The following is a 60,948-nucleotide window of genomic DNA, read 5'->3' as shown; positions in this document are numbered from 1 at the left end:
TGCAATGATGATGTCATATGATTGACATATTGCAAAATGCTCATCTCACAGTTTGAAAACTACTCTAGGTAATATCTACAAACAGTTTGGAGACGGATATACATGCTGTATGTTGAGTATAAATTTCAGGCTATATAACAGCTGTTTATGTTTCCAGGCTGGCTGTATAATATTAACAGCTATTTTCCATTTCCATTCATCACCTCTAATTACTTGTTTCTTCATTCTTTGGTATTATATCAGTATTGCAGTGAGTATAAAAAAATATATCAGGTTTTCAAAATTAATAATAATAATAATAATAATAATAATGATGTTGGGTTCTTATATATCGCTTTCCCACGCCATGCTCAAAGCGCTTTACAATTATTACCCCTGGCTCGGATCAGAACGGCACAACGGCCCTTTAGTCTTCCTCAACTCCCCGGGGAGCATACAATCCATTGCAGCCATTTCAGCGCATAGGATTAAAGCCTTCACATTGCAACCTACATCCTACCAGGTCCCCAATTGTACAGCTGGGTTGACTGAGGCACAGTCGTGGTTCAAATCTTGCCCAAGGACTTTAGCCACTCAGAAACAGAAATTATGTTCAGTCATAGTGTAATATCAAATGATGTACAGTTGTTTATTCATAGTTGATATTAATTCCTTCTTTCTCCAGCTCTTCTTTCACTATTTCATCAAACATTTCACTCTCTGCCACAGTGAGGTGATTTCTCCAGTTTCCTTTTTTACCCTTACGGAAAAATTGGTTCTCTTCTGAAGTGTTGAACTCCTGGTCTTCATCAAAATCCATGATTTTCCAGGCATTCGCTCTCGTCTTTTCAATACTGCTTTTCTCAACAACACGTTGGATATCTTCTTCAGAAAGTGGTCTTCCCAAAAAGTCAGCCATCTTCTTGATCACATCATGAAGATTTTCCTTCATATCTTCAAATGTAATGTGCAAGACATTATCTTTGAGACCGTATTTATGCCAGGCTACAACATGTTGCAACCACGAACCTGGTTCAGTTTTACCGGTAATGAACTGCTCGGGGAAACCTTCCCAATTCAGCTCCGGGCAAAATTCGTCTAACGCACTAAAACCAAGAGAAACGTTGAAATACGACACGCACACATCTTTTACATTTCGGGTAACGTATATTACTTTACTATGTTTGCCTTGCATTGAACTTGGCATAAGTTGTGGTGAAATGTGGGTCTTCACAAGTCGTGGAGCGGGAAGTTCATTTGCAGTTCGTAAAAATGTATCGGTCACAACTCTCAAGAACCCTTCTTTAATTTGTGGTCGATAATAATAGTCTAGCATAGGCACAATAGTACGGTCTTTATAATTCACCAGTCCCCAGTTGTTGTACATCTGTGTCAGGACATAACACATCCAATTTGTCCCTGACCTTGGATAAGTAGCTACAAACACATCTCCATCACACACCTGAAAGTTGTCTGCCCGTCTGTCTTTTGCGATGTCGGAATCAAAGTAATCTAGAAAGAGGAGATGAGACATTTCAGTTAAACGGTACGTCAGCACTACCGTACTGTGACAGCACTCACACTATGCACTACCGCGGTCGTGGACTTTCACGAGTGAAGCTGTCTGCTTTCTATTTCTTACCTCTACGGTGTCATGTGACTATCATGTGACTTCAATGCACACGTAATAAATTTATATGTATGTATTTAGTTATTTACAACACACAAGCTGTCAAATAACTATTTATGTTTAGAAGCTGGTCATTTTTAACTGACCGGGGGGGGGGGGGTGAACATGGGTTTTCTCAAACTTGTAATGGTATTTATAACTATGAACGTAATTGAATACTAGTATACATTACAATACTTTTAGAACAATGTTAATGTTTGCAGTCTTTGTATTTCCTAGGTATACAGCATAGATCCATGGGAAACTCATGCATTTAGCACAACTCATTGTGTCAAATGGGTCTGCAAATTTAGCAAATGATATGATGACAAAAGCAACATAAAGTAATTTCTGATAATGCAACCTATGGTGCATATATATATATATGTTTGTGGTATTATACACTGCAGTATAACAACGATGTAACAAAAATATACAGCATCAAATATAGCGTAGTTCCTGACCGTATTCCGTATTAGTATTACGTTATCTTTATACTATAACGTAGTACGGAATATGGTTCGTCAGGAACGAGACTACGTCAAATACAACTCGCTGTGCAGTGTATTAATAACAATTTCATTTTCAATGTTTTATGGCTTTCCCATTATAAATAACCAATAACATAGCGCTTCAACAGGTTTTATCTTGAGGATGACAATATTTGTTGAAAACACAAATGGCCAATTCAAACATTGGTTAAATTGCAATGATACACAACTAGCCATTCTGAGATTCTATATACCTAAATACTAAATGGTTAAATTTCTCGTTTGAGAAATAGTGCACATAGACTCATAGTGCGCACATTTACATATATGTGAAAATAGAGAGGGGTGGAGGCATGCATGTTTTTGTTCTTGCATTGTTGATTCACATATTGCTAAACCTGTGTACTATGAACATTGGCAAAGGCAGCTATGCAGCCATAGAATTGACAGAATGAATGTTTCCCTAATGAAATACATTTTACTTTTATGTGTCAATCGCTATATATCAGATCTTTTGCTACAGTTAGAATACTAGGTCTCTCTCTCTCTCTCTCTCTCTCTCTCTCTCTCTCTCTCTCTCTCTCTCTCTCTCTCTCTCTCTCTCTCTCTCTCTCTCTCTCTCTCTCTCTCTCTCTCTCTCTGATTAACGTTTTGAATGTTACAAAAGAAAATGAATGCATCCTTTTCAATGTCATGGAATAACTTATTACTGATAAATCAGATTGTTTATAATTACATGCATATATAATCAAGTAAACAACCATACAAATTAATCGATAAATTGATTAATGTGTTGAATAAAGCAGCGGGACTAAACAAAAGATTCTTCCACTCTGTCCATGTGGTGACGCTCTTCACTCTAGGCTCCAGGCAATGAAAGTTGACTTGGCCGTGAACTACTGATATGGGTAGCTACCCACGCTGTGTATTGTATACTTTACTGGCCTTGAACGCGGGTACTCTTGGAGTATTTCGATCGATGTGAAAATTACGATTCAGTTCACGTATGTGTACACAAAAGGGTTAAGAGTACATTCCGTCTATTGTGAGAGAACTACACACCGTCAACCACTGAAATAAGGTGTGGGATCAGTCATATGTCTATCACGTTACAACGGTTGGAGTTATTTTGAAACGATCGAGTGTTTGGAACCAGTACATGTTGCGTTGATTCATCATCTCTGTGGTGATTTACCCAAGGAAACTTTACGATAGCAAAGACAAATTAAGTTCAAGGACAACTCAACATCATATATTTCGCAATCAAACACTTCACTACATACCCAAAGTGCAGCTGTACTTGTAGAAAATTGACTTCAAGACGGTGAACGGTATACGTGGTAGTAAATGAGAGACAACGTACACTACATATGCATGTCGTACCGTTACGTGCATTGAAGGTAAGTCGACCGTGTTTCCCCTGATCATGGCTCGAGATACTCAGCTGAGATAGAACACTTTCACTTCCTCCATATGGAAATAAGTCCGACAGTCAGTTTTATTCGTTGAAAGAGTACAAGAATGAGAACAGGTCCTCTTCTTTTCGAAGAAATTTGGAACGAATTTGTCGCGAAAGTAACAACAACAGCCTCACAAGTTACAGTTTACAAAGTGCCAGTCATGAAAATATACGCCGCGAAGACTCGTGTACACGGAGTTAGCGCTGCAATGATTGTGGCGTTAGTTTTAATTTTGAGTTGCCCCCTGTTTTTGGGATTCTTTCATTAAATCATTTTTTGATTAAGTGTCCGTACGGAAAAAAGTCCCCAAACAGAAAAAACACCCAAAAATCAAAACTATTAAACGCTACACGGAGTCTGATCTTGTCGCCCCGATCACATATATTTTACCAGAGCTATGTATACAATGAACATTGAAGGCGAAGCTCTCCGTCCGACGTCCGAAGTAGATATTTATTACGGTTTTGAGCATAAACAAAATTGGTATTAGTTTAATATAGTGTGTATCTCTAACAACGTTTTACATGTAACAAGGCAGATTAGGTTAGCTCATTGACACTCCACCAACGTAGGTGGATGGTCTATCATAACTGCAGTTATTGCAAGGTTAGTGTTTTTTTACCATCATAATATAAACGCTGCAAGCTAAACAGACGTATCGCCACTTTCACAACGAATAAATAATAACTCCTGTGGCACAGATATCCATTGGTATCAAGGTATTTCATCACAGATATCAATCATCACAAATTTAGATGTAAATTAGTATTTATTTTGAATTCAGTAAACTAAAAATGTGTTTGAATGAAAATGTTATTACATACATAGTATTTATGGAAAACCTGACAAAATGGAAATATTATAATTTTGAGAACTGAATAACAATTAATCTGTTTCTAGATCAATTCAGGAAGATTAAAAGTATATTTTTTTTGTAATAAATATAATTTTACCATATATATATAATATATATATTTTGATCTGAAATATATGTCACATATGTATACCAATATATTCAAAATGGTTGCCGCTTCAAAAACTTAAACCTCGTGTAGTAGTGGAGCATATACAATATTGTAGTTTTTAATTTTTCTAGTCGTGTACTCATTTTTCTCTTTCCTTTTTCATGATACTAGTTAAATTGCATCTGTCGTTGGTCTTAAACAGTGATTATTCCGCTTTGTCAGAGCAATTCTGCTTCAAATCTGTAAAAAAATGTTTTCACATATTCAATATGGTAGGGCATAGCTACAGATGTTTGTGGTGTAAGAACTTACAGCAGAAACATGCAGGAATGATTACCAAAAGACTGTATGCATCACATGTATTTATAGTCTAGAGACTATCCATTAGGTTTGTATCTGTTGATTTCTTTATAAATCCAAGAGGTGACTTGATGGGGTTCAATCCCCATGATTCAATACAACCATTGTCAATTCCAGACCTGGATTTAGAGATGACTGGATACCACAGACTGTATGTTCCCCAGAACGATTTTAATACATAAAAAAATAGACTTCCCACAAACTAGATGTAGTACTGTAGCAGTTTTGCTCCGTCGCTCTGATCCTCCACTGGAGCTGCTACAGATCTACCATGTGTAAGCTCATATCAAAAATGTGTTCAAGATCCTAAACATACATTCAAGGTCCCTTACCTCTTTGAAAGTTGAACATATCCTCTATGTCATAGTCTATAAATGTGTCGCTCTCGATCAGATTAATGCTTCGTCAATATTATTTTCAGAAATCATACTATATTTTCGATGTTACAGCTAAATTTTCAAATTCGGCAGCCATGTTGACTAATACTGCACATGCTAATGGACTCCAGTGTAGTGGTTCAGAGTATTTACTGCTGTTTTGAACAGAAAATGAATAAATTTGAGTACTTACGAAGTGAATTTCGCAATTGGAACAATAACTGAAGATAGGGAATTGACTATTTTTATGAGAAAACCATGGAAATAATTGCCAAGAGATTTTATATTGGCCATGTTCGATAATAGAATTGTAGCTTTGTTTTTCTTTGCAAACCCCGTAAGAAATAAATAGTAAAACAAAAAATGCTGAGTCACACAAAATAAAATATTTAAAAAAACCAGTATTGTAAATATATATACCATGTAGGTAACCATGGAATAGAGTAAAATTGATATTGAGTCCGTATATTAAACCCTTCCTTGGTGTGAAACCTAGTAAATAATATGGGAATTTGAACTAAAAACAATAACCATGTACTCTCTGTGTATGAAGTGTAGGGGTTTATAACTTACTGTCAAGATGTGGCTACTTACTCTATACTTGTATATTACAGTGCATGTTGTAAGATGCAAGTTAACCATTCTATGGGCCATGTATTAGTGTTTGTACATCTATAATACAGATACAAATACCTCTATTGGAGATACTGTGTGTAATTTATTTTTTCAGGGGAAGGGTTAAATACCATCACATGTATAGATTGTTTGTGATTCTCCTCTGTTTCTATGGCAACCAACCACAAGGTCAATGGAGGTATTTACCTTTTTAATCTAACAAGTCATAATGACCTCATAAAGTGTGACCTAGGCAATAAATGTAATCTCAAAGATTGGCTTCCATACTGCAAGTAAATTTTTCATCATAGTGCATGCAGTGCTGTAGTTTCTTTGGTAGTTATTAAAGTGGCAATTTTTCATCTCAGTGGCCCTGGTGAATTCTATATTGATGTGATCAATAAATTTTAATGTATGATTTTATGTGTAGCAGGTGTGGAAAAGGTGAAAACAAAACAGAATAATTTTGGATCAGGTTGTCAGAAGGGAACATTTCTAGGTGTTTTCATTTTCTCAAAGGCCAATATGTGGAAAATTCAATTCCATTTAGGCACAATAAAAAAGTTATTTGGTTCCGGTTACCCAACCCCACCTAGTTTTTCACACCGATCCTAAACTTTTTTTTTACATATTCAAGAAAAATAATAATAATATTGCGAAAATCATGAAGTCTCACAAGAAATAGTGGGTTCGGAAACTGACATCACTTGAACTTAAAAAGACAATATTGAACTATTCTTCCAATCTGTTATGACTGTACTTCTGATGGGAAGAAATAAACAACACAGAGACCATTTGGAAAACTATGGAAAACCTAAACTAGACACTCACACATAAAAAAAATGATAAAATAGAATAAAAAATCTACCTACCCCACTATTTTAAAATTAAATGGAATCGGAACCACACAATTCTTTTTTATGTCTAAGGTTGCCAGGGTTCTTAAAAATGAAAAATAAGAATTATTAAAAAAAACCACCAGACTATGGTGGAATATATGGGAATGGATACGTATGTAAAAGTACTTACATACACTCCATAACAAGATAGCATGGAATTCCAGGCTGTAGATATGATGAAAGTTGATATTTATTTATAAATATATATATACCGGTATATATATGCAAAGAACTTTGATAGATTGTCACAGCTAGAATTATTTTTAGCATAACTATATCCAACATGTCACATAATATTTATCAAATATCACATTTCAAAACTTTTGTCAAAAAACAATGTGATACAACATATACAAATTCCTTGTTTGTAACTCAATAAATTGCAAAAAATGTAAAAATTGTGCAAAATATTTGTTATTGTACTTTCTACATATTATTCTTTTTAGCTTTTTGTGATTTATAGAGTTACAAACACAGATTTGGTCAATGTTTTTTCATCACATTGTTTTTTGAAATAGGAAAGCATAGTAGAGTTAAGTTATAAACTAAAAATCAAAAATAAATACCCATATGTCATCCATAGCACATTTTAATTTTAAGATTATTCTATAGTGAACTGTTATTCTATCATAACTATTGGCAGGGAATCAAAATGTCAATTAAAATCCACTTTTTGAAGATACTTTTGTAGAAATCCAGATAATATATGAGAAAAAAGGTAATTTCATTCAATCAAAATGTGTTTTTGTGTTATTGAATATTAAGAAACTGATAACTTTTGTCAAAATGTTACAGTTCAACAATTATCTTTCAAAGAATGTTATTTCAGTTTTCAAAGGCAAATGAATGAATAAATAAATAAATAAATAAATAAATAAATAAATAAATAAATATATAAATATTACATAAGTAATACTGAAATATATAATTTTGATAATAAGAGATGATGATACACACTAGAAAGTCAACATTCATTATTATTTGACTACAGTAACAACTTCCAGGATATGAAAATAAACTGAGTTTTTCATTGTATCAAACATAGGAAGTTTTGTTTGAAGTGATAATAACAAGTTGTAGGCCATTGACCACAGGTTGGGCTGGTAACAAGTAATTAATAGTCAGGAAGTCAGTTAACTCACCTTGTGTTACATGTATTGTGTTACAAAAACATAGTTTGGATGCCAACAGGTCTCTAAACTAAACCACTAGTTTGGATGCCAACGTGGGAGGAGGGAGGGAGGGCCTAGGGAGAGAGAGGGGGAGAGAGAGAGAGAGAGAGAGAGAGAGAGAGAGAGAGAGAGAGAGAGAGAGAGAGAGAGAGAGAGAGAGAGAGAGAGAGAGAGAGAGAGAGAGAGAGAGAGAGAGAGAGAGAGAGAGAGAGAGAGAGAGAGAGAGAGAGAGAGAGAGAGAGAGAGAGAGAGAGAGATGTATTGTACATATGTATATGTATGTATTTATGTTTCACACAAAATGACAGTTTTAAATTGTAAGCAGCTTCATACCCAGTATATTGCTACATGTAGGGAGTGACATTGGATACCTTAGAATGTACAAACATTTCAACTTTGGAAAAGTTGTTTTCCATTTTTAACCCAGAAAACTGTGAATCAATATGTATAATGGAAACTTTGTGTATACTGTTGATACTTAAGACTCAGAACAAAGTTGTGTGTTGTAGTGTATTTCATCAAGGTCTTTCTTATATGTGCTATGAAAAAATACCCATAACAATTAAAATGAGTTGATATTTAGTATGTATTTTCAAATATTTCTAATACAGTACCCTTGAATTGTTTCATTTCAATTTTACAATTTCCTGAAGACAGTCACCAGAAACAATTGATGTATGCAATTTATTTAGGTTTGTTTCTGTAATATGCAACTATTTTTGAATCTTTTACATATTTTTATAGAAAACACTGTAAGATACTGTTACAAGTAATAAGTATCTTACTTAATACCTCAGACCATCTATAGATGGTGTGAGCTAATACATACTATGGTAGTAAGTTAACTTGTCCTCAAAGCACCTCTGGAATGTCTTGTTTACTTCTTGGTTTCCCTGAGAACATAACAAGCTGTTTATGTCTTGTAGATCATGTCACTCCATAAATATCATCTAGTTTATGTACACAGAGAGACAGGTATCATATATCAGGGACAAGACAGCTGACTTACCACTGTAACCAGTGCTCAGAGAGATACAACATTTATTATACAATACTGAACAAAAAGTACATAATCAGAGTCATACTGCAGTAAAAACTAATGTAAGGAAATTAACATAATTTGAAAATTAGGAAAAAGTAAAAAAATGTCTTTTATTTGGTATAAATTACTGTAGTATTGCACAAGACATCCAGCCTTCTGTTTGTTCTACTCTACTTGATTCACATTTGACCTTATCATGTGTGCTGAAGCATTACTTGCATAGATCTTAACATTTCCTTTCAGGACTGCATTGGGGTAAGGCTTTGTACAAACAGGGTGGGTACAACTTTGGCATATTTTACTAGTAATTAAAATCACTGACACACTGAAATAAAGTGTTGTCAAACCTTAAGTGAGTAGAGTAGTAAACATACCACATGTCTTGTTCAATATGTACTCTAAATATTGTATCTGTTACCAAGGTAATTAATGTCTGATACAAGTCTCCATGATGAGTTTCAGTTTCTTGTGTCTAGTATGCTAGGTTTGGATGTCAATGTGGTCTCTAACTAAGTGAGTGGAGGTGTAAATGGCATCATACTGTATAGGAACTAGACTACTAGTGTGTGTAATACTGAAAATCACATGTTTTAGTGAGTGGGTGTATTGAGAGAAGTTTTGAAAGACGATCTGTTTAGGATTTACCAGGAACCATGTTTCATTCTGTGACATTACAAATATTTCTGTCTACTTTCAATCATTGAATTGTAGTACAAAACTGTCATCACTCATCACCACCATCATCATATGCCATCTTCCTCAGGAAGGTTATAGCTGTCACAATCCTTTCACTTCTGTCTGTTCTGAGCTATTCTCACCAGGTTTTCATATTCTATACAATTGTTGTCCACTATGTTATTTGTCACCACTACTCCATCCATAATATATGATGAATGCTGTTGTTGGTTATATAGATTGATATGCATGGTCTGACAAACAGGAAATATGTTTTCAGATTTAGAGTAAATTAAAATATAAAGTAGACTTGTCATACTTTATACTGGTTAGATTTTAATAACCTTTTGATTCATCACGTAGTTTGTACTTTAGCTGTGGTATAAAACAGACAGTAAATCAGTAAGTAAAGTAAACTATACCATTTAACCTTTATGTGGTCTCTCTCCAGCTTTTAATTTCCTGAGTGAATTATTGACAAGTACTTTCATCACTAAGTACTTTATTGAATTACCAAGCTACATGGTAATAATTTGAGTTATTGACAGAAATATAGCTACAGTGTAACAATCTCACTAATTGACAAGTCAGGTTAGAGTGTAAGTATTGTACCAAGGTAGTGATGGCAACATATGTAACGATTTGACCCTGTGTTGACAGAAGTATATAGCTACATTGTAACAGTTGGCATTGTTGGCTGACATTTAACTACATTAAAACAGTTTCACTAATTGATAGAAATATGGTTACAATGTAATAATTGCACCAATTGGCAGAACTGTGGTTACAGTGTAACAATCTTACTAATTGATAAAATCTGGTTACAACTATTCTACTAATGGATGGTACTTTAACTACAAAAATATCAATAAGTCAGCTGTCATTATAAAACCACTTTTTTGATCACTTATTATTAACATTACATAATTATTGATTCTTACATTTCAGTAGATAATCTGATGTTTATTTGCATACATACCTACAAACGAACAAACACTTAGTAAGAAAATATTGTATATTTATATTCACAAGTTGACTCCTGACAATTTTAATTCCAGCCAATTCTATCAACATGAGACTAGCATTCTAGTCACCTGAGGAATTGTTTGTGTTTATTTTGGGTGTGAGAGGTATTGTATGTGACTGTATGACAATTACATATTTTTATTCTTGGCACCTTTTGGGGTAAAATTTCCAATTATGCCTCAAGGATTTGACATTTACCACTATCTTACAAAAACAAGTGATTAGTGTACATATTGTGATATATAATTTATTGGAAATGAAATTAGAGAATTTCCATTCACTATAAAGCAAGATGATCAGTAAACATTGTAAAGTGACTTTATGCATGTTAGCAGACTAGTTTTAGAGAGCAGTGAGAACCTACCATATGGAACGTCAACGCTATAATTATTGCTTCAACACTAACATTATTACTGAATGTTTCAACCACACAGTAGCCTGTCTACATCATGTTCTGTTATTTTGCTTCACTCTTCACAAATACTAGTTTTTTTTAAAAATTCATATTATAATAATTCAACCCATATCTGGTTCGTAAAGGTTTTATCATATACTCTATGGAGTGTTAAAATACATCAGAAAATAGTATTGTACTTATTTGTGGATAAAATAATGGTTCAACAATTTGCATAACTGACCTTATTTGGTCATTGTGTGCATGGGTGTGATACAGCAAATTATTGCATGAATTGAATACAAAGGTGCTGTCATGCATGAAATTACAATGTAGGCAATATAGTTTTGACACTAGGTATATAAAATATTCAGTGACAATCAAGTTGTTATTGCCATAATATTCTTTAATGTTTATATGAGAAAGTCCTATAGACCCCAAAATGAAACTTTTACTTTAGGGTTCAGACTTATACTCTAGCTTATTTTCATAACTAAGGTATTCCAACTTTATACATCTCATTGTCTGTGAAGTCATGACAATATAACGGCTGATACAATGGCTTGAGAATTGCAATTTGAAATTATGCCCCTCTATATGTTTATTCTCTACATGTACATATGTGATGGATATAGGCTGTGTTATCAGTACTGTACATATACATGGTATGTTAATGTGTGTGTCTAGTGCTAAACAAAGTGATCACAATATATTCCAATAGCTTTCTACTATTGACTACACACACATTATAGAAGACAAGATGTGTCCACCCATATTAAGGTGTATTGTAGCATGACTCATACACTTCATACCTATTGTTAGTTGAAAAGATTCACTCTGGGGGTCATGGAAGGTCGAGTGTAAGTCTGCAAGTATATAAAACATGACCCAGATTGTCAGGGTTTTTGATAGTGGTTTGAATGTGAAATTAATTTCACAAACAAGGGTCATAGAACGTTCAAGGAAATATATCTGTCATGTGATTGGTGCAAGGACTTGATCTGAACTGCTAACACCTGTTATGTAAGTTTAAGTACCATTTTGTAGCACTATTCCTGCAAAATGTTATCTGTGTGTAGATCACAAAATTTACAAATTTTTCAGCCACCACAACTTTACATTTCACGAAATAGTTTAATTGTTGCCATGACAATTCCTGTTTTTAAGTTTGTATAGTTGTTTTCTTAAGCCTAACTTTGAGTCAAGTATTTACTTTACTGGGTAGATTAAGTTTAAAGTATACCAAAGGTGGGTGTTGGTGTTTTAATACTGCTAGAGTTCACTTTGAATGAACGTAACAAATTTATTACAGGGCATAAACTTACAAAAAAGGCCCACACACTTTGTGTGGAAACGTGATATTGACAGCTATAATTATGGAAAAGACTCTTACATTGTAATCTGTTAACAAATGATGTTATAATTGGTTGATGTATCATTCCCCCTGTGGCTGTGTGTACACCATATGGTACCACCAACTTTCTATTACATTGTCTGTTTAGTTATTTTGGTATCTAGGTCAAACTACTTAAAAATGGTAGGCATTATATTTGGGAGTGCTACTGTGTATTTCAATTCAGGTCAATGAGTTTGTTCTCAAATAATTTTGGAGACTGAACAAAATGTTCTCAAATTATAAGAATTTATCCTAAACACAATAACATCAGTAGTATTAGCATTTATAACATGTTCTGTAAATTTATGTTCCCTCTTAGCTCAATGACCAAGCCTTTCATACTATTATGGCATCATCAATTTTAAAAAAATAATTATTTATATTTTTAGCATTAATCATATTAGGTATCTGTGGATGGAATCAGGAATGAATTGATTTTGGTCAATTATACATTTGATAGTAAAGGTCATGTAATAAAGTCTTCATATCTGTTTATAGCTTTTTGCATGATAATTGTATTAATACTGTCCTTGCTAGAGGTCATGTCACATGTGTGTTATTGTCTGATGTATTATGTTAGAGGCCATTCCAATTGCAAATTGATCTATTATTGCTAGTACTTGCTGTATAATTTACATAACAGCTGATTTCACAATAAAATGGGTAACAAATACTAACAGTAAAAACAGTACAAAGCATGAGACTTCAGTTTTTGATCTGAAATAAAGAATTTCTAAAACATATCTGGTGTTTTTTGTTTTTATTAGTATTGTCATTTAGAAAACAAGACCAAATAATTACAATTTTTAAAAAATATATATATATAAATTATCTTGTAGTTGAAATAGTACCATTATTATTATGATGTATTTGTTAACTTTAATGTAAGTAATTTATTTTGTCTGATGTACATCCATTCTTCAACACTGCTGTGTGTGCCATAATTCTTCATAAATTTCCTAGAAAAAATGTTGGTTTGTTTATTCTTTTTCAACATAATCTGTGATATATACAACTCATATAAGAAAACAAAGATGAAAAATTAAATGATAATAAAAGAACAAGTGAAAATAAGAATTTCATAATTTTGAAAAATATATCAACACAAACATATAAAGTACAATTGATAAAATAAAAAGACTGATTATCTATATAGAAATAAATATTTATGAAAGTTCCAGAATGAAATGTTCATATAAGGTGAATGACTCTAACAATGAAGGCTAGGTGATGTAAACAAGATGGGGTATCATTTACCTAATGAATATATCAACCATGAACATTTAGATAAAAAATAGAATTTATAAGGTGAACATTTTGTAGATTTGTAACCGGATCAAAATAAACAGTTGTTGAGGGTTGGGAAATTTTTATTGAAATTGTGAAAAATGAATTGTGTCACTGTAACCTAAAAAATGCATAATATGTTGTGAATTCTATAAATAACTACTCTGGTGGATTAGATGAATATATGGTAATTGATTTATTTATATTTGGTTGCCATGGTTACTGAATGTATTTATAAACAGTTCAATTTATGTATAACAATGTCATATCACACGTTGGTTTGTGGTTAGTGTAGCTATAAATTGATACCATACATGGACCAGGAGATTATATCGATTTAATTCGTTTATAATGAGATCCATCAAATAGAGTGTTGAAAAAAATTCCATCAAATTAATTTTAGAAAAGAATCCATCAAAATCCATCAAATTGTTGAGAAAAAAATCTATCCCATTTCATTTGTGAATTTTATGGGATAAATAAATGTTCATAGAGCTCAATTTCTAGTTTATAACAAAAATATCTATACTGACAGAGTAAAACAATTGGAAATAGAATCCTTTCCTTTTTGGATAGTTTGAGTAGAAAGTTGTTTTTTTGATCTATAAATATAAATTGTGTATTCATGCCATTATTGAATACATCACAATTTTTTATTAATATGCATTTATTGAAAAATGGATGCCAGCAATGTGATAAATAATGTAACATTGAATCAGTATTTTCATAACTCAATTTTATTATGTTCAATTTTCATTAAATTACCGATCACTATTTTTTGTATAATTCATCATTATTTTACTCATTGAATATATGTCATAATTTGACTAGCAAAAAATATGTCAGTAAATATTTTAGTTTCCATCCATCATGGTATATTTTCCTAAGTTGTTAACAAAAAGTACATGTCATTGAAAAAATAAAGTAGGGTTTAGAGATAAATTAGTATTCATATATGTAAATTACACTATTGAGTAAATCACTGGAGAATATTCACCAGCCCCCAATCCTTCACTATATACTATTTGTCATGATTACTAACTCTGACAGATTTTAAAGCTAAAAGCTAGCAAACCTCTGGATGTATTTTGACTTGGAAACTGAGCTAGGATGTTGTTGGCAAGCTGTTGAATTAGAATCAAGCTGGGTGTGGTATTTTTATAGTCATGTATCTGGTGTAATTTGATACCAATATCTCACTGTCTACATGCATGACATGACTGTATTATTTTCATTGCCTGTAGTGTAGTACAAGTGATATCATGTACAACATTGTGATAAATCAAACGTCTAGTCCTACCTACCGACATAGATTCCATAGGGGCAGTAATTATGTACAATGTTACCAAGTTAGTATAATAAATAAAACTCTAACTGATTGTTACAATGTAGCAATAATATTACATGCTAATCTCTCTCTCTGTGTACACTACTTTATTGGCCCTAAGGTATTATGGAAGTCATTGCTTGCAGTTGTCATGCTGGTAATATACTAATCGAGAAATCATTTAGCTCAACTTTTACATAGCACTTTGTCTTTTACAGTTCTTGTCAGATTCTGCACAATTTAAGCAAAGTCCACACCATTGTAGTTTCCTGGAAAAATTGATAGTCTTAGCTAACAAATGTCCATTTAGAGACTATGTAGTGGGTTTGATCTTAGTCCTAGTGATACGGTCTTGTACAACTATTTTCATTGTTCACATTTCATTGGTGCACACTGCAGCTGTCGAATTGTTTGTTTATGGGTTCTGTAGGTGTACAGAAAGTGACAATGTGTCATTTTAATAGACCAAAACACAACCACACCCAAGACTACCCAAGACTACAATGGTATATGGTATTGTATTGCAGCAACCAATAAAGTTTAGACTGTCATCAGACAATACGGTGTATTCAAACACATGTAGAGTACCTATTTGATTTGATACACACAAAATGAACAACTCCGGTTTAAATCAGGAAGTCCTACTTTATGTGCCAAGCTACAGGATAATAACTAAATTCTAATAATATTAAAATTGTGTCTATCGGTCAACTCATAAAATGACCAAGGAAAGTGACCAAGGCTCATTTGTCCCTAAATATTTTTTAAAAACATCTTCAAGTTGAATGCTAATATTCCATCCTTGATTTTGATACTATTTCACAGCTTGATTGATTGGTTGGTTGGTTGGTTGGTTGGTTGGTTGGATGGTTGGTTGGTTGGTTGGTTGGATGGTTGGTTGGTTGGTTGGTTGGTTGGATGGTTGGTTGGTTGGTTGGTTGGTTGGTTGGTTGGTTGGTTGGTTGGTTGGATGGTTGGTTGGTTGGTTGGTTGGTTGGTTGGTTGGTTGGATGGTTGGTTGGTTGGTTGGTTGGTTGGTTGGTTGGTTGGTTGGTTGGTTGGTTGGATGGTTGGTTGGTTGGTTGGTTGATTGATTGATTGATTGATTGGTTGGTTGGTTGATTGATTGATTGATTGATTGATTGATTGATTGATTGATTGATTGATTGGTTGGTTGGTCAGTTTAGAGTGTTGATTTTGTCAAGCTGATATTTAAATCAATCACAGGACAATAGACACCACATATGATATGCAACAAGATAACTTTCATTAGTCTATAGACATTGATTTCATCAATTTATCAAATGATTTGTATTTTTCAAAAAAATTTAAATTATGAAGATTTCATATGTAATGTTGCTGGCTCATATTTAAATATAATGATATCAAAGTTTGAAGTTGATTAATGTATTGATTGGTTGATTGGTTGATTGATTGATTGATTGATTGATTGATTGATTGATTGATTGATTAAATCAGTTAGTTTGTGGTAAGCAAGGTAAATATGTTGGATCAGTATATTGATTGGCAGATAAATAAATAGTAAAGACTAAGGTGAATATTTCTGTTTGACTGTGAGCTAGCTCACATTAGCAGAGAATGTTGTATGGTACCTGGTATGGTACTTTTAATTGTATTGATTGTATAGTAAAGACATTTGATGGATGTCAACCTGTATCGAGCAATAGGTCAACTAAACCAGGCCATATCTGTCGGCAACTAGAAATGTGGAAAAAGAGTGAAAGACTTCAGTAGTGACTTATTCACATGATTGGATTCCGTGTATGTGGACTATTCAAATTGTGTAGTATATATATATACATACAGGTCATGGATATGGTACATACTTCCCAAAGACTAATTGTCTTGTTGTGAGGGAGTATCTTTACTTTATATAGAGATCTTCAAGTCTTTGGGCTGTATATAAGTAATGTATTAACATGGTGATTAGACTGGTACCAATCCCTCAGGAGAGTTCTTTTTTTCAAGTCTCATATTTTTCAAATGTTTTGAGTTTGCCATTCATTTTTAGTTTGTGAAGGAATTTATGTCTTCAACTTTTTTATATATTTTACCAAGTCAGGAGTATTCCTCCAAGGACTTAATGTTCATTTGACTATCGTATTCACAATCACTCACTCAGCTCACACAAAATAACATGCTTGTGGTAAAATTTTTTAATTCAAATGAATTGTGAAAAAAGCCTTGAGCATGTCTACATTGTGATGTAGTGTGATGTATTGTGATGTAGTGTGATGCATTGTGATGTATTGTGATATATTGTGATGCATTGTGATACATTGTGATGTAGAATACTGACATCTTAGCATTGACTAACCACTGCAACCATTAGTGATGGCCATGACAGGGATTAACTATAGGTGAAGGCAGTCCTGAATTTTTTACAAGTGTTACTGTCCTGTAACCAAGCCCAGTGCTTTAGTTAGTCTAGCCAAAGGGTTAATTGTTGATGTGTAGCCTAATTGAGTATAAACTCTAGACTGATATTGTAGCTACTTTAAAGTGAAAACTGCTGACACGTAGTTTATAAGTTTAAGTCTTAGTGACGTCTATGCCAAAGTTGTCATAAACAACCTCCATTCTTTGACAATGATTTAGTCGATGTTCTGACATGCACTATGGTTTCTTTGTATACAGAATGTCTTCAAATAAAAATGGGTAAAAACATTCTTACAAGTCAGCGCATACTTTTGCTGTGACACAACAAAAAATAATACTCTGACTCTTGATGGTGCGTTATGGACTTTGCCATGAGGTCTGTGGTTTTATGACAGTGGGGGAAAATATTGTTGTGCTATCTGTGGACATTTCTGTTTCTTTGTGAATAAATAATTACCGTTATTATGAAATTACTGTAGATTTTCAGATTGACAAATTTATACAGATTTATTTTACAACAATCTATGTTACTATAATCTGTTTCAATCTATATTCATATTATGATTTGAATTTTTATAGTTTTGTAACAAATTTGTCTATGAAGTGAATTCATTTTGAAATCATTCATCCTAGTGCATGATCTGTTTCAATAAATTACTATAACATTTTGTACTTTAACATTTTATTTATACATCAGTTAGTGACCAGATTTCAATTCTGTCATTCATATAAACAGATGGTAGTAATCTCACTATAACTATTTCATTTGTCCCCTGGATTCATTTTAAACAGCCTTGTATGCTTCACCATATAGACTTATATCAATTTCAACATCTGACATTTTCTTTGCATTATAATCTACAATGGTTGTACTTTTCACCTCAGATATTATTTATATCAGCTAATGTTACTTTCAGCTCAGTTGGATTTTATTTACTTTACTTTATTCAAATTTGATTAAAATTTGTTTTTTGTTTTTTTATTGGAAAATTATCCTAGATTGACACATTTTTTTCTTATATTTTTTGTATAAATTCAGACATCTATTTTTCATGTATCTTTCATTATTTTGCTCCAAGCCTAGAATTTTCTATTCTTTTCCAATGATTTTGCTGTTGATCCTCAGAGTCATAATGAAATAAAACAATTTATGGTTTGGTTTTTAAAATCAGAATTAGTTTACAGTTTTAATGTAAAATTTAATGAGTATTTATATATCTTTTTATTTCAGGATTATGTGAACATTTACAAGATAAAATATCAAAATGAAGCCAAGCAGTAAAACATATTTCCAAGTACTTATAATATCTAGCATTCTTTATGAAAGTATAGGTAAGTAAATCTGTATGACCTTGTATATTAACCTTTGACCCTTGACCCAAGCACTATTCTGTGATAGGTTCTCCAATCCTGATGTCTGAACTGATTCCCTCCATTACAGGTCAAAATCAGAGGTTTACCTGGCTAATTTTATAGTGATTACTGAATATCACCCCACGCCTGTTTATAATACCCACCCAATATTCATCTTTCAACTAAAGTCTATAATTTGAACAAGATTTGACCATTTGATATTTTGATATAATTAGACCCACTTATCATACCAATCTTCAAGTTTAAGAATTTTGAAGGAAATCAATTTTGCAAAAATTATACATCATTGTAAATACGCTTGTAATGATTTATATGAATATTATGAAAAGTTCTTGGAGAGAGCAGTAATCAAAACAAAAACATTAAGTATTTACTGCACATGGTGTTCAAGCAAAAGTAAAGGTTATAAGGGTGACTTTAAAAACTAGTTAACTTTTTCATATGTTATAAACGAGGAAAGAAAAGTGACGTGTTAGAATTGAACCCACGTCCCCTAAAACACTAGTTAGAGTGCTCTCACCAGCTGAGCTAACGTGCCAACTGGTAGATACCGTGCATTGTTCTTGATGTGATGGTGAGAAGCCAACTCATTTTTTTTAAGCCACCCTTTCAACCTATCAGAGGTCTAACTTTTTCATCAGATTTTGAATTGGCAACAATGACTAACTCTGTTTTCTTGATAGGTTTACCAATTTTATAAATTAGTAACAATGACTAACTCTGTTTTCTTGATAGGTTTACCAATTTTATAAATTAGTAACAATGACTAACTCTGTTTTCTTGATAGGTTTACCAATTTTATAAATTAGTAACAATGACTAACTCTGTTTTCTTGATAGGTTTACCAATTTTGGAAAGATATATAAGAGCATCAAGTGACTACAGTACCACGGCATGTGAAAATAGCAACATGAGAATTGCCTGCTTCACTGATGGTCATATTTTAAGAATTGATTCTGCAAATTACGGTCGAATTGATAGCCAGACATGTCCTCACAGATCCAGAGATACAGATAATACAGACTGTAGAGATCCAGAGTCATACCAAATAGTGTATAACAGGTAACCTTGTATAATAGATTTTATATAGTTGATTTTGTACACAGTTTGGTCATTGGTAAAATCTAGTCTTGAAGTATAGGTATATGTGTTCATGTTTTTACCAGATTTCTGGAAACCAGTGTGATTTGATATAGTGTGATTGACATTCATTATTTTGGAGTTTTTCATCACTTAACATAAATATGAGATGTTGAGTAGGGTCACGTATGTTTCTCTACAAAGGTGACTACAGGTAGAGTTTCCATGACAACACTATTTTGGAGTTTTTTTATCACTTAACATGAATATGAGATAAAGGTAAAAATGTCAGTCATTTACTATTAAAAGTTATTATCATTATGAAAACATCTCTAACATCCTACAAAGATGTTAAGTTGTGCTAATAAAAAGTACTTTCTGAGTGTTCATTTAGCTGGAGGATGTTGAGTAGGGTCACGTGTGTTTCTGTACAGAGGTGACTACAAGTAGAGTTTCCATGACAATGGGTTGAGTTTCCATGGCAATGGGTTGAGTTTCCATGGCGATGGGTTGAGTTTCCATGACTATGGGTTGAGTGTCCATGACTACAGGTAGAGTTTCCATAACAATAGGTAGCATTTCCATGGCAATGGGTTGAGTTTCCATGACAGTGGGTCGAGTGTCCATGACAGCAGGTAGAATAACCATGACTTATTCATTCTTTTGACTCCAAATGAAAACAAAATGTGACATTTTTTTGTAACATGACAGTGTAAATTGCCATAATTGCCAGTTTATGATGACTTTAACTGAAGTCAAAGTACTTATAGTTTCAAAAATAATCTAATCCTGAGACGTTTTTGTTTTCTTATCAATAAACTGGTTATTTCTATTTTCACTTTTTCCATTACGGTAACTGTTGTTCACTGTAGGTCAGTGTATGTATGAAATATAAACTTTCTGTTTCCATGGAGATGTTATAGTGATGGTAAAGTAACAAAATCTTGGTGTTATTTCCTGTTTAGATGTGATGGCAGAGAGTCTTGTTCTGTACCAGTCAATAATGGTATATTTGAAGATAATTGTCCTGAAACTTTCAAATATTTAAAAGTAGAGTATTCGTGTGTTTTCCCTTCAAGTAAGTATTAGTTGTATCTTCTGAGTACTCTTTATATATGATGGACATCGATCAATGTATAGCCAGTAGTGGTTCTGATGTATGTTACCAATGGTGGTACATTGAAGTAATTGAATATATATATATATATATATACTGTAACATAAATAATTCTACACAACGTATCCATGACATTTTGTTTAGGATTTACACTTCATGGCCCATTAAGGAGGAGTACACATAATGTTAGAGTACCTTAAATTTACAGTCTGTCTTATTGCACTCTTTGTGTGTCTGCAAATAGATATATACATTGGTTCAACATTGTCCTGTCTCACTGTAATATAAAATGGTCTCAAAATGAGTCAATGAACAGTCACTGGTACCAATTATTTTCTATGTTCAGTAAATTAATAAATGTCTTATATACAGCATTTACAGTGTAGTGTGGTACAAAGATTTATTTCAATATGTTTAACCACACAGTTGTCGCAATTTTTCATGCATGTTTAGACCATATATTATGTAGATAAATTTCTTACATCTCTGAGCTATCTGATACTGATTTCTTGTATAGCGCCCTCTATAGACTAGTAAAGCAGATCTATCTGAAAATGCTATTGAGTACCAAGTATTTACCTGCCTAAAATATTAGTTCAATATTGCATGTTCTTGTTTTCTTAACAACCATATAAAATGCTGACATTTAGGGCATAATAGGTAAAATATATAATGTAGATATAGACATCAAAATCATCCATGTACATGTACATGTAACTGTATATTGGATTTTCAACATTTTACACTTTGAATTTTTTTGGCTATGCTGTTTGAAAAGTAGAGTATATTTTTTGGCTTGTTTGAAAAGCATTGTGTAGTTTGAAACTATTCTGTGTTATATATTATTATATGATATATGATTCTATAGACATCAATATGAATGAAACAGTCTTGTGTCCATGCTGTCTGTCAATATTTTAATTATAATGACAGACATATGATAGAAACTAGCATGGATCCAGGCTAAAGTGTGTGCTTCTTATATACTTGTTGCCTTTGTTTTTCTCCCAATTTCTTTCCCTTACTGGAGCAGTAGTTGTCTTCTTATGTCTTTCTACATGAACTAGCTAGTAGTACTCATAGTGTAAATGATATGCAATAACTGTTCCTATCTCTCTGTAAATCCTAGCTTCAGATCAAGCTATAATCTTTGACTTAATCACAGTCTGTCGCTTCTTACTATGTCATGGGATATCAGTACTTTATTTATTGAAATGACAGTTCTCTGCAGTATCTACATGGATTCAGCAGCCTTCAATTATTTTCAGTTCTTTCTTACATCATAGGTTCTACATGTGTAGGATCTATGTTCACAATTTCACTTTCTACCTAATACTTACAACTTCTAACAATCCCAATACAAAAATGCAATAAAAGATGGCAAATCTTAATGCAATCTTAATCTTCAAATTCCCCTTTACTTACAAAAAGGAACTGAGTTTGTTAAAAATATTGCCAATTATTATGGCAGAAGAAATGATTTTTGTTTATTGGAAAATTTGTATCAACAGCAAGAACGACTATTGCAGTTACTACCAAAAGACCGACCACTGTTGCCATGGCAACAAGACAGTTAACAACCAGAAAAAGTACATTGCATGACGTGACAACTCAACAAACAATCACAACACAGCAAACGACACAACCAACAACACAACAGACAACAATTGCAGCACAACCAACCACCAAACAAACAACAGTTGCTGCACAAACAACAACACAACTCACTACAGCTGCAGTACGACCAACAACAAAACTCACAACCACTGCAGCACAACCAACAACCATTTCAACACAAACAACACAACAAACAACCACTGCAGCACAACCAACAACAAAAGTCACAACCACTGCAGCACAACCAACAACCACTGCATCACAACCAACAACACAACAAACAACCAGTGCAACACAACAAACAACCACTGCAGCACAACCAACAACAAAACTCACAACCACTGCAACACAACAAACAACCACTGCAGCACAACCATCAACACAACAAACAACCACTGCAGCACAACCAACAACAAAACTCACTACCATTGCAGCGCAACCACCAACAACACAACAAACAACCACTGCAGCACAACCAACAACACAACAAACAACCACTGCAGCACAACCAACAACAAAACTCACAACCACTGCAGCACAACCAACAACACAACAAACAATCACTGCAGTGCAACCAACAACACTCACTACCATTACAGCACAACCAACAACAAAACTCACAACCACTGCAGCACAACCAACAGCACAACAAACAACCATTGCAGCACAACCAACAACAAAACTCACTACCATTGCAGAACAACCAACAACCATTGCAACACAAACAACCACTGCAGCACAACCAACAACACAAACGACCACTGCAGCACAACAAACAACCACTGCAATTCAAACATCAACACAACAAACCACCATTGCAGCACAACCAACAACACAAACGACCACTGCAGCACAACAAACAACTAATACAGCACAACCAACAACACAAACAGTTGCAACACAAATAACCAAACACACAACCATTGCTGCACAACCAACAACTGATGCAGCACAAGGAACAACCAAACAAACAACTACTGCCGCACAACCAACAACACAACAAACAACACCACAGTCTACACCGACACAAAAGACCCAAACACCTCAAACTAGACAATCACTGACATCAACAAGACAAAGACAAACAACAGTAGTGACAAATGACAGACAGTCATCAACAACAACAACCATGGAACCACACTCAACTATTGCAGCAACTCATCCATCTTCTGCAACTACAAAAAAGAAAGGTACCTCTCAGTTTTTCAAAATTTAGCTGAATACAGCTCCTGTTCAGCACAGTTTCAAAGCAAATAGTTTAGTTTGTAATATATATAGTGTAGTGTAGTGTAGTAAAATCCATCTTAACATTAACCCAAGAGGGGCCTAAGTATCTCTCACAGTACTGATACAGACATTGTTATCAAGGATAAACACTCTAACACTAAATTATCCTAACATAGTCAGTTTCTGGTATATTTTACTTCAATATTAATTTAACAAAATCATAGTCACACTGACTCCATCTAATAACTTTCATCTCGGTAAAGAAAAGACCACAAAACAATTCCGCCCAAATGTTGTAAAAAGAAAGACACAGATACTGCTGTTAGCCTTATCATTTCATCATATCAAACCATTGTCATCCTCATATGTGTCATGTCATAGTAAATGGTGGTGTCTACCTATAATCATCATTCATAATTTATTATTTTTCTCCCATATTTCATCACATGATTTACTTCATACACAGTTTCTACAACTCCATCTAGTCAAACAATATCACCAGAAAGAGTAACAACCACGGCTGATTCAGGTACTACTAGGCCAATTACAGATGTAGAAACATCGGTATCCATGACAACCAGAAAGACAACCCTTCCGCCTCAACAAAGAACAACTGAAGATTTTTCACAGCTTACACCTGGGAAAGTTACAACATTAGGACCAACAACTCAGATAAGTACTGTCAGCCAATCAACTGCTGAGCAAGGAACAATCCCAGATGTACAGACTAATCCAGGTGGCTCAATATCTCCAACACTGTCCAGTGCAGAAGGAACCAGTTCCACACAAACTGGAAACCAAGAGTCATCCAGCAGTGGACAAACAACTATCAGGACACATACAACAGATGGTGGCAGTATGCCAATAATATCAGGTGCACCCACATTGGCTACTACAACCAATGGTACACCTACACTTACCACACAACAACCAAACACTGATCTTGTTACAACGCTAACTCTATCAAGTGGCACACAAACCGCGCAAAGCACTCAACCACAACATGTATCCACAAGTCATTCTGAACAACCAATAAGAACAACTGTTACAGATACAACAACTAAAGCCACGGAAGGACCACTTAATACAAGTCTTACTGAGCCACCAAGTATGACAAGTGCACACTCAATGTCATCAACTCATTCAGATTCATCATTTGCACCAACTGAAACTACCATTTCATCTTCAAATCTTTCAACTCAAGTTTCTGAACTGCCAATCAGGACTACTGTTACATCACGCCAATCAACATCACATACTGAAAAACCAATCACTGACATTGTTACAGATTCTTCAACAGTGCAGACGACAACTGACCATTCCACCACACCATCTAAGGCAACTACTCAGGAAGGTGAGTTGAGACAGTTATGTCATCCTAGTGCCAGGTGAGTTGAGACAGCTATGTCATCCAAGGGACTGAAGTGAATCCCTCTGTATTGGAAGGACTCAACTCATTAGAAAGCAGACTACATGTAACTCTACTTTCTTATAGTTATATTACTCTTTGTCTCAGATCTCCTTGTTTGTTTGTTTGTTTGTTTGTCTGTCTGTCTGTCTGTCTGTCTGTCTGTCTGTCTGTCTGTCTGTCTGTCTGTCTGTCTGTCTGTCTGTCTGTCTGTCTGTCTGTTTGTTTGTTTGTTTGTTTGTTTGATAACACCTGGACACCTTCATCATGTAGTACAGTGCACATGACAGTTTGAAAGTGGCCATATGTATTAGAATTTATATTTATTTTGGATTTTGAATTTATAAAACACCTTTACTATGTTTTTCTACTTGAAAAAAGAATGTGAAATAACATATACCAAGTCCTTGTTCGTAGCTCAGTAAATTGCAAAACATTGTAAAAAATGTTTAAAATGTTTGTTATTGTACGTATATTTTATTAACATTTTGTTCACACATTTTGATATAATTGTTATTTTAGCTAAACCCACTACTCCAAGTATTGATATGCTGTGTATGTCTAAAACAGTAAGAGATTTGACATGGCCAGAAACTGAAACAGGAAACACAGTAGAACAGCTATGTCCTCCAGGAACATCAGGTGAGATTATTTAAAATAGGACAAACTATGCACACTATCTCTTTTCAATATAATATTGTACATAGTTTGTTCAACAATAAATGACGATTTAGAACGTTTTGACTCATAATTCAAACACTGCAAAACCAGTGACATAGACATGGGTTGTTGTGATGTAGAACACCCAGGGTATATTAATAGTGCATATCTCTTCAAAGATGATATCTTGGCATGTGCATGGTATAATGACATGTTAATAGTATGCTTGATTTATACAACAATTGTTATCACATTGACTCTTACTATTATAGAGTGAATGCATCATAATAGGAAAGCAGGAAATGGATCTAAGGACTGCAGGATGTCTTTTCCTTAATAAATTCACATTTACAATTTCTGGCAGTAAAAACTTATGTATTTATTTATAGGTCAAGCTAGTTGGAAGTGTGTTGGTATACCTGCCGAGTGGGTACCAAGTACTGGACCTGATCTCAGTAGATGTGTATCTGCAGCTGTAGCAAATGTCAGTCAATTGGTAAGTGTTATTATCTCATTGTAATCATTTGTATCGTAGAGGAGGAAAGTGTACAGTATTTTCATTGTTTATCATAAATTACCAAAGTTAAAGCATCCCTTGAGGACTCTGACATAAGTTTTGTATGTAGCACGCCCTCACAGGACCAAACCATGCCATCGTCCTGTAACTTGTTAACCAATCAATTCCATTTCCATTCCAAATTAAATAACCCTTGAAGACACTGACACAATTTCTGTGTATGTAGCATACCCTAACATGGCCAATCTGATTGGTGACAACTATTGTATTGCCCAATATACCAACCAATACAGCTATTCATTACATAAAAGTGTGTCCATTTGTTGTATGTGTGTGAAGCTGCAACTTCTCAAAAGACTGGCTGATAAGAAAGGACCATTCTGATTGGTCAAAAAGTTACTGGATGATGTCATTTTTTGGCCATGTGAGGGCATGCTTCATACACAAAGTTACTTCAATGTATTATTGTAAAGAGAATCGATAAACCTTTGATAATACATTAATTATCAAATAATAATAAAATAATTAATAATTTATTCTATTGTCCAAAAATCAAGTGACTATTAAACATCAACATAGTGACAAATATATGAAACAACTATTTTTTTGTGCAAGGGACAGTTTCAATATTTTTATGTTGCAGTTAAATTAATGAATTCATGTAAATGTGAACTAGAAATTGAATTGTATTTTTAAATTGTTCTTTTTTTTCCAACCAGATTTCCAACATTAACAATGTGAGTGATGTAGAAGGTGTGACTGAAATGATGGTTTCTAGTACGGGAGAGGACCAGACATTATATGGTGGTGATATCATTGGTTCTATTGATAACATCAATGAACTCATTACAAGTGTAGAACAACTTCTACCAAACATGACTCCTCAAACTAGAACCATGGTTGTTAGTAATGTTGTTGAGGTAAATCTTTTATTTTAATAGTGAGCAGATCTCCCTCCCATGGATGTCCAAACTTGATATTATCCAAGCATATTAGATGTTGTACTTAAGTGTTCCTAATCGTCTACAAGAGATTAATACTGTAGTAAGGATTTGACGAATGATTCAAAATTACCTGGTAACTTCATATGTATGAATTAATTTGTATTTTGGCCTTTGCCAGGATCATGTAGAATGCAGTAAATTTCTTTTGGATTTGATTGATATTATTCAAAGTTATGCAAACATCAAGGAAGGAAAAGGGAACATCATTCAATGAACACAGAGATGTTGTATGATTTGGGGTAATCCCATGGAATGGGGAATTATAAACTTCTATTGTTATTTTTTGTACTTTTTTGATCAGGTTCCATTGTACACAAGTTTTTTCTCTCAAAAAATTACATACACAAAAATAGAATCGTGCAAGTTGGACATCCATGTCTTAAATTGATTTCTTATTTGTAAAATGAGACTATTCATTTAAGGCCAAAAAAAATATATATCTGGTTCTGGTCAGCTCGCGCGTGCCCTGAATACCCTCGTGTCAATCCTTTTTTTCTGATAATTTTTGCTTTCCCGTTCCTTATTTATTCCTGATATCAGGAGAACAAGCAGCTGAAATTTACCCTACATGCCAAGACTGCTTAAATACAAAGCCTAAACTGCTTCGAAGGAAAAGGAAGTTTTTCAAGAGATAAATATGATAGAACAGAGTATGTAAAGTGTCAAAAAATATGTATTTACTAATTTGCAAAAAAAAAAAATAATTATGAAAAAAAAAAAAAATTCGCATTGTCGCACCACTTTAGAAAGTTTACCCTCACCAGAACCAGGTATTTTTTTTTTTTGGCCTAACTTCTGGTTTATTCTCTCTGAAGGATATAAAAGAGAAGGAACAACAAGACATAGCAATCATTGAACATAATTTTTTTTAAAAATGAACACAAGAGATAACATGTATTGTGTTTTATTTGCAGTCCAACTTAGAAGTTGGTAGTAATTTACTGGTACACACTGATGTATGGCATGATTTACCAGTAGAGGAACAGTCTAGTGAAGCTACAAAATTATTACTATGTATGGAACAAAGTGGATTTCTCCTTGTTGAACAGTTGGATGTTGGAAATAGTATCACTAAGATGACAGACAACATTTGTAAGTTGATTTGTTTGGTAACGTTGTCTATTTCTTGAGAAAAAAAGACATCATAGATGACATGTTGAATTGCCCAATGAAACACCCAAATAAAGATCACATGATTTAATTCCCATCCAACAGATCATGGTAAAACATCTTATCCAATAGAAACACATTTACAGATCACATGGTTAAACTTTTTAATCAATAGAAATATGTAATATTGATCACATGGTTTAACTTCTTATCCAATAGAAACCTTTACATAGATCACATGGTTTAATTTATCCTATAGAAAAACCCTTAAACATCATTCTTTAAGTAACATTTTATCCAATAGAAAGCTTTAGAAACACCACACAATTTAACTGCAAGCAGTTTGTGCAATTTTTGTAATCAGAAATGTTGTAATTGAACTCTACTGGTTTCTACTTTGATGAATGACAGTAGGATTTGTATTATGACATGAGGTGACATACTCATAATAACAAATAACCAGATAAAGATACCTCATTGTCTTTCATTACATTTCATTCTGTAATTACGCCCTCTAGTGGCAGCAAGTGAACAAGGCTAGTGGTTCTAGTCAAAAGCTGTCATAAGTGCTTTCATATGTGTAGTTGTATGAAATTGGTTAGGACAAGTTTTCAGAATGTGTCTTTGATTTGATCATCGTTTTTAGTAATGGAAGTGACGGCCAAGAATACAAGTAATGAACACTTAGATGATGTGAAGTTTCCAAACAAAAATGGACTAGGTGATGTAGAAAAGTGGAAATCTGTCACAGACTCTGTTACCTTGACAGATGAAACTTTGAAAGGAAGAAGTATTAATGGTAAGAATTGTTAGTGGTTTATGTAAATTTACTCTTACCGGTATATTATAAAAAATAAAAAATAAAAAGTAAACTCTTGGAAGACATGTTAATACATATGGCTAATGCAACTACAGCTAAAACAGGGAGTATTTGCCTGAAGATTTTACATAATACATTTAATGATCAAAACTGATTTATATTTGCCAAGTTGAGATTGTTGTTATACTTTCTAGATAAGAACACTTTATAACTAAACACAACAGTACTGTGATTGAAAAGAGTTTTGTTTACATTAATTCAGCTTTTTAAATTCCCCAGAATAGCAATCATGCTGTGTTGAGCAGTGAAAGTGTTATCTATCAAGTAAAACAACAGTCAACAATCTAAACTTGTAAATGATCAACTTTATTTGTAAATGTATATGTTACATATCATCATCTGGTAAGCTCTGTCTGTTTTAGCTGTATTTTGTAAATGAAATTCGTATCGCAGATGTTGATAGACCATATATACAACATGACATGCCAATTTTCAGAGGGAGAAGAGGGGGGGGGGGGTGAGGCGACGAAATTGACAGATGTATAGTTATCTTGACTGTGGAATTATATTGTCTATCCATAGGTGGAAATGTCTTACATCCATTAATAAACTGAATAGTTTAGAACTACTTGTCTAGACAATCATGCTGCAGATATTATGAAAACGTCACATTTTTCATTACTTTATGGAGAAAAAGTTTATCTTTTAAGTGTTCTGCGTGATTTACTCATATTATTGCTATTTGTATGTTTTTTCAGATAAATGCAATCTAGTGTTTTTCCTGTATGATTCTGTGGGTGATCTGTTATCAGTTGATGTGGATTTTGAAAATAACACAAATGACAATTCAAGTGAACGTCTTGTGAATTCTCAAGTTATATCCGCTTCTATAAATGAAATGAACACAGCATCAAATCTTGTAGAACCAGCACTTATCATTATGGAACATCAACAGGTGAGAAACCTAGACAGTTTATTTTAGTTTCAATTCAAAAGTCAGACTATTTTGCATCTCAACTTATTTCCTATACTGTTATATATAAATAAAAGTCAAACTCTAGTAATAATTGTCTAGGTTTTTATCCTTATTTATCATCAAAATCTCAACTGATGGCACATACCAGTATTAACTGGTTTCCAATCCTTATCAGTCATGGCTCTAATTCTGTGGAATGAGCTTATATTTAAGCATTCACTCACAACTCAATCTTAAAACGAATCTTTTTTAGCAGTACTACCGGGGTGTGATTTGTGCAATTTTTATTCTCATTTTACCATTTATAAACTTTGTTGTTTTTTATCATTTTAGTCACATAATGTAGTGTGCCTTTTAAGAAATTAAATTATTACTATTATTGTTTATGTAGCTATTCAGAGTACAACCACAGTGATGTACCATTCAATTTATCTGTGCTATCACTTAAGATTTATATTTCATGTATTTTCTTCAGACTGATGATGTTGTTGATGCAAGGTGTTCATTTTGGAACTATACATTGAGGTAAGTTGATAGTCAACACAAATTATCTTTTGTTTTATTTTTTGGCAAAAAAAAAAATATTATAGAAAAGCCTGAAGTGAAAAGATTCAACAGTAAATTATTGAAGTATGAAATTATTATTTGTGGTAGTTATGATTTTTTTGCAGCCATCTTACTAATTTTGTCTTACTTATGATGTCTTTTTCTTTACAGTGGTGAAGGTGAATGGTCAGACTATGGTTGTGAGACAGTAGAAAGCAATGAAACCCACACTGTCTGTGCATGCAGCCATCTTACTAATTTTGCCATAATTATGAATGTAAAGGGTGTTCCTGTAAGTGAAATAAATCTCTGCAAGTACTTCATTTAACTTTCAAATATGTTCTGTAGAGTTGGTTCCCGTTCCCTATTTTCATGTCACTGAAAATTAATTTTATAGATTTCATGAAGTTACAAACATATCACGCTTAGTTTTTCATTGACATCCACTTTATCCAAGTAAAAGAATCGTAGTGTAGGAGATAAATGTATGCCTAACTTTCAAATTCATTTTCTTATTTGAAAAAGATGAAAGAAAAAGAAATGAAGCAATATTGCGTGTTACTCCTATCGTCATTTTTATAGCTACAGTTGTCATATTAAGCAATATACACATATGCACAAAAATACCACAAAACTTCTAATATTCTTGCTACCAGTAATTATTGTACGGAGGAAGAAGTCCATGTAACATTTTGATTTCTCTAGAGGGTCTTTTTAGACAAGTGTCCTAAAAAGTCTTGCATGTTATTTTTTTCAGGTTCCAATAGAGCATCATTTTGTGTTGTCAATCATAACATATGTTGGCTTTATCATCTCCATATTCTGTTTGATAATGTGTATATTGACATTCTCTTGCTGTAGGTAAGTACAATCAGCATAGAATTATGTATCTCTAGTATTTGGGAATAATTTTATCATTTATTATGTCAGATAGTTCCAATTTGTTCCAAAAAAACTGCATTACAACAGAGATAACCTGTGTGATGGGGCGCCCTCAAACATCGGTCAACCCCTTTCACATCATAGATAGAGTAGACCAGTGAAGGTGGCGTGACACGACGTCTCTTATAGTCTACCACAGAGACAGCTATCAGTCTATTATCTACACATTCACTTTTAGCCACTCAGAATCCCATTTTAGTACCTGAATTTGATAAGCTTCGATCGATAGACACTTTAGATATCCAGCTTGCAGGTCAAATTGGTGCAAGTTTTTGTTTTCATCCCACCACATGCAGATTTTCAATGATCTGTCCTAATTTTTGATATCTGTTGGGAGTTTGACAGTCTCTTCTATATTATAGTGATTGTGATATTTATTTTAATATAATTTGTTTGTATTTTAAATTTTTAACTTTAATACACTTCTGTAATTTTAGCAGATAGAGTATCATGGTAAACAACAACAACATTAAGAACACTAACAACAATAAATCTACTGTTAATAACAGTAACAGTGCAAGATATTCTTTAAAATTTGAGTAAAGAAATTACAAACTTTATAATTATAAATAATTTAATGTGTGTTTCATTTTAATGTGTAGTTACAAATTCAAAAAATGTGTCTTTGTTGGGATAAAAACAGTTAATATATTGATTGATATAATCCAGCAAATATCTGAAATGTATATTCATCTACTTACAACAAAAGTGCTCCCTTCAATATTTTTCACAGGAGAGTTTAATGTCAGCAACAGCTGCCTGTGTTGTCTTTTGCTAAATGCTTTGAATGTCGTATGTGTCCCCTCCTGAATGTGACATTTTGGCAAATGTGAAATAGATTACTTTGAAATGGTGTCTGATGACAGTATTAATATAATGTTGAAGTCAACAAAATGATTTAAATGCAGTTTTGGCTTTGTGAAGAGAAAGCTCAGGATTTATAGGAGTACTCATCCCCAGCTGTTACTTTGTTTAAGGGATCTGAAGAGATAGAGAAAATTACAAGAATCTCCAGTGCCACTGTTACTTTATTCAGGGAGAGCACTGTCAAAGTTTTCAGTCATTTTTTTTCACTCAGATTGAAAAAGAAGTCAATAAAATGTGATTAACTATTATTTTATTAAAAAGATGACATTTGACTTTTGTTTTTGTTTTCAGAAATCTAAAAAGTGACAGAAATACAATTCACATTAATTTGTGTCTGTGTTTGCTGATTTCTGAAATCATCTTTATGGTTGGTATTGAACAGACAGATAAAAAGGTAAGAAATATATCAATTTGTCGTTGAAGGCAATGTTTCATGGCGACAGTATCTTTTATGTCGACTGGTATTTGTACTGATGATCACTTAACTGGTACCAGTGAACACTTTTCTGAACCTTGAACACTTAACTGGTACCAGTGAACACTTAATTGGTACCAGTGAACACTTTACAGGTACTAGTGAACACTTTATTGTACCAGTGAACACTTTACCTGTACCACTGAACACTGAACAATTCTACATGTTGTGTACTGGTACCAATTCTACATGTGGTGTACTGGTACCAATTCTACATGTGGTGTACTGATACCACTTCTACATGTGGTGTACTGGTACCAATTCTACATGTTGTGTACTGGTACCAATTCTACATGTCGTGTACTGGTACCAATTCTACATGTGGTGTACTGGTACCAATTCTACATGTCATGTACTGGTACCAATTCTACATGTCATGTACTGGTACCAATTCTACATGCTACATGCTATAAAGTCAGTCACACTAGTATCATGGCGAGGGGGAGAGATAGACAAGACAGGGAGACAGACAGTGGGAGACTAACAGGCAGACAGACTGGGAGACTGATGGACTGACAAGCAGACAGACTGACAGGCAGGCACACAGACGGGCAGATAGACAGACAAAGGGAGACAAACAGTGGGAGACTGACAGGCAGACAGAAACAGAGGGAGACTGGCAGACAGAGACAGGGAGCTGACAGAGACAGAGGGAGACTGGCAGAGAGAGAGAGACAGACAGAGATAGAGACAGAGACAGAGACAGAGAGAGAGACAGAGACGGAGACAGAGAGACACAGAGACAGAGAGAGAGAGATAGAGAGTACCAGAGACAGAGAGACACAGAAACAGAGGGAGACTGACAGAGTAATGGATTATAATAAGTGGTTTATTGGGGTGCAATGTCTTGAATGATACCGTCATACAAAGCAAATTGAAGTATATTAGATTCTCATCAATCTCTCTTCATAATACAATTGAAATCTTCCAACACAAATATTTAACATACTCCACAGCTCCAAATTTGAGAGTTGACACACAGTATGTATTGACTAGGACAAATGAACAATACCTCACATGAGATGTGTGTGATAAATAACTGCCTTTTACAAATTACAAAACTGTCCAGATTTTTGTTAAATTAGTTTTCCTTTAGATTATATTTGTACAAATAAAATGAATGTATCCAGTTCTCAGTCAATTCCCATCACAACCCCTTGTCAACATACTAAAAAGAGTATACTAAAAAAAAGTGGTGTTTAATATTGATATCTAAAAGACTTCTCAATTATCTATATGAAGTACACATACATTGACCCTGGATATTTAGTATTATAACTGAATTGTCAAGTGTTTTCCATTGGTCCTCTAATTTGATATGGTCTGTGGACAAAAGAATGCTAATTATAGTAGACATAGCTGATATCAATTCCTTATTTCTCCATCTCTGCTTTCACCATTTCATCAAACATTTCACTCTCTGCCACTGTGAAGTGATGTTTCCAGTTTCCAATTTTCCCTTTCCCAATGAACTGATGATCTCCTGATGCCTGGTAGTCTTTTGAATCAAAGTCCAGGATTTTCCAGACATTCTTTCTCATCTTTTCAATACTGCATTCCTCAACAACACGCTGGATATCTTCCTCAGAAAGTGGTCTTCCCAAAAAGTCAGCCATCTTCTTGATCACGTCATGTAGGTTTTCCTTCATGTCTTCAAATGTAATGTGCAAGACATTATCTTTGAGACCATATTTACTCCATGATGCAATGTGTGGTAAAGGTGATCCAAATGTAACTTTACCTTGAATGAACCTCTGTGGGAAGCCTTCCCATGATTCCTTTGGTACTTTGAATACATCACTAAAACCCAAAAGAGAATAAAATAATGACACACATACATCTTTCAAATTTCTTCTGATATAGATAACTTTACAATCGTTATCTTTCCATGAACTGGGCATCAGTGTTGGCGTCAGATGGGTTTTCAAAAGTCGTGGAGGGGGAAATTCATTTGCAGTTCGTAAAAATGTATCGGTCACATCTCTCAACAACCCTTCTTCAGGCTGAGGCCTGTAGTAATAGTCTAGCATAGGCACAATAGTACGGTCTTTATAATTCACCAGTCCCCAGTTGTTATACATCTGGGTCAGGACATAACACATCCAATTTGTCCCTGACCTTGGATAAGTAGCTACAAAGACATCACCATCACACACCTGAAAGTTATCACCCCGTCTCTCTTTGATAGCTACGGGATTTACAAACTTGCTGTCCAAGTCCTCAAATTCCAAAGGTGAAGAACCAGCCATCTTTTAATTTGTGTCTGAGATATGGTTGGACAGGCTGTCCCTGATCGTAGCTCAATTGTGTATAATTTGAATATGTCATAACATGACCCTTATTAGTAATGTATTGAGTACACAGTTCAAAGTGTAAAGTTCAAACCCTGAAAGATTATTCTATTCTCACTCATGTCCAATAGCAGTTCTTGTTACAGTTTCTATTCTCCCTCATGTCCAATAGTAATTCTTGTTACAGTTTAATGCAGGTGTCCACATATCGACAAACACTGATAATGGATTGAGAACAATTGCCTGAGTGAGTTTGTTTGATAAAGAAAACGATTTATAGCAGACTTTAACCTAAAGACGTGCCTCACAATTCTTGCTATTGAAAACACCTGATGGCAGCATGGTCATGAAAAGGAACTATTCAGTCTGTTGAACATCAAAAGGACATTGTGCCATTCTCATTTGAATATGTGACCCCATATGACCTTATTTCTTTGCACTGTAAATCAAAGCCAGCTATCCTACAGATCACTATTAGCTGACATATCTTTGACAAATTACAGAACTTTTTTTTCAGATTTTTGTTAAATTATTTTTCCTTTAGAGTAATATGTTTGTACAGGATAAAATGAATATGTCCCGACCTCAGTATACCATTCTCATCTCGACCTCTTGTCAACATAATCAAGAGTATACTAATAAAAGTGGTATTTCATATTGACATCTAAAAATCCTATCAATTATCTTTTACCTTATTGGTAATAGCTACGTCTGTTGTATACACATACATTGACCCTGGATAGTTAGTATTTTCTTATAAGTGCTATGATTATAACTGATATGTTGAATGTCTTAAAATAGTCCTCTAATTTGATATGGTCTGTGGACAAAAGAATGCTAATTATAGTATATATAGCTGATATCAATTCCTTGTTTCTCCATCTCTGCTTTCACCATTTCATCAAACATTTCATTCTCTGCCACTGTGAAGTGATGTTTCCAGTTTCCAATTTTCCCTTTCCCAATGAACTGATGATCTCCTGATGCCTGGTAGTCTTTTGAATCAAAGTCCAGAATTTTCCAGACATTCTTTCTCATCTTTTCAATACTGCATTCCTCAACAACACGTTGGATATCTTCTTCAGAAAGTGGTCTTCCCAAAAAGTCAGCCATCTTCTTGATCACATCATGTAGATTTTCCTTCATGTCTTCAAATGTAATGTGCAAGACATTATCTTTGAGACCATATTTACTCCATGATGCAATGTGTGGTAAAGGTGATCCAACTGTAACTTTACCTTGAATGAACCTCTGTGGGAAGCCTTCCCATGATTCCTTTGGTAATTTGAATACATCACTAAAACCCAAAATAGCATAAAATAATGACACACATACATCTTTCAAATTTCTACTGATATAGATAACTTTACAATCGTTATCTTTCCATGAACTGGGCATCAGTGTTGGCGTCAGATGGGTTTTCAAAAGTCGTGGAGGGGGAAGTTCATTTGCAGTTCGTAAAAATGTATCGGTCACAACTCTCAAGAACCCTTCTTCAGGCTGATGCTTATAGTAATAGTCGAGCATAGGCACAATAGTACGGTCTTTATAATTCACCAGTCCCCAGTTGTTGTACATCTGGGTCAGGACATAACACATCCAATTTGTTCCTGACCTTGGATAAGTAGCTACAAACACATCACCATCACACACCTGAAAGTTATCACCCCGTCTTTCTTTGATAGCTATGGGATCTGCAAGTTTGCTGTCCAAGTCCTTTAGCTCCAATGGAGAAGAATCTGCCATCTTGTTAGTTTTGTCTCGAATTAGATGGGATAGGCTGTAGTGGCTGCTAGACTGTGTCATTTCTAATTTGAATATGACATAACCCTGTTGTGTATTGGGCCATAAATTTTAACGTTCCAAAATTCAGCAAAAGTGTGTTCTGTTCTGCCAATCATGTACAAAGTAGTTTCTGATACAGTTGCAATTGTTGACAAACACTACACTGCCTGAAAGAATTTGTTTGTTCAAAATTAAGGAAAAAAAAGGTTTGCAAATTGTCCAAGCAAAAGGATGTGTCGCACTTCAATGGCTGCCGTTTAAGGTACTGGAGGATGGAGTCATTGCACTACTCAGGAATATTAAGAAGATATAGTCTGCTGAACATTCATTCAACATTGCACCATTTCTCATTTGAATATGACCCCATATGACCTTTCCTTTTCACCAAAGGTCACTGTTCATTATTCACTGTCAGACACCAGGTTAGCATGCATACTAGACCTGGATTCTTACAATCAACGAGAATATTATGCAAACATTTAGTTTATTTTCAAATCTAGGAATATCTACAACTGCCAACATCAGACCATGGACAAACAGAACCTGTCACAAACAGGGAAAGTAAATAACTGAATTGGATTAATATCATTATAGCCATAGCATGTTGGAAGTAGAGAGACTTGTGTTACATTTCATATCATTTGATAAGAACAGTTTTATGGCCACTTTATATAATAGTTCGCATTCACAAACAAATTTCCAGTTCCACTGGCATTTCATGTACATATAAAGAGGCCATAAAACTGTTCTTATCAAACCATGGTGTGCAATACAAGACTTTGCTGTTCTGCCAACATGCTGTGCCAAGTGTTATATTCCAATTCAGTTGTTAATTTTCCCTGTTTGTAACAGCTTCCATTCATCCATGGTCTGATGTCTGCAGTTGTAGATTGAAGTACAACCCCAATGTTATCCAAAGGTCTTGGCTTAAACAACGTACCATCTTATCAATAGAACCATTTGGAGATTTAAAGGACCAACATTTTCAATGTAGCTCAGTCTACAAGACTGTTTTCCACACCCCCAATTCTTATCCTTATCTGATATTAGCCTTATCTGATATTAGGACAATGCCATTCCAGGAAATACAGTAGAGACATTTTCATAAAGTATGGGTTCTAGAGAGAGAGCATATATAGGGATATATTTGCTATGGGCTATTGCATCATGGGAGATAGCATTCATATTAGCATTTCTTTTGAAACCCCCAGCTATCACAAGAGTAGGAAACCTTTTTAAGCCATCATACGAAATGAGAATTGATATACTAAACGTTTTTGAAAAAATAGTCTAGACTAAAAGACTCGAAAAGTTTATCATTACGGTGACCTTTCGGCAATTGTTAAAGGCAAAAATATCTAGTATCCATGCATGGATTTTATGACTGTGCTCACAATGACTGCACAGGAATGAAACAGCATGTATGCTATTATTCTGTGTTACAGTATTTTTCAATGGGTCACTAAAGGCTCAATGCTGTTACCATGCCAACCCATGTATTGTCATGTTTTATACATTCTGTACATGTAGTCCCTAGATAAAAGAACAGACAGTTGAAATCTCCACTGTTCACCCAGATGAACTGTCTGTATTCAGTATGATTTTAGAAGGGCAAGGCAATGAAGTGATCATAGAAATTCATGCATGTATTTTTTACTTTCTATATATTGACAATGTTATGTTAACAGCACTTTCACAGAGCTAGTAAAAATGAAACTTTCTGAAATATACTTTGCATATTTTAGGCAATATTTACGTATTCAAAATGTTTAGAAACAATGTAATTGTTATCAAGAGACTTGGGCCCAACCCATCATAAATCTTCTATTGTTATATTACTTCAGTTAGATGTTAAAACAGATAAAGTATCATGTGGAATATGAAATTATATTTTATGAATTGATGTACTGTAGGGGCCATGATTTTGATGCTTCATTATAAAATTGAATTAAACCGACTGTGTTTTAAAGATATGTTTTGCTGGACAGGTTATTGAGTGCATACAAAACTATGACTTCATTTTGATCAGGGGAATTAAGGAACAATTAGGTATTAATATATAAGTATATACATATATATAATTAGACAAAGGTGTCTCACTCCTGGGAAGAACAGTGCTCAATGCAATATTCATGGCAAAGCACTATAGCCTGAATCCATGGAAATAAAAAGTCACATATTGCAACCCAGATTTTCATACTTTTACGATCTTCATAGACACATACAATCAGCTAGCTAGTAGGCTCTCTCCGAAGTATTCAGAAATTGATAAATAAAATTGATAAAATAAATTAAACACAAATGGAGGGTGCCCCAAATTTGAGCTAAACATCTCGTGCTTGTAATGCCATGACTTAATTAAAAGTGTCATTAAAATATAGATCAAGAATTGGATCTCCACCAAAATAGTTCAATATGTCTCGTAGACAATCTGTCTACTAATACTCATACTCCTGCCATAATTGTTTGAGATTATCTGCTAATAAACAAACAATTAATAGACAAACAGGGTAGTAAACAATAACTGCTGTCCAACTCTTAGTGGCAAAGGCAACCATGATAATTTTGTAAACCTAAAAAAGGATATATATATATATATATATATATATATATATATATATATATATATATATATATATATATATATATATATATATATATATATATATATATATATATATATATATATATATGAAATATTGATAGTAGAATTGATAGTAGAATTCAAATGGATTCATATGTAATAGGTTGTAATTTGTTGATACATTATGTTATAGTTAATTGATAATGATATAACATGATGTCCAAAATTTTGTTTATATTGTGTTGTCAATGAATGGATAAATGATATATTTTGACATCACCCAATATTTTATTTTGTTTTCAGATTGTATGTTCAGTTATAGCAGGATTACTGCACTATTTCTTCCTGGCTTGCTTTGCCTGGATGAGTCTTGAGGGCATACAAATCTATGTGTTGTTAATTGAAGTTTTTGAAGCCAAGAAATCCCGGAAAAAGTACTATTACCCATACGGTTATGGTAAGTCTTGTTAGGAATGTCATGGACGTTGGAGAGACTTCAACATCTATAATATCCCTAATTGATGAACTCAACATTCTATTCAACATAGACATGAACATATTTTCAAATGTATGTTAGCACTAGGATTTCAAATGTATTAGTCACACATTAGATAACATTGTAAGCCACTTTCAGGAATATTGTGTAGTCCAATCTTCAAAAGGTCAAAAGATCTAAAAACTCCCCAAGTGAAATGATATCAAGCAAAGCTTTACCTTTTAGAGTGAATAGTTAAACACATATTAGGGTGTATGTTTCTTTTGGCGCAAACTGCGTATCAAATTTTTAGATGAAAGCATGATACATTTTGAATTTCTCTTCAATACATTCATTTAGTGACATCAAAATGTTACTGGTGTAATTATTTATCAATTTAGCACATATCTATTCTCTTACTTAGTAAATAATTGTTTAGTTTTGAACTGTGCATGTTTATGCTAACTATGACAAAACGTATTGTATGTTGTACATCCTCAGTGTAATAATGTAAACTTGTTGGTGAAGCTGCGCATATATTACATGACAGCATAAACTTGAAACAATAGTATTAAAAAGCTATCATTTAGGCAAATTAAATCTCAACGTGTCAGTGCAACTAATTTAGGTACAGTGTCTTCTTAGAAGTTGCTGAATTTAATCATTGTCAGAGAATTATTTTTGTTTGATCCCAGGTATTGCTTGAAATGGACTGAATTTAGATTAAATTTTGTAATTGTCTGCACTCCACAGGGCTGTTGCTTACGCCAAGGGATGGCAATTATGTGGAATGTCCCTAACGATTTATAAATCATTCAGTTTAGCCACAGCTTTTTTGAGCTTTGCTTGTTGTAAGTTAATCTCATCCATTTTATACTTATTGTATGTACATGAGATTGATATATTTATCAACTTTTATGATTGGATTTCAGGTCTTCCTGCCATCGTAGTCGGTGTGTCTGCTGGTATATTCTATCAAGGATATGGAACATCAGAATAGTAAGTAAAGTTAGAAATGGTCTTACAATATGTTAACAGCTATGCCCTGTTTAAACTTCAGCACACGTATATATCATAATGCAAATTATTCCATAAGCAAGTATTTGTGTACACATTCAAACAGAAAATATAGGTTTACATTCTGGTTGTTCCAAATCATGACAATTTGTGTCTTATGTCATTGCAATTGATCGACTTGAATTTAAGTGTTCAATGTTCAAAATGTTCAAAATCAGCATTGTTGCCCCAGTTTTACTTAGTTAAACTCAATGTGCAGGTAAATGCTGTTTAAATTCATGAATATTTTGCTTCATTCAGATGGAAAATATCCTGTATTAGACTTACATTGACAAGGCTTCTTATATGTCACTCATATTTTCTTCAGCTTCACAAAGAAAAATAGTAAATTAAGCCTAAGTGAACATTTAATAGACATCATCAGCATCAGGATATCAAAGTGGAGTATTTAATACTCAGATGCCGCCCTCTACAAACACAACAATATTTCATCCACTATATTATATCGTGTGATGTAATACTTTTAAAACAGCCAGGAAATCCTATTCTCAGGTTTCTAGTCAGTTGTAATCATTCAATTGTACAAAGCAGTAATATTTATCTGTTTGTCTGGAACTTTTAAGAAAAAAGACTGTTTTTTAGACAGACTTTATGTATCATATAACCCCATTGTTTTAATTATTATGTCAAATATGATTTCATTTTATGTTGTGGAATGTTTGTAAGATTTGTAATCATATTACATTGTGTCCGATTCTCTCCCTTACTTTCATTTTTTCTGTTAGTTTTTTCAGAAATAAATGTAGATAATAATAAAAAATATTACATTATATAATATATATAATATTTTGGTACACAATAATTTCATTTTTACCAAGTATCAAAAGATGTAGGTCAATGTATCATCAGTATTCTCTCTCCTCTATGTGGGTGAGATCTCCTTTCCTGGTGTTGAATATAAAGATCGTTATATCATATTCAACACCAGGAAAGGAGGTATCACCCACGTACCAATAATGATGCCTTGTGGAAATCAATAAGGAAACAGAATACTACTCTCCATTGTGATTTGAAGTTTTGCTTTGTATCGGCTTCACTTTGATTTATACTGAATTCAGACAGCTTACTTAGTAATACATAACTGAACACAGCAGATATGATTTTTAAGATGATACAAACATGGCTCTACATATGTTGTAGATTTTATGATAGGGACAGAATACTAGTAGACTATAGAAGCAGACTATCAAGAGTAGAATCTTAGCTTGAAATTAATTGGTCTGGAGATATAAATAGATAATTGGATAGACACAGACAGATCTATACTTGGTAGATTGTAATAGAGACAGATCTATACTTGGTAGATATAGCGAGACAGACAGATCTATACTTGTATAGAGAGAGACAGATCTATACTTGGTAGATATAAAGAGACAGACAGGTCTGTACTTGGTAGATATATATAGAGAGACAGATCTATACTTGGTAGATTGTAATAGAGACAGATCTATACTTGGTAGATATAGCGAGACAGACAGATCTATACTTGTATAGAGAGAGACAGATCTATACTTGGTAGATATAAAGAGACAGACAGGTCTGTACTTGGTAGATATATATAGAGAGACAGATCTATACTTGGTAGATATAGAGAGACAGACAGACCTATACTTGTATAGAGAGAGACAGATCTATACTTGGTAGATATAAAGAGACAGACAGCTCTATACTTGTTTAGAGAAAGAGACAGATCTATACTTGGTAGATAAAGAGAGACAGATCTGTACTTGGTAGATATACAGAGAGAGACAGGTCTATACTTGGTAGATAAAGAGAGAGACAGATCTATACTTGGTAGATATAAAGAGACAAACAGGTCTGTACTTGGTAGATATAGAGAGACAGATCTATACTTGGTAGATATAGAGAGACAGATCTATACTTGGCGGATATAAAGAGACACCCAGATCTCTACTTGGTGGATATAGAGACACAGACCTACATTTCTTGCTAGATATAGAGAGACCGACAGATCTATACTTTGGTAGATATAGAGTGGCAGATCTATACTATGTCAAATCTATATTTCATAAATCATAAATTAAACAAATTAAACCTCTTTACTTGTTAACAGCTGTTGGCTTACAACGGAGAAAGGACTCATCTGGGCATTTGTTGGGCCAGCATGTGCTGTCATTTTGGTAAGTTGACAATCTGTATGTCGGAGTTAAATGATGTTCACTTTGTGCAGTCAAATGAATTCACTCACTAGCTGCCAATTTAATGTAAAGCCAACAGAAAAAAACAATTGGGAAAAAATGAATCTTGATTTGAAATTTTGACACATTTGTTGATAAGTTTATAATATTTTGAATATTTATAATTTCTGGCAATAAATTATTATTTACTATCAATTATTTCCCCATTACATCTTTCTAAGTGTGACATTTTCTTTCTGTTTGTCTGTAATAATGGGAATTATTATAAAGAGTAATAACAGTAATTGAAATATATATTCAAATATATAAAAATATTATAATAAATAGTAATACTATATACTTTACTGCCATCTGATGAATTGGAAATTGGTATCTATAATCCTTAAATCCACTTTATATTTTGAAGTTTCACTTTTAAATAAAGGTAAACTGTACCATTGTTGGCATAGTATAGTGCAAACTTTACTTTTAAGATATAGTAAAATCTTCTCCATTCTTGCAAGCCAGGGCACATATTTCTGTTGACGTAACGAAAAATGAAGCAAGCTAGAACACAAGTCATATATCTGTTGCCACATCAAAGTGTATGATGTTCTGGTTTCTTTGAATGTACTGACTAGTATTCAGTATTTTGTAAAAGTATAAATGTTCATGAGCAGTGACATAATGACAGTCAAACCAATCAAGAACTGACATATATTCAAGACATGTTTCCCCATGTTCCTGATGTATAGACATTTCAGTGATCAGTAACTACATGAAATTGTCACTCACAATCTCAGCTTGTCTTGTTGCGACTACAACACTTGAAAACTAAAGTCTACAAACTCATGTATATTTATAACTTGGGGATCTATTTGCACATGTACAAAGCATTAGTGAAATCCACACTTTCTCAAATCCGATTCAGTACTTCCACAGACAGACAAGATTTATAAGTCCTTATTTTCTGTTCATATCATTCCAAGCTTGTCAATATGATGACAAAGTCAAATTCTGGGAGCAATAACCCAGGCCATTTTCAGTAAATCATGTGATGATGATGTGGTCTCTCCTTTGTGACAAAAACAGTTAAGAGCAGAATAAAATGAACAGGCATTGTATGGTTATATATTATAAGCTTATGGAAAATATCAATGACAGGACTTGACTGTGCTGAAATATGAGCAATCAGTTAACTATTACTTTAATGACTTGTACGTTGCATAGAGATTGCGTTTTACTTGTACCTGCTGCTTTGAATGGCAGCTTTGTCTTTAATCTCATCAGAATGTTACATTATAAGCACCATATGAACATCAATAGATTATGGCTAATGGTGTTGACAGTAACCTCTGTCTTCAAACTTTATATTAGAGTCATCACATGCTGATTCACATGCTATTAATTAGTTTTTACCCCAATTGTAAAGTACAGTGTCTCTGTGTGTTTGTGTCCATGTGGAGACAAAGTATGTGTCTTTGATGTGTGTTTGGGTGTGTATATATGTGTCCATGTGGAGACAAAGTTCAATGTCTCTGTGTATGGGTATGTATGTGTCCATTTGGAGACAGTTTTATACTAGGTAAATAAATCATTGGGCCATTGCATTCAACTTGATACTATGACTATAGGTAACATGTCAGTTGTGCTCAAACAGCATTCGCAATAGTTAACTTTCTAAAAACATATGTCATCGAATATATTCAATTTTCTCTGCAGGTGAATCTAATTTTCCTGATAATGGCTGGTGTAATCATGTGTCGGCATTCAGGACATGTACCATGCAAACAAGATGACAGTGGAAATAAAGAAAAATTGAAGTAAGTAAAATATACAATTAAGGATTTTCTTACAATATTTGCATCTCATATTTTACAACATGTAAGAAGTTGAGACAAAATGATGAGTGTACACATTTTGATTTTTATGGTATAGGTCTGTGCTGTGACCTTTGACCTTCATGCGTAAGTATACTCATGATGAATTGTTGTAGTATATGATATATTCAGAAGGTATAAAATCTGTATGAAATTATTATTATACAAATACATACATGAGTATGTTGAATGTTAACATTTCAGAAATACACATTATGGAAATTTATTTTGCATGTGGCTTTAAGAACACCATGAGACAATTTTGGTCAAATGTTTGGAATGTAAAACAACTAGAGGTAGTTGTTCATGAACAATTTGAGTAACACGTTTTTAGCACAACTGAACTGAGGTTCAGTAGTGCTACAGGGATTGCCTGGCATCTGTCTGTCTGTCTGTCTGTCTGTGTGTGTGTGTGTGTGTGTAAACAACTTAAAGTCAAAAAACACTGAACCGATTGCCATGATATTTGTTGTGTCCATTACCTTGGGTGTCTAGTTTACATGTGTGCCAGTATAGTCTTTTTTCCAGATCAAACAGTTTCTGGATGACAGTTCAAATTTCATCAGAAGTAAATCAAATCTCTGAAATAACTTGAGATTCTACTAACGCCTGCAGTCTGATAGCTTGTTTTTAGAACCAGTATCTAATACCCATGATTACATTTTATACAATTCAATCTAAATAGAAGGAGATTCAAAAAGTAAGAAATAATTGTTCACCGGAGAATTAATATATGCAGAAATTTTCAATTCCGAAAATTAAAATCCATGAAAAGGTTTCAGATCACAGTAGTAACAAATTAGTATTCTAATTTTTGTTTTGTAAATTATTTATTGTTGCCAAGTGGTTGAACAAGCTTTAATATCAAAGATAAAATTTGATGAATATCTTTCTGTGTTTGAAAGTCAACATATAATTGTATATATGCAAAAGGTAACAGCCCAGAAAGCGATAAACATGTTGAAGACTAGGGAAGTACATGTACATGTAGATTGAAAGCTGCTGTACCAGTAGCCAACAACAGAAATAATACTGTCTTTTATTATTCACCATATAACCATATTTTCAGTATTAAAGTCTTATTGACATGTGAAGCACACGGTCCGCTTACTTTTTTTGCAAACTTCCACCTACTCCAATAATTAGCTTCATCCCCAAGGACTCATTGAAGTCCACCATTGAAAGGTACAGCCAGTCTGCTTTATATGTTATATATGACGCCACAATATTGATGATAATTGAACAGCATCGACATTGTGGAGTCACTCATCATGTAAGTAGACAGGCTTATCATTACCTAGTAGAGGTTATGATTAGTTGCAGTACTTTTTGATAGGTGAAACAGCATGTTCAGCATATATTGAACTGGTAACCAGGTTCAGGTTTCACATGCTGAAAGACCATGCAGGCTAAGAGTATTATGATTATTCTGACCATTTGGATCACTCAGGACAAGCTAAGGCATGCATTTACACGATGATGTATTCAAATAAATAACTAAAATAGTTTTAATTTAATGCATTTTTATGTGTTTATGTGATCTGACAACTAATGTTTTTGACAGTTCACATGGAAACACCGAAGATGTAACAATTTGTAAACAATGCAGTTGCACATATGCAAAAATGACAACGCTGTTTCACTATGCTCATAAGTACGTCGTTGATGGGATCATTCCTGAGATTTTTTTTTTCGAATTGTTGCAATTTCAAATGAAATTTAATCATTTTCAAAATGATCCACTTTCAGCAGCATTTTCAAATGGTTGTGTTTTCATGTCCGTATTTGTCACCTCCAAGTAGATAGTAGGTGCAAACGCAAAAAAATTGCATTTTCATGTGAAAATGGCATTTTGTAGAAGCAAACTAAATGATATTTTGACACTAATCTGTCAGATAACACTCACAGTTGAATGGTTCTATAGAAAGTTCCCGATTGTGCATACTGTATTGTTTGTATAGACTTCATTCCAGTGTACATTTTTGTGGAATTCTAGTGTTTATACAATTTAGTTTACAGGAAGATTATATCACCGTCACCATAGCAACTATATCACCCATTTATGTAGTCTAGCTTCAACATTCTGAAATTATAGTTTTACTTTGTGGCTGTCTAACTTAAAATGTCAAACCTTAAAAGGGCACCACAGTTGTTATATTTACTTGTGAAATAGTAAATTCTATACATCAAACTATTGTTGTTGCAACTACTTGGCGTTGCAACTATTATAGTAAGTCATCATTTTAGTGAAAAAATTCATAACATTTGCTTAATTACTAATATTTTAATTATTCTCCCTTATGAACTTCAAGTTGTTCAGAGTCACCCCCAGAGACAGATAAAATGATGTAAGCAAATTGACTGTCATTTCTATTATAATATTCATATATATTTGTATATTTATGATGTAGGCATGGTATGCTTGCTTGAATTGCTTAACTTATGTTTGTTAGCAGGGACTGCTTGAGTTTATATTTATAATAAACAACTTTCACTTTGTGGTCATCATCACCATTTATCACCATTTGCATGAAAGAGATGCATGTCAGCCATCTTTTAAAATCTAGTATTAGTCACAGACTATATAAGATCTGATAGAGAAATGACTGTTCCATTGATCAGTGGAAATTTCACTTTATATCTATCATACATACAATCAATAAATGTCTGTTAGAGGAAAAGGCAGTGACACAAAAGATGTAACTGATCACGCAGATAAACATGACATCAGAAATAAAAGTCATTCAGTAAAGTCAGTGGGGTGTCATTCTCTTTATCAGATGTAATAATATTGATGCTGTCATGATCATTTTAGTGGATTTTTCGTCTTTTATGTGTCTGTTATTATTGTTGAGGTTTATGGGTGGAAATTTAATTAATTTTATAAGTGTACATTATAGGAAAATGAACATATTTCTGGTTTTAGTCAACAGAAGTATGAAAATCATATAAATGAAAGCAAAGGGTCTCTTAGAAGGTGAAAGGATTGTACATTAATTTTATGATCAGTTATTGCAATCATCAGTCCATGTTTTGTTTGTGTATCATGGATGAAATGTGGTCAGAGGTGACAGTTTACATATCAAAACCAGGCACATTGTGTCCACATCGGTACCATAAAACCACAATGTTAATCTCCCCCCCCCCCCCAGCAAGAATTGAAAACTTAACTGTGGTTCATGAGAATACCTCCAAATATGGAACATTTGAAACTACTAAGATATCAATGATACAACTTTAAGAATGTTGCCCATTTCACCTTTGAAGTACCATGATCTATGTAAATTACTCCAGTCAAGAATTAAGATTACTCTTATGCCCAGTAAAGGATAAAACTTTATAATAAAAACATTAAACCCAGGTGGTATTAGCCCATCCTAAATTTGTTGGTCACTTTCACTTTTATCATGGTAATACCATTTTCATCTCTTAGGTACAAATATTACCGTTTTAAATATGGAAGCAGGATATCCAGTGATTAGGTATTTGAGAGATAAAGTATTGAGGTAAAATGTGGGGTATATTCACCACATTGGGCCATCTTATCCACCGTTTTTACATCAGAGCCTTTCACTTTATTATGGTGATGTTATGTTCGCCCTTAATCACTACATAACAATTTCACTGTCAGGTTGATTTATTAACTCTGTTTTCACCTAACTTCAAACTACAAAAGATTGATAAAACTGTTACTACAATAAATTATGGGCCAAGTTGACCACAGTGCATTAGCTCATCCTCAACCCTTAGTTTCACAATTTCACTGATTGGTATATCAAGTCTGCTATTAAAGTTGTTTCTGCTATTAAAGTTGTTTTCATCTTTTCATTTAACCTTCAAAAGAGATCAAATAGTGCCATATCTAACTTATAAGGGTTGTTGACCTAAATGATACAGCTCATACTAAATTTCTAGATCATTTGGTAATAATATGACTTTATTCCCAGATACAAATAGTACAAGTCAGTAAAGAGTATGAATAATGACATAAATAAATGGAAAAGGAATTGAAAAATGCTTGTCTGCCAACTATTCTAGTCCAACCCCACCAATACATGTAATGATAGTCAGAATACAAATATTATCTGGGCATTTTCACCATTCCTTTGGATTTCTTACTACATATAATATACTTCTACAAATAATGGTCCTTTATTTATGCTATTCCCATCTTTTAAGTGCAAGGTATTTCTATTACTATTTCTAAAGCTACACCATGATACCCTACAAATGATAAAACTGCTACTAGGCTTGATGTAGATTGTTAGAGCTCATCCTAAACCCCCTAGATCACATGTACACTTTATAATTGTTACATGTTATTAGTATTATCTTCACAAATGGCAAGTAATAAAAATGTCCTACAGAAAGATTGGTAAAAACATACTGATGTCACGTTGACATTGTAGGTTTTTGACACAATGTTCTAATTTCCTAGGACATTTTCACTGCATCATGGTTGTGTGCTTCAGTAACTGCTATGTTTCACAAATTAAAATTTAATAAAACATGTGCCCTACAGAGAAACTTTTTAAAACTACTCAGTACAACACTATACTCGCATCATGGGGTTTGTTGACCCTGTAGTATCTAGATCACATTCACTGTATTATAATGGCTGTATGTGTATTATATAGTGCTCTTTTCACAAATGGGAAGATAATAATGCCCTACAAAGAAACAAAGTGCTAATACTGTCACAGGATGGGGTTTCTTGAACCATGTAACATTCTAATTCTAAATTTCTAGATCACACTTTCACTTTATTATGTATCTGGACAATAAACATAATATTAGGACCCCTGCATATAGAGGAAGCTTTTAAATAATAATCTATCACTGTCAATCAGTACATGTCATCAGTACTCACAGTATAGCTGTATGAAGGTGGCACATCAGTGTCAGTTACATTTAAAATTAAAATATCTCACCTGCCAATAGCCTCAGCTGCTACATGATGAATATGGTAATCATTATCAAGAACTTGGGGTCTGTGCAAAAGTACAAGTTCCATGTCATTCCCAGGATTATTATCAGCTACAATAATGTCATTTTAGTATGTATTTAAAAAGTATCGAATTTGACCGATTTAACATACTTTTAGTAGAGCAGTTGAAATGAATTGGGTGTTCATTTTAGATATTTAGAGGAGAAAAGGGCATATGTGACCAATCTTTCAAAGAAATATAGAAAAAAAATACATGCATGATATCTTACTTGTAGTCATTGTCATGTTGTTGTCTTATCTGATCAAAATCTGAATGAGGAGGTTTTGGGTTGATTTATTTCAAATTTGTTTGGTATTAGGGATTTAATTCCAAAGTAGCTTAACTGACACATGATAAAATATCATCCTGAAATAGAGTTTATAATAATGGAGTATTCTACTTTGCTGTCAGATTTGTATCAGATGGATGTATTATTGTAACATAAACTCGACTGTAAGTTGTTATTGTGACATTGTAGTAAATCATTGGCTTTCTGTAGCATGCTTCATTCTTGCATGGCAACATTTTGTGACTTTTTAAACTGTTTTCTTGAAAGGAAAATTACATCAATAATGTTGAAATTCTTTTCTCAATAATGCTGATGACAACAAAGACTTGGGAAAACCAAGGGAGAAGAAATCCTGTAAGTTTCAACACATCACCATAGCAACAGACACTGAAAACAATACTATGATGTAAATCATAGCTTAATACTTTGTAGCAAATATTTTGGCAGATACCGGTACATTGTATCAAGCATTATACATATAAGATGTTGCCATTCAAAACAACGGCAATCATTTTGATACATTGCTACAAATATCTTTTTCAGATATATTTTATAACTGAAGTCATACAATTATCATAAATAGAGGTTTTTGCCATAACTTGGCAGCAAAGATATCACACCTACACTTTGAAATTCAAGAAATAAAAAACAATTTGATGTACATATGCAGGAAAACTGTTATATATGATTGAGCAGATCCAAACTAATTTTTTTTTTTAAACTTTACAATTTTGAGCTAATTTTTAAAACTTGATAAAAAGTAGGAAGTAAAATGTAGTAATGACTTAATGTATGTTACGAGTCAGTACAATTTCTTTAAGAAAGATGAAGGGTATAGGCCTGGGAATATTTTGAACAATTTAACATTTCGCTTGTTGAACTTTTAACTTTTTGCATTTCTACTCTCTATAAGCCCTAACTCCACCTAGCAAACATATCAGTTACAAGGACAAAAGAAGCAATGTCAATTTATTGAGTCTAAAACGAGCTGAATGTCTTGATTCTTTAAAATCAAGACCTGGTTTGTGACAAATTTATCAAATTTCCTGATACATGTCATAATTTTGTACAATCTGGTCAGTCAGTTTGTATTCTGGTAGCATATGATAAGTTTTTTATTCGTTTTTCAGTACAATGCTAATTTACTTCCCTCTACAGCACAACTATTCTATTTTGATGTAAACATTGACATTTAAAAAGACACTTTCATTCTGATTTGCATTTTATAGTTGACAATTCCCTCCAAAAAGGTGTCTCCTACTTATCAAGATCTGCATGTGATCCACAAACATAATTATTTGTTCAATATTCAAGCTTTGCATAATTTGCCCACAAAGATAACAACACAGGGGCTTTTTGACAAATAGCATTTTAGAATGTGTGGTGAGGTAATTTAAGCTGATTTTGGTAACAAACAAGTTTATAAAAAAAACAATATACACTCAAGGATATCTTGCAGTAGAAATTCACAGTAAAATTTTAAGTTAAAAAGATTTTGTTGTAAGTAATTTTTTGCAAATTGACATTTCCACATCCTTTCACTTTGATCGATGAAACTTTTCATGAAAATTTATAACAGAGTTAAAATGTATTCATGTACATTTGTATATTATTATAACAATTGAGAAAAAGCTGAAACATAGCTATTTTGTGCCAGTACAATATCATCAGACTAATAATTCAACTGAATGATATTGTTTGAAATATTGTGATATTCTGGTTATGCAATTGCACACTGTCACCACTTATGAGGCTTTTACCAAACCAAATTTAATTTCAAACCACAAAAAAAGAGTTACCCTTGATAATACTGTATCTGTACGAAACAGGATTACCGTACCACAATATGATCAAATTCATTTAAATAAAGTATACAATTTGCAAGTGAATGAAGGGTGTAATTAAATTCGTCTCTCAAATTTGATTAAATAAGGATACAAAGGAATGTTAAATTCATCACAACATCCCTACAAGGATTGAAATCTAATGACTAGATTGTAAATTCAATCATAGAAAGCAAACATGAATACCTTCTCACCATCTATATTACTTTTCTACCTAGATCCTGGTTGAAAGGAGCATGTGTATTGCTGTGTTTACTTGGAATCACTTGGGCATTTGGATTATTGTATATCAATTCAGAGACAATTGTAATGGCCTATATATTCACCATCTCAAATGCCTTCCAGGGTTTCTTCATATTTGTATTTCACTGCTGCATGAATGAAAAGGTATGATCAAACTTTTTGAAATTAATTTAAGACATTATGTTTTTAATTGCAAGGCAAGTTTAATTGCAAATCTAGTTAACACTTATTTTTTAAGAACTCAGTTTTGAAAAAAAAACCATTCCCATATGTATAAAGACTACCACTAATCTGAATTGGGACTTGGGACCGTTATTTTTTGTAAAATATATATGTAACCCATTAGTTCTGCCTTTCCATTTCTGACATGTTCATTCTTTCCATATGATTACATCAGTCAGTTAGTTTTGCAGACAGTAGTTATCCGTCTCAAAAACAATCTCAAACTTTAATGTTGGGTAACATTAACAATTTCTTTAATATTTCAAACCACTATTAAATTTATTTAAGGTGAAAAAAGAATATAAGCGATGCATACGGCATTGTCGCTGTTGTCCAGCATGTATTCGAGACCGTTATGGTAGTTCTGGATATTCTAATCAAGGTCAGGGGTCAAGTGCTTCATCCAATAAGGTAAGAATTCACTCATTTGCTTCATCCAGTGAGCTAAACGTTTGTCCAGTTGCATTTAATTTCATCCTGTTTGTTTTGTAATCTCTAATGTGTAAGTTACAACCAAAAAAGAACAACACAATGAATTCCACTTTTGTATTTTAAATTTCCACTCCTCAAAATGGACTTCCTTTTCTGCCTTGAGGAAAAGTTTTGAGTTTCGAGGTTTTAATGGATATTTAATCTTACTTTTAAAGGTTCAGTGTATGTAGAGAGAGGCAGCAGCAGTCAGTGAATCTAAGATAAATTTCCAAGTTTATGAAAATAATAGGCTACATTATTTATAGTGATCTGATCTTGTTTCACACCATTTGATGTTTTGCAAGGACTGTAACTAACAGAAAAAATCTTGAAAAAAAACACCTTTTAAAGTTTTAGTGCTTCAGAAATAGAATGCATTAGGATAAAAATGCTGAATAATGCTTGTTAGATAAATGGTGATGATAAACATTTTGTATTGCTTTTAGCGGTTACATAGACCCTCCAGTGATGGTTATCCCTCAACAGCTAAAAGGAACTCTGCATCATCAATCAGCCAGAATTTGGGTAAGTACAGTCTCATTGAGGCACAGTGTCAGTTTTCAAATATTATCACTAAATGTACGATATAAGTGCTTTAAAACAATTGTTTGTATAAATATGTTGTATATGTTGAACAACTCACAACAGATTCTTCCTGTGACAAAAATTAAGATCTAAAATTTCGGCCTACTAGATTAAATCTAGTTGTCTTTGAAGTTGTGATTGTAAATATAAAGAGTGAATTATGATACTAATGAACTAGAGCCCATTAATGAAAGAGTGGTGGCAAATTATGTGTATAGTGACGATAAAGACCGAGTATAAAAAGTATGCATCTCAAAACCAATAAACATTTCTATCCAGTGTTTTAACTATCATCACGTGGTGATATACCATGTATCATATGATCCCAAGTGACTCTACATATCCCTCTGTGTAGCACCCATGGTCATGAGTGCATCTACATACCCTCAGAGCACCCATGGTCATGAATGCCTACATACATTCAGAGCATCAAAGGTCATGAGTGCTTCTACATACCCTCAGAGCACCTACGGTCATGAATGCCTACATACGTACTCTCAGAGCACCCATGGTTATGAATGCCTACATACCCTCAGAACATCAATGGTCATGAGTGCTTCTACATACCCTCAGAGCACCTATGGTCACTAGTGCTTCAGTCTACATACCCTCAGAGCACCTATGTTCATGAGTGCTTCTACTTACCCTCAGAGCACCTATGGTCATCAATGCCTACATACCCTCAGGGCATCAGTGGTCATGAGTGCTTCTACATACCCTCAGAGCACCTATGGTCACGAGTGCTTCAGTCTACATACCCTCAGAGCACCTATGGTCATGAATGCCTTCATATCCTCAGGGCATCAGTGGTCATGAGTGCTTCTACATACCCTCAGAGCACCTATGTTCATGAGTGCTTCTACTTACCCTCAGAGCACCTATGGTCATGAATGCCTACATACCCTCAGGGCATCAGTGGTCATGAGTGCTTCTACATACCCTCAGAGCACAATGATCGTGAGTGCCTCTACATACCCTCAGAGCATCAATGTTCATGAGTGCTTCTATATACCCTTAGAGCACAATGATCATGAGTGCCTCTACATGTACATACCCCTTTGTATAGCACCTATAATTATGAATGCCTCATACTACATGCCCGCTTTAGGACATCTATGATCATAAGTGCCTCTACATACCCCTTTGTAGAGTAGTGTCTGTGGTTCTGCTGTGTGGTCGTTTAGAACACATATCCATCTAAGGATTTCTATTCTTCACATCTACATTCTATGTATGTCAGCTAAGCTTTTACAACATGTACATGTTTTAAACCCCACAGGGTTACTAAGAACTCCTAGTATGTGATCTATTTAAAACCAATTTTCTTTTGATGGTTTACCACCATTCATGTAGTCAAAATTTACAAATGCCGTCATCTTCTTTTGAATGAATTCATGCCTCTATAGATTGACTCAAAATGGAAATAACATTTCCGATGGCCTGATTCTTTCTAATTTCTAAGATTTTAAACAGGATTGACTTTGTCTCTGTTTTTTGTGGTTTTCAAAACATTTTATTATCTTCTTCTCACATACCATTCTGCCAAGGAAACTAGTATACTATAATAGCATTCATTGTTGTTTCCAAGTCTGGGAAGTTCACCGAGTGGTTACTATATGGAGGCCTGTATGCAGCTACTTGTAACTTAATCTTTGGTTTGCATTATTATTTCCCTTTCTTTCATTATTATATTCAATGTCCTCATCTTCTATTTCAAATGTTCTCAAAGCTTACAAATTGTACATTCCTTTATGCAACTGCATCATTTTTTTCCAAACCGCGTTTTTTTGCAGAAATATATATTACGTCTACTACTGAAAGGTATAGTCCATGCCTCCAATGTTCAGTTTTAATGTCTTTAAAATCATTTGCCTTATATTGATAACTGAATGTCCCTCCAGTCATATCCTCAAAGTCAATTTAATTTAATTTATCATGATTACTAAAATTATTCACCACTTTCTACATAACCCTTTTTGACTAGGTGTATGTTACTTTTTAAGCCCTACAAAATCACTTTTCAGTTCCAGGAACCTTTTATCTCAAATAATCATTTATTCAACCATAGACAGTGGAGGGAAAGAAATTTCTCTCTGCTGTCTATGATTTAACGTATATGGTAATCAGAAAGTGGTCTTGCCTATGTGACAGTGCAGTGGATATACAATGTTGAGAATTTGATTACAATATTACTCAAATGGCAAACATTACACACTATTCTTCTACCAAGGACATCTTATATCAAGGAAACAAAAAAATCTAAATATTGGCAAAACAATATTTCCTTTTTCACACTTTCACATTGATCTCACTCTCTGCACCTGGGTTGTTGTTTGTAGAAACTGTATCACAATAATCATACCTTGCATAGGTGACAATTACCTTTGATAATGCATGCATTATTTTATTTTCTATTTGTTTAAATGATTGTTGATCTCTTTGTAAAAATTCAGGAGACTTGGAGAACCTGGCCACCGAGATTCACTGAATTTAGTTGTATTTCACTTTTAGTTGTTTGTCATTTATTTAGTCATCTGTTCTATCTCCTGCTAATATGTAAATTAATTTATCTATTTATTTATTTATTTTCTTCAGCAAATGTGACAGCAACATCAGCCAGTAGACAGCAACTACTACCAAATGGGTCTCTTCCAGAATATTTACCAGTAATGCAAGCAGTAGGCACACAAACTGAAGAGTTAAAACATAAACATGCCGTAAAGAAGGAAACAGGACACAGGACATTTAATGTTCCTCCTTTGGAATTGAAAAGGACAAGTAGTGACCCATGTATTCTCAGTCCATTACCTGAAAATGGATTTTCTCCATTTATATTTAATAAAAACACTGATGATGCACCCAATAAATTTTACCAATGCATTTCATCTAATGGAAGTTCACACAATAGTATGCCTAATCTAACAGTTAAAGAACCACAAACTCTTCGGAAAAAGCAAGAACTTGATCTGGTCGACAGGAAGATTTTACAAAATCGCAGCCTTCCTGATATATTAGTATGCCAAGATAAAGATGTGTCATTAATGCATTATCGCAAAGTTGGTAGTGACTGGAATATTCACACTGGAAACACATACAGGACACAGTCTGGAAGAGGCAATAATGATGTACAATTAAAAATTAGTCATATCAAGATCCTTGACAGTGAAGGTAAACCGTGGAGCCGAATAAGTGTAACGCCAGTAACTCAAAGAAAAAATCCTCCCCAACATGACAATGACAAACAGCCTGAAAATGTGACAAAAGAAAGTCTGTTTCCACAGGGGGATAGATCAAAAACAGACAGTGAAGGGTCAGTTGTACTGAAGAAATGGAAAACAAGTGAAGATATTGCTTTGGAAACACACCCGTCAAGTGAGCAGTCAACACATCTGCAAACAGATGGTAAACAGAGTGCTGTAGAACCCTCAAACAAGATAGGAGACAATACTGTTCTTGTCGAGCTTCACAACTCTAAGTTTGTGAAAACCAGAGCATCATATTTTGAAACATATCTGTAATATTTACCTGTTATGTTGTCCAGTCAATACAGAGTGCCTTCTGTAAATATGATATGAGTCAATGATCTTGTCACAAGAACTACATGTATATGCAAAACAAATATTTATTCATTATACAATGTACATATAACAAACTTGGCTTCCAGACATCTTACCCTTAGCCAAGGGCAATATCACTAAATCTTTTACATTTGTTACATATCATAGAGAGAACATATCAAACCATCCCTGCACTTTAATAATCATGTCATGTTTTTTGTTCTTGAAATACATAGAATATTTAAAGTGTAAGCTTTGGTTATGAAGTTTCAATTGACAATTTTCACAAAAAATTACAAAGTAAGTTGCAGTTCACTTACTGGTATATATTTGAGCATATAACATAAATCAAATTATGAAGTAAACCATATTTCAGTTGTACCTGGATGACCTTAATGAACTATTCATTTTATGTTGAAGGTTTTAATACAACATAACATATGCTACCATATTTGAACAAATCATGAATATACTTGTATATTGTATATGCTGTAAACAATTGACAAGCTCATACAACTCCCAGTATACTAATGTTGATATTATATGTTGTAGTTCACTAATATTGAGATTATATATTAATGTGTATGTATTGCAGTATTTTGAAAAGATTGTAACAAAAGTATTTTGTTTACATAAAATTTAAAATAATGAATGTGGCATGGGTTTCAAATAAAAAGAAATTTGATGCCGGCTAGCTTATAACTTAAGAAATTACACTTATTTCAAGTAGTTTTTTAATATGATAAATGTTTGAATTTGTTATTACTTTGTTAACCAACATTGGATTATACAATCTGCATATTTACAAAAGTGTATGTTGGCTGCCACCGAAAGTTTAAATGAATTTATACACAGGGTTCAGTGAGATCGTTTAAACTCTTCCTGCTTGCATTTGTAAGTGTAAAGTTATTTCATTTGCATCTAGAACTTTTTATACTTTTTATATATATTTATTATTAGTACATTCATCTTTGATCACAATATATCTGATCCATTCCACTAACATACTAAAATGAATTTATCTTCTGGTATGGACAGAAGCAATAAATTGAAGCCACAGTCATGAGTGCAAATATATGTTCCTCATATTTGTTACCTTATGAAGGTTTAGCGTGTAATACCCATCCAAACTATTTCTCATAAATAAAGGAAATACTAGACTCTATGATAATTATAAAGTAAGGCACTTAGCCTTTGTAAAACTATTCTATGAATCCTACATCTAAACGTCTTGCATTATCATGGGTGTTTGCAATGAATGTATTTCGCACCCACCATTAGTTTAAGACAACATAGATGTGTTTTACATAAATTTTACCAGTACTACTGTCATGTATAACACTTTTTGTATCCGTCGTCATCATATATAATAACCAATTCAAATAAATTTTCTTGACCAACCCCAATATTGTTGTTTATTGTCAGTTTTTGCTTTTATGAGATCATTGAAAATGATATAGTTTTGACTAGTTTCTTGTTCACACCACATATTGCCATATCACTTTCCATTCATATGTTTACTAGTAATTTTGGATCATCGATGTTGATACGAATTTCTAGAGGACGCATTGCTTTACTGACGTCTCAAGGTAAGAACACATGTAAAATAGGCTAATACATAATGTCACTACCTAGGACTTCTACAAATGTAGAAATCACAATTCTTACAAAAGTGGGATAATGAAGGGGAGGGCTTATACCTTCCTTACTTAAAATACATCACACAGGTTCAAATTTTCGTTACTAACAAACATTTGGGTATTAGAAGTAGGTATTTATTTTGGCACATAACTTTTATGAACTATAATTGCAGTGTTCGTTTTGATTTTGAGTTTTTGTGTGTGTGTTTTTGAGTATTCAAACGCACCAATTCCTGCTGGGCAAACTCAAATAGAGGAGATCATGCTCAAAACGTGAGCGAGATGTCAGCGTACTACCCGTTTCAAAATGCTGCAGTGCGTTGCGTTGCTACCTTTGCGGAATTGGGGTACCTCTGCACATTTCTTGGGTCATGAAGGCTCCCTAATTAATGTCGGAGTTAGGAAAAGTCCGATTTCTGGCAGGTAAGGCGTAAATTAACAGAACAATCCACCCAACTTCGCGATTCAGATCTGCTTCGCATCCGTCTACAGGAATCTAGAACGAACGGTATTATTAATTGGAGTTAAAGTTTTGGTATTAATATGAAACACAAAACGGTGCACTTTTCTACAGACACCTGTCGATTAAGATTTTCAACATAAATTATCTCAATGACCATCGACCCAGACATTACAGGATGAGGTAAATAACATACTTGGAAGTAGTTCGCCTGATCTTGGCCCAATTGATATTGCAAGATGGCGATTTCACTTTCATTCCATCCTGCGCACGCACACCTTCATAATAATTGTGACGTTATCGCATGTATCGTGGCGCCACTAGACAATCTAATGGGGTATGACCTTTGAACTTTCATGATATTATAGGTATCAAATCCTGAATAGATAATCTCCAGAACATGCACATGGATGGAATTGATAAAAGATTGTCTTTTGTACAATGATGTAACAAATGTAACATATTTATGGCACATACAGCCTCCACACAGGCACAAGCCGACAATTTCCATCAGTGCGCTGATCGACAGACAGTGTAATGAACCGCACGCCGTGCACCCCCCCCCCCCATCCCAGTCGGATGAGATGTGAACGCATCTGATGACATGGTGACGTTTTACAACATGTCATCAATTTTGTATAATTTCTGTCTTGTTGTTTACGTATTTTCCCAGATATTTTTAGAGAGTGCTTCATTAGCCACCTAACCCAGTGGTCATCACAGTCTTCTACTGGGTATGTGTGCGTTGCCTGTGGTAATTAGCCATTTGGAAACTTTGGAATGTTACAATGTATCTTTGTATCAATGTATCAGTCAAGGATGTTGCCATTGTTATGTCTTGATATGAGGTGTATTATAACATAGGCCCCTCCACTGCCTATCATTACAGACAATCTCATGTCTATACCCCCCCCCCCCCGTTGTGGATACCCAATTTGAAACTTACTTAATGATCAAATACCAAATTTAAGCAGCAAAATAAAGCGAGTTTTTGTGAGTATTAGGAAAGTGGCGCTTTGTATTGAAACACACGTATTTAAGTTACATATGTTGTTTAATAATGTCTGTACCTGATAATGTCTGTATTTGTGTAAAACAATAAAGATAAGCTTATCACAACTGCAATACATATTGTCTAGACTTAT

At 33.6% G+C, this 60,948-nt stretch overlaps 3 protein-coding genes across 3 annotated transcripts; 2 read left to right on the top strand and 1 right to left on the bottom strand.

The window, feature by feature from the left end:
- Positions 1-628: 628 nt before the first annotated feature.
- Positions 629-1,552, bottom strand: LOC144437027 (sulfotransferase 1C2-like). Its single transcript, XM_078125895.1, has one exon. It carries the CDS (start codon positions 1,511-1,513, stop codon positions 629-631), a length of 885 nt encoding a protein of 294 aa, XP_077982021.1. The 5' UTR covers positions 1,514-1,552.
- A 17,247-nt stretch (positions 1,553-18,799) lies between these two features.
- Positions 18,800-32,376, top strand: LOC144437026 (uncharacterized). Its single transcript, XM_078125894.1, has 15 exons — positions 18,800-18,866; positions 19,748-19,970; positions 20,954-21,066; positions 22,617-23,912; positions 24,416-25,303; positions 25,880-25,999; positions 26,407-26,513; positions 27,254-27,454; positions 28,453-28,630; positions 29,295-29,447; positions 30,227-30,423; positions 30,920-30,969; positions 31,162-31,282; positions 31,748-31,851; positions 32,370-32,376. The coding sequence occupies exons 1-15, from the start codon at positions 18,800-18,802 to the stop codon at positions 32,374-32,376; spliced, it is 3,825 nt and encodes a 1,274-aa protein (XP_077982020.1).
- Positions 32,377-33,160: 784 nt separating this feature from the next.
- Positions 33,161-59,075, top strand: LOC144436505 (adhesion G protein-coupled receptor L2-like). The gene is made up of 11 exons (XM_078125311.1): positions 33,161-33,193; positions 40,238-40,391; positions 41,342-41,408; positions 43,561-43,627; positions 45,347-45,447; positions 47,817-47,852; positions 51,106-51,135; positions 52,844-53,012; positions 53,379-53,501; positions 54,008-54,086; positions 56,742-59,075. Exons 1-11 carry the CDS (start codon positions 33,164-33,166, stop codon positions 57,662-57,664), a joined length of 1,779 nt encoding a protein of 592 aa, XP_077981437.1. The 5' UTR covers positions 33,161-33,163; the 3' UTR covers positions 57,665-59,075.
- Positions 59,076-60,948: the final 1,873 nt, after the last annotated feature.

Source organism: Glandiceps talaboti, chromosome 6 (genome assembly GCF_964340395.1).
Source record: "Glandiceps talaboti chromosome 6, keGlaTala1.1, whole genome shotgun sequence".
NCBI classification, from domain to species: domain Eukaryota; kingdom Metazoa; phylum Hemichordata; class Enteropneusta; family Spengelidae; genus Glandiceps; species Glandiceps talaboti.
This window is presented reverse-complemented; position numbering and strand designations above follow the sequence as displayed.

Bases quoted from the DNA above. Each gene is read 5' to 3' on its own strand.
- LOC144437027 (XM_078125895.1), bottom strand. From the start codon at position 1,513: ATGTCTCATCTCCTCTTTCTAGATTACTTTGATTCCGACATCGCAAAA.
- LOC144437026 (XM_078125894.1), top strand. From the start codon at position 18,800: ATGAAGCCAAGCAGTAAAACATATTTCCAAGTACTTATAATATCTAGC. The intron at 19,971-20,953 runs GTAACCTTGTAT...TTTCCTGTTTAG, and splicing joins TACCAAATAGTGTATAACAG to ATGTGATGGCAGAGAGTCTT. The intron at 21,067-22,616 runs GTAAGTATTAGT...TTGTATCAACAG, and splicing joins TTCGTGTGTTTTCCCTTCAA to CAAGAACGACTATTGCAGTT.
- LOC144436505 (XM_078125311.1), top strand. From the start codon at position 33,164: ATGGTTGGTATTGAACAGACAGATAAAAAG. The intron at 43,628-45,346 runs GTAAGTTGACAA...TTTTCTCTGCAG, and splicing joins CAGCATGTGCTGTCATTTTG to GTGAATCTAATTTTCCTGAT. The intron at 54,087-56,741 runs GTAAGTACAGTC...TATTTTCTTCAG, and splicing joins ATCAATCAGCCAGAATTTGG to CAAATGTGACAGCAACATCA.